The sequence below is a fragment of the Odocoileus virginianus genome, chromosome 22 (assembly GCF_023699985.2).
Source record: "Odocoileus virginianus isolate 20LAN1187 ecotype Illinois chromosome 22, Ovbor_1.2, whole genome shotgun sequence".
Taxonomy (NCBI): Eukaryota; Metazoa; Chordata; class Mammalia; order Artiodactyla; family Cervidae; genus Odocoileus; species Odocoileus virginianus.
In genome coordinates this window covers 16,404,337-16,469,406 of record NC_069695.1, presented here as the reverse complement: position 1 = coordinate 16,469,406, position 65,070 = coordinate 16,404,337, and the positions used below count along the sequence as shown (strand labels likewise).

Sequence of the window (65,070 nt, the reverse complement as noted above, 5' to 3'; positions counted from 1 at the left end):
CCCTGGGCTTCTCCCTGTGGAAATAAAAGCATCTTGTGGTAAGGACACATGTTTATTGCTGTGCTGTTTGTTGGGATAAAAGCCTAGGTCAATTTACATGTTCATCAATAAGAACAAGTGGTACCACAGTAGGGTCATCTATTCTGTGGATTCAGCTATTAAAAGACTGAGTTAGATCTTTGCCAATTGACCTGATTAGATATCCATACTAAACTGTCAGGTGAATAAAGCAACTGGACATGTTTTTATATATTTTATAAGAATTCTTACTTAAAAATCCCCAAACAAACTAGCCATATTTTTCTAAGTCTGGATAAATTTGGGGAGTGCCACACAACCCAGACAGTTACATGGGTCACCTGAAGTCGAGTGACAATTGAGAGATTCAAGAGGAAGCTTCTTATTCATGTGCTTCATGGATTGTGTCACTTGTTACAATAATCACATGTTGCTTTTAGAGAACAGAAGATTGAGAAAACAGTTTTCAAATTGTTTCTCATAAAGATTATTCCTTATAGTTTTAACTGCTTTCCATAGTCACACAAGGGGCTTCCCAGGTGGCACAGCGGTAAAGAATCTGCCTGCCAATGCAGGAGATGCAGGTTTGATCCCTGGGTCAGGAAGACCCCTGGAGGAAGAAATGGCAACCCACTCCAATGTTCTTGCTGGAGAATCCCATGGACAGAAGAGCCTGGCGGACTATAGTCCATGAGATCCCAAAGAGTTGGACATGGCTGAGTGACTGAAATGTATCCTGGGATACATTCTTTTTTTCTAACTCTTCTTCCAGCATTGATTTTATCTGGTGAAGCTTCCTCCTTTCTTCTCTTGGAAACTCAATTTCTCACAGAAGTCTGAAAAATAGGCTACAAGGAGTACCCCCAACACACCCACACTTTCATCATTGCTTCCCTGGGGTGCTTCCTGACCTCCTACTTGTTTGAGGTGGTTCTCACTCTCCATCATATCTGAGTGTTTTAGCAAGAGTCCCTCGTGCGCAGTGACTGTGTTCCACTCCCGTTTTACCCCAGCACCCCCTTTTACACCCTTAGGTGGATGGTTCCCGGTCTTTGCCTCATAAGACCACTCAGCAGATTTGTACACTTCTCACCTTTCTTGGTCTACTCCTGGCTTCCCCGACACCTCCCTCTCCGCAGCCTCTATTACTATCACAGGCAGGAAGCAGCGCAATTAGGTGCTTGCACAACGTGGGGGCGGGGCAGGCTCTCCAGGGCAGCGGCCGCCTACGAGGCTGCAGGTCCGACCTCTGACCCCGGGAGCTGGACTGCGGAGTCCGGCAGGAGCCGCTGCCTCTGCTGACCCTGCACCACTGACTGCCTCTGGAGACCAGAGAGCCAGAGTCTGGGCACTGGAGCACTGCTGCAGAAAGCATCAAGGCTCCCCACTGCCTCCCCAGAAAACAGGGGCGGAGAGTTCGCCTCCATCTCACTTTCAGATATCCCAGGAGCCTAACTGACTGGTCGAACTGATGCCAAGACCAGAATCCTAGCTGCAAAGGAGCTATTTCACGCTTGTCTCTCCTCTTCAGATGGAAGGGCAGAGGCCATGTCTACTGGCTCACTCCTGAATACCCACCACGTGCTGGGCAAGGCAATAATTTAACATTGATAAAGTATTAACTCATGATTCTCACGACAAACCTCGGATAGAGCTTTTGTTATTCTTTCCAACTTACAAATGTAGAACAGGCACAGAGAGGTGAAGTCAGTTGCTAACCACACAGCAGACAATGGTACTTGACCCCAGCCTGTACCCTATACACTTTACTGCCTCAGTATCTGTTGAAGATATGCTCATTTAAATGTTTACTGAAATAAATTATGCAGAGAATTGTCCATAAATTCATAATTATAGAGCATCTCTATAGTAAAGGTTAACATATTTAAAGATGGAGAAGACAATTGTACTTTGTTATCATTTGTACTGGAAATTGGTGGTGGTGTTTTTTTTTAAATTCTTGCCCAACTCCTAAGAGATAACCTGTACAAAGGTGAGTATTACTCATGATTCAAGTGGGTTGAAGTAATATTCGAGGACTTTGTACCTCTTGGACACCTGAAAACTTGGGAGTTAAAGAATATGTTTGAGTATATTTTTGGTTATTACCTTAAGGGATCTTTGGGAAGCTGTGTGTCAATATAGAAACAATAGAAGTCGATTACACTTAAAACAGTTGTTGCCTTAATCACTTTCGAATGTCATTTTATTGTGGCTTTGGGAAGAGCGAAAATGCACAGAAGAGAAAACTGGGCAATTCCTCCCTTCCAGTTTAGGTCTATTAACTGACATGAGATGCTCTCACCTATGTTTTCATTTCCATATATAACAAAAGTAACACTTGCAAACTGTTGTGAGGTTGTTCTGAGTAGCGTGTGATGTTTGTAAAGTTCTTCGAAGTGTAAGAAGAAAGGTATTAAAATACACCAAAGCACAAACAAGACTTCTCTGGTGGTCCAGTGGTTAAGACTGTGTGCTTCCAGTGCAGGCGGTGTGGTTCAATCTCTGGTCAGGGAACTAAGATCCCACACACTATGTGGCAAAAAAAACTAAAAAACAAAAACAAAGCACTTAAACAGTGCACTGTTGAATGAGGGGTAGGTGATTCAGGGGGACTCTGCGTCATTCACAGTGCGGTACTGTAAAATAGTAATAGAAGAATTCTTCCAAAGAAGTTCCATGTATTCTTAGACTACCAGATATGTAGATTCTTATGGGTTTAGACTCTATTCCATTTTTGAAGCTATACTGCAAAGAGAAAATCAGTTGATTGCAGAGGCGATGACTGAAATAGGCAGAGGTTTCCGAATGATACAGATGTGGAAACTGGAATATAGCCATTTCCGGCTTCCTCCTGAACTCCCAGTGAATTTGCCAACCTGCCCCACAGCAGGGAAACTGGCAAAGCCCTCAGCCTGCTGAGTCTGCTACCTGGGGTTCCCAGTCAGCTTGCTGGGAGACAATTGTTCACCTAGTCATGGAGGGGCCAGTCGGCCAGGCTAACTTACCCATGGATTTGAGTTCTGCAGCAAGCTGAAAGGGAGCTTGAATTGTGAGAGCTTAAGGGTCGTCAGTTCACGACTAAACATATATGGGACCACATACCATGGGGAGATTGTCAACCTCAACTATTTTGTTTTTAAATCTTAAAGCCTCTTGAACAGATTTTCTGTATTTTCCTTTAAAGAGAATTGAAATTTCAAAATAATTTTGTGAATAGAAGAAAATCAAAGGATAGGTAGATTTAGAAGATGCTTTTCAAACAACTGGCTCTGTGGTAAAAAATCTGCCTGCCAAGGCAGGTGACATAGTTTCCATCCCTGGGTCCAGAAGACGCCCCTGGAGAAGGAAATGGGAACCCACTCCAGTATTCTTGCCTGGAGAATCCCCTGGGCAGAGCGGCTTGGCGGGCTACAGTCCATGGGGTCGCAGGGAGTCGACAGGACTGAGGACCCACGCATTTCAAACAAATGAAGCTCTCGCATTCTGCTGAAGGTACACTGCTTTCCTTGGGCACAGCCTACAGCCTAGTGCGCATGCTAGGTTAGTTACTCCAGAGAACTGTTCCCAAGTGGGCTCCGATGCCTGGACTGCAGTGAGGACGTGGACTCTGGGTCCACGGCTAGGCCACTGTCCCATTTGTCTGGTTTGTTTTCTAGATCAACTGGGCTCCTCCTCCACCGCGGCAGCATCAATTTGAGCGTTGTTTCGCGGTGCTTCCCAGGGATTTGAATTCGAGCAGCACCATGACGGTTGATTCACAGCACACTCGTTTGGTTCATGTTCCTGTCCCCGACTACCCTGGCGATCCGTTAAAGACTGGTCAGCAACTCTGCTGTTGGCATTTTTTCTCCTTCGGCTCAGTTTACTACAGGCTACCTTAAATGCTGCAGATGGAATTCGCTGCCAACATGTGAACGTGACAACTGTTTTGGTTTGTGCTCATCGTTATCAATCAAAACTGAGGAAGAGACAGCAACAAACGCTGTAGATTCTGACTTTTATTTCCAGTTTGATAACGCGTGCCTCATCAGGTCCCCAAAGACGCGTCTGCTCGTTAGAGGAGGTGTGTTTCCTCAAGGGCTTTTGCATCCCAGAAGAGAATTCGGGAAGCCAGAGAGCCTGGACTGGAGAACCACAGCTGTACCGACGGAGGGATGGATAGAATTAGGGAGGGAGCACACTGACAGATCCTGGCATGTTTTCCTCTGGGAAGCTTCTATACTTCTAACCGGGGAACCTCAGGGCAGTCTCCAAAAGTTGTTTTTCTTTTTTCCAGGGCATATGAGACATCCTTTGGGAACCAAAATGAGTGTTGGCAAACCTCACCCCAGCCTCCAACCGACCCTTCTTCCCGCCCGCGCTCAGCCGCTACTACAACTCCCAGCAAGCGCCACGCAGCGCCGCAGGAGGACCGGTCCGGCTGGAGACCCCGCCCCGCGCGGAGCATGCTGGGAGTTGTAGTCCAAGTATCTGTTCACTCTTGCTATTTGGCATTCCCGCTTGGGAGATGGCGATGGGCTGCCATAGCGGGTTTTCCACTCCAGTCTCATAACTGCAGCTAAACGTGACCGAGGACTGCGCCCCCCCGCTCTGCGGTGCGCGCCGCGTCAGTGCCAGGAAGCTAAGCTCCGCCCCGTCCACGCCCGCTCCCTTGACAGCTGGGCAAGGCTCAGAGCGCGGCGGGCCAGGGGCGCGCAGGCGCAGCAGCAGGTCGCGCCTGGCGGCGTGGAGGGCGGGCCGGGCGCGAGGCCTCGCGGCCGCCGGGGCGCGCACGTAGGCACGCAGAGGCGTCACGTGGGGCGCCGAGGATCGCAGTGCGCGTGGCCGCGGCGGCTGGTGTGGGGTTGAGTCAGTTGTGAGACCCGGAGCTGCGGACCGGCGAGCGGTCCAGCGAGTCGCCGACAGAGCGGCGGGTGTCGGGTTCGGGAGCCGAGCGCTGGCCCCGCGTCTAGCCGGGCCGACCCGCGCCGCCGCCGCCGCCGCCCCCCGCCCGCAGCCAGCGACCCCGCCGCGGGCGCGCCCCCGCTCTGCGCTGTCTCCGATGGCGTCCGCCTCCGGGACCATGGCGAAGCACGAGCAGATCCTGGTCCTCGACCCGCCCACAGACCTCAAATTCAAAGGTGGGCAGGGGTGGCCTGCGGGAGCGACGGGGTGGGGGGGTGGCGGCCGTGCCTGGTGGGCCCCCTCCCCCGCCACCCGCGCCGGGCCCGGTCCGGCCCCGCCCGCGCGGGCGCGCGCGCCCCTCCCGCCGCCATCTTGCGGCCCGCGGGCGCCTCGCTGCGGTGGCGGCCTCGTCCTTGGCCCGCGGGCCGGGGCGGGGTCCGGGCGTGGGCGGCGGTCTGGGGACGCGGGGCAGGCAGGGCTGTTGTCGGCCTGGCGCGGGCGCGGGCCGGGCTTTGCGTCAGCGGGCCGGAGGCGGCTGGACGTCCTTCGCGCCGGGCGACACCTGCGCGGGGACCGGGGGCCGCGGGAGATACTCGGGCGGTTCTTACTGGGGATGCTGCGGGCGCTTGAGCTTGAGGAGCCCGTGACTCGTCCTTCGGGGCCCCACGAACACACGGGCTTGGGTCTGAGGCCGCTCCAGTGCTTTAGAGAATCAAACAGAAAGAAATGGAGTGCGAAAGAAAACCTTGGTTTCCGTAGGACACGTTTTAAATAGTTTTAGGAGCTTTAAGAGGTTGTATTCTGTCGCTATGAGAGAAGTGTTGTATTAAAGCCTGTATTTTGCAAGCTCTTCAGTGTATTTGCGAATTTCTTTGAATGGAAATGTCAGTGAGCCGCGTGTTAGGTGAGGATTCGGTTTTAAGACGACTCCACGAAATATTCAGAGGCTTAAGTGCATTTTACTGTAGCAAGTTTATGGGCGTAACGTGAGTTTACATAGTTTTCGCTGAAAGGGGGAAATAAAACACCTAGGGAAATAATGAATACCAAAATTCAGGTAATACCTAACTCTGTAGCTGTTGTCTGAGAACGGAAGAATTTAATGTAAACCTTTATGGTAGGTAGTTTTTCTGAGATTAAGTGTTTTGCACTTATTTTGGGGGAGGCTGATTTTACAGAGGAAGTTTTCTCCTTGTTAATCTGTGTGTGTTGCCATGAGGGATTTGGACGCCGTTAAAACTAGTTTTAGGTCAAGAAGTATTCACAGAGTTGGACAGTTCCTTCTTGGAGAAGTCGGTGTGTTTCAATGACATGCTTACTGGCTCAGTCGTCTCCGTCTCTTTGCTGACTCCATGGACTGTAGCCCGCCAAGCTCGTCTGTCCGTGGGATTCTCTAGGCAGGAATACTGGCGTGGATTGTCATTTCTTTCTCCAGGGGATCTTCCCCACCGAGGGGTCGAATCTGAGTCTCTTTAAGTCTCCTGAATTGCAGGTGAATTTTTTTACCGACGAAATCTTCCTTGGAGTCTTTACGGTCTCAGTAGTAAGAGGCTAATAATAGCAAAGAGGCAAGTTAAAGCAACAACCGAAACCCCGACCCAAAGACTTGCCAGATGTTTACTTTAGGTATTGAAGAATTACTAGCTATGATAACAGAACAGATTCTTGTTTTATGGGTGAAAGTAATTAACAAAGTCTATTGAAGTTTGGACATTAGTTGACTTTTTAAAAAAAGATTTCATGGAAAAGCTTATAGGGATACATATTCAACTGGTCCATTTACTTAGCAAACACTATTGAAAGCTTTGTACCATCTCTATATTTGATGAAGAGTATTCAACAATTTATTCAACAAACATCAGCTTGTATTTGGGGATTCAGTCCTGAGCAAGGTGGAGAAAAGATCCACAGTTAAGTTTGTAGTTTAAGGAGTAAAACGTGTTTTTTCTTAGTGCTTGAACTCCCAGACGGAAGAGGAACGCAGATGCTGTAACAGAGGCAAAACAAGTATGAGGAAAGAAGGCTCTTCCTTCCTCCCCACTTGTTCAGTAGGAGTTGTTCAGTCGCAAAGTGCTGTTCGACCGTCTGACCCCATGGACTCTACTGTAGCACAGCAGGCTCCACTGTCCAGCGCTGTCTCCCAGGATTTGCTCAGATTCATGTCCATTGTTGGGTGATGCTCTTTAACCATCTCATCTTCTGCCACCCCCTTCTTTTTGCCTTCAGTTTTTCCCAGCATCAGGATCTTTTCCAGTGAGTTGGCTCTTTGCATCAGGTGGCCAAAGTATTAGAGCTTAAGCATCAACATCAATCCTTCCAATGGATATTCAGGGTTGATTTTCTTTAGGATTGACCGGTTTGATCTGCTAGAAGTCCAAGGGACTCTGAAGAGTCTTCTCCAACACCACTATTGGCTTGCTTTCAAATGGGGAAGCGGGAGGGCAGGTCATGGGAATGGTTTGCACCTTTCCTGATGTGAGAAAAGGTTGGCTTGTGCTTAGGTACCCAGGGTGTGCTGTGTGCTTCTGTTTAAGAGTAAGGGATGGGGAGCATTGGGAAAGCAGAGGATAGGATGAATTGGGAGGCTACATTTGGTGTCATTTGATTCCTTCCTTCTTAAAAGTTATTCTTTTAGTCAGAGGTAAATAGGTTGATGGAAACCTCTCTATATTCCAAAGACCAGTTCAGCATTAAGTGAGGAGACTCATTTGGAATCAGCAGTTCTCTTCATGTTAATTTTGATGATGGTGTGAAAAATATCTTTCAACTCTACTTTAAATCATCTGTAGTTTTTAGTTGAAGTAGAAGTCTGTTAAAGGATATTTTTGCAAAATGTCATCTTCTGGTAGATTTATTTGAGTTATTTTAACTTTACGTTTGATTAAGATAGTTTCTCCAAGAATAAGTCATTTAATTATTCTGAGATTGTATGGTGCGTTTTTCTGTGACATGCATAATAAAGTCATCTTGCTATGGATTATTGGCACTTTGTACAATTTTGGAGAAGCAAATAACAGTTTAATACATTTCCTACATACTTAAATATTTTATTCTAGTTTATTGTTTGTTTTATACAATTGTTTGTATGAAAGTACTTTTATAATGTCATGAACCCTGAAGTAGTTTTTTTGTTGCATTAGTAAAGAAAAAGATGTAGATATTTTAAAATTCTGTTTTTTTTTTAGCTTTGGCAGTAATTTGACCTAGAATTCAGATGTGAAATTTGGTATTACATGTGAGACTTTTTTTGGGGGGGGGGCAGTCTTTAAAGTTTTTATTTACTCCTGTAAAAATTCTTCCTTTGTATTATACAAGATTTTATCTTTCCAACCTATTCATTTTGGAGGAAAGTTTGGAGAAGAAAGTTTAGAAAATGCTGAAATAAGTTGTGAATATATTCTTTCTGGTCATGATCAGAGAAAAGAAAATAGACCAAAATCATTGTGTTGAAGGTTGCCCATAGTAATGGCATCAGTAAAGAAAACTAAGTGCTCTGAGCGACCAGGGACCAGTAATGTTCAGACAAAGCATCTTTGGGTAGCAGCACATCAGGAAGAAGAGATCTGAGGGAGGATGGAGAATACGCCGCCTCCTGGTGGGTATGTGGCACAGTTGTAGGTGTTTCAGCTCACTCATGTTTCACAGTGGCTACATCAGACCCCCGGCGTGATTCCCCACACCCTGGACATGGATGTCATATCTTCCTTAACAGTTTTCTGGGAGCTCTTGACTGCCCTCTGGGTGAGAGTGTAACTCTTAGTGTGGCATACATGCCCTCTGGGATGTGCTGTCCCCTCTTGTAACACCTGTTCGTCAGCACACGTCCACACTTCCCTGAGAAGGCAGAGCCCTTCTCGTGTCCAAGCTTGTTGGTTTTGCTGGTTAAGGTAGAGATCGCTCATGACTCAGACCCTGTTCCATCAGGTATTTTTCTCTGTCACGTTTTCAACCACTGGCTTCTTCCTTTAAACATAAGAACACATACACCTAAGTCTTTCCTTTTAAAAACAAACAAACCAGCAAAATATTGTACTTCCTTGACTCCCAGTTCCCCGTGGCTCTTATGTCTCCTGCGCTTTGTTTCCTTTGCTGTCAGGCTTCTTGGAAAAGCAGTTGGAGTTCGGGTCTCTTCTGATCACCACTGTGGTGACCACGATGCTTTCTCTCTCCCTGACCCTCTCTTTGGCACTTGCCAGTGTTGACAGCTCGCTTTTTAATAACTGATTCTTCTGACTCCTGTGACACAGTTGTCCTTCAGCCTTCATCTTTGCTGTCTCATTTGTGACCTCTTTTTTCTTAAATGCTCATGTTTTTGAGATTCTGATTTGGTTTCAATTTTATCTCATTCTGAACTTCCCCTGTTCAGTCTTCCTTGTTTTGAGGGCTTCTCTGTTTCCTCCATGCTCTCTGCACACATTGCTATACACCCAAATCTGTGTTGAGTTCAGAGTTAAAGTCAGCTTTGGGGGATTCCTCAGTGGTACAGTGGTTAAGACTCTGTGCTTTGACTGCAGGGGGCACGGCTTTGATCCCAGGTTGGGAAGTTCCTCGTGTCGCCAGTGAAGGCGGGAGTCTGCTTTGGAGGACATACTGATTGGGTGCATGCATGCTGAGTTGCTTCAGTCCTGTCCAACTCTTTGCAACCTTATGGACTATAGGCCACCACACTCCTCTGTCCATGGAATTCTCCAGGCAAGAATACTGGAGTGGGTTGCCATGTTCCCCTCCAGGAGATCTTCCCAACCTAGAGGTTGAACGTGTGCCTCTTTTCTGTCTCCTGCATTGGCAGGTGGCTTCTGACCACGTACTGATTACTTCTTGACTGTCCTGGATTTGACTGTTGCTCAGGTGGCTCCCTGGTAGCTCACCTGGTAAAGAAACTGCCTGCAATGCAGGCGTCTCTGGTTCAATTCCTGGTTTGGAAAGGTCCCCTGAAGAAGGGATAGGCTACGCACTCCAGTATTCTTGCCTGGAGAATCACCACGGACTGAGGAACCTGGCGGGCCACAGTCCATGGGGTCACAAAGAATCAGACACGATGGAGTGACTAAGCACAGCACAGGTAGTGGCTCAGTGATAAAGAATCCGCCTGCACTGAGGGAGATCTGGGTTTGATCCCTGGGTCGCAGGCCCCCTGGAAAAGAAAATGGCAACCCACTCCAGTATTCTTGCCTGGAGAATCCCCTGGACAGAGCGGCTTGGTGGGCTGCAGTCCATGGGGTCACAATGAGTAGGACTCGACTCACCACACATGCACAGACGTCTCAAACTCTGCATATCCTGAACTGTGCTTTTAAGTGCACGCCTACTCCTTTTCCTGTGTTATTAATTTCTTTTTTGTGGCATCTTGATTACTCATTCCAGAAATGTTGTGCACATCTAATAATTAAAATCTGTATTTTTGCATCCCAGAGATAACTTTTGAATCTCTCCTGTTAAATGCAGCTCAGCTTCTCAGTTCATTTGTTTTAATTCATTCAGCTATATAAGGAAGATTTGAGTTTCTAATATATGTGATGCACGTTGAATAAGTGTTGGAACTACAGTTTTGAGTAAAAGAATCTTTATTTTTATGAGGTGATTGTCGTGGGAGAGGTAGAAGCTAATCAGATCTTCAGAAGACAAATTAGCTTTGAAGAGTCTGTGGTGCTGTGAGAATGTGGAATAGGGGTCTTTGATGTGGTCGGGGAAGGCTGCCACAGGTTGACTAAGATTCCAAGAGTGAGTGGAAGTTACCTGGGTGAAGAGGAAAGGAGCACACTGCTGGAGCGGCAGGTGCAAGGGTCCTGAGGCAGGAGGGTGTGGTGTTTGACGTATTAAATAACCTCTCCTGTGTTTACGAGGCTGCGGGGTCAGTACCCCAGTCACTGGGTCAGCCAGGATGCATGGGTGTTGGCTTAGTGGTTCTGTTTTTATCCTGACTCACTGTTGATTTTCAGTGGGGAGAAGGCCGAGGTGTGGAGGTAGTGGGCTGACACCATGTTTGTGTTGACAGGAGTGTTGTAACCTGGTCATAGTGTGGATTTGTGATAGAGGGAGCTAGAGATGACCCAGGCTGTGGCTGCCGTCCATGCAGGTGCTGACTGCTGGAGGGGCAGTGGTGGGGATGATGAGAAGCTTGAGGGGGTCTCTTGGGTGTTTGCACGGGGGGAGAGTGTCCGGACAGCGCTGCGGTCTCTGGCTGCACAGCTGGAGAGGGGAGCTGGCAGATGCTGGCAGAATTCAGGGGCGTGGGAGAGTACCTGCAGGAAGGTCGTGACCTCCCCTGATAGGGTAGCTGCATTTAGACCCTCCAGCTGGACTTGAGGAGGGAACCCATGGGCATTTGGGGTGTTCCAGGTGCCTGACTTGGGAGGGATCTGAACTTGGCTCATTTCTTTGCTTCGGGTGATTCTCTTTCCCCTACCGGTCAGGTCAGCAGGCTGGTCTCCTTTCTTGTGTCCCACTTCCTCCAGCATCTCGTCCTCACGGATGCTGAAAGAACTGCTCTTTGAAAAGTGCACACCTGATTCCACTGCTTCCCTGGTTGAAGAAGCTGCAGCATTTTCCTGTTATGCACTTACCGGAGCCCAGATCCTCGCCTGCCTCAGTTCTCCTCTGCTGTAGCTTTGCTCGCATGCAGCGGTTTCTCCAGACGCGGTCAGTGCTGCAGGCCTCTGCATGCTCTTTTCCGAGCGTCGTCCCCTCCTGTTGGGAGGGCTGTCTCCCCCCCAGGAGCCCTACCTCAGGTGCCGTCTCTGGCTCTCCAGGTCTCGGGCCACTGCCGTTTTTATGACCCTGTCCTCGTTGCTGCTCACTGGCAATTACAGCGCTCACCACATGGCACAGTACTGATGTTTACATACTTTTCTCTCACGAGCTGTTTGTGAAGCGCTTGAGGATATGCCCATTTATTTTTATATCCATGATATAAACTGGCCTGGGGTGATTGCCTAGTCAGTGTTGATCGCGTTAATAAGACTCAGACCATCTCTCTGTCCTATAATTGTCATGGTTTTAGCCTTGCATCTTTCAGTAGATACTTCATCTGCCTTTGCAGGTAGTGTTTTCGGAGCTTTGTAGTTCCAGAAAAGAGTATTTTGTTAAGAGCTATTATGCTTCACCTTTTTCATTTGTGAAGTGAGAAGCAGGGGTCGGTGATTTCTCGGTGGTGGTCTGGCTGCAAAGGTTTGTGAATGCATAGGATGGTTGAGTGCAAAACGGAAACACAGTTTTTTTATGAAATGGAAGAACATAAGAGTTGGGAGAAGGTTCTTCTGAGTTTGCTATTTTGTGATTGTTAGTATTGGTATTTTTATTGTTGTTTTCTATATTGTAATAGTTACCTGTTCTTTTTCCTTTCAATAAAATGTTCCTTAACCATGGGGAGACGGTCTGTGAGGCGATTCTGTTAGCAAGGACCCCTTTATCATTGCTTTCAGAGGTGCTCACTAACTCTCTTTTTCTTGTTGCTTCTGTTATCTTTATTGACCCTGCAGTGAACTCCTGTCTTTCAGAGGATATAGTAGTTAATATAGCATGGATCTTGCTTTCCTTAATAAAAAATTGGTTTAAAAGAAAATAATATTTGCCACTTTATTAAACTTCACAGCCCACAAAATGTAATATTGTGTGGCCACTAAAGAAAAATTCTTAAGAAAAATTAAATGTAAAGGGAGGGTTATTTTTGCAAATGCTTGTTTACTGGGTTTATTATGCTTAAAATATAACTCAGGTTACTCTAAAATTCTTATGAAAACTTTCAAAACATTCATAAAAAACTTTCTTTCTATATACTTAGTGAACCTCTGTACTCTTTAATAGTGTCATATAATTTTAAGTTTAACGATTATTAGTATTTTACTGTTTTGGGGAGAGTAGGATTAATGCAGTATTTATTAAAAATTCTGGGTATAACATCTCAAGCCTGAATATTTGAGCTTACATTTCTAATAAAAGAGGCTTTTTCTTTACATAATCAGGACGCCATTGTCACTTAATAAAACCAAAAGTAATTCTTTAATAATCTGATATCTGGTCTGTTGAAATCTTCCCAGTCATAGTCCTGATTTTTGGTTGCTGGGTGTCAGGTTGTCTTAATCTTTGGCAATGCCTCCTCCACCTGTTTTTTATCACACCGTTCACTTGTTGAAAAGACTCTGTCGTTGTCCACTGGAGTGTCCCAGACTTGTGATGTTTCTGGTATGTATTTCCTGTAAGTTTGGAGTTGGATTTAAGGGCTTCAGTATTCAGGTTTCAGTATTTTTTTGGTACAGATACTTCATAGATAGAATTGTGTCACATCAGGTGATAATAATGGCTGCTTATCCCCCTTCTAGTGATGTTAAGTTGATTGGTGATGACACCCTTATCCCTACCGTGAGAAGTTGCATAAATATGAGTGCATTTATGGTAATACATGTGAGAAAAAAGATCAGAAAGGAAAGGACGTTAGCAGTCCCTAGGTCTACTTTAGGATGCTTTTGTTTTTACTTTTCTGTGTTTTTCAAGATTTCTGCATGAACATTCAGTGCTTTTCAGAGTAAGAGAAAAAATTATTCTGTTATTAGACTTGATACTTTGGGAGATTATATCAAAAGTTTCAATTGTCCTACAATGAGGTGACTATGTAAGGTCAATAGAAAACAAATCTGTAACCATCCAGTAACAGTTAAAATTAAGGCATATGAAGACAAGAAGTAAACCATGTTTGTTTGAAAGTGAATCTAATTTATAAATTATAACTGTCCTGTGACAGCTGACAAATTGAGCTCCTACTGTCAGCATCAGTTGGTGGCCTGGTGAGAAGCATGGTAGATTGTTGAGGGTGTTTATTTCTCAGAGAATCGGCCCTGCCCACAGATTGTATTTAAGAGCAGTGTGGATGTTCACAGGAGCCCTCCCTCTATGTCCAGACTACTGGACTCATTGGTCTTGTGGTGGGCATCTCCCCCAGGCTGGACTGTGTATGTATGCATGGCTGACAGTCAGTATTTTGATGTCTCCTCTTTAAACTTCAGACTTTTGAGGTCTCAGAGGCTTGGAGACAGTGCCTGGAGTGGGCCCTGTGCAAGCGGAAGAAGCTAGCTGAGAGGAAGGGGAGAGCAAGTGGCAGAGAGCTTGTGGATCCACGTAGCAGTTTCTCTTGGAAGTAGCCTTTTGTGAGGCTTGCTATACTTCATTTCCTGTGCCATAAGATTGAGTGTATCTTTAGAATCAACTCTTAAGTGTGATTGTATTCTTCCTAGTAAAACTCCTTGCTTAAATAAAATTAGACTACAGAACTAATGAGAATATGTTCAACTTGATGACTGTGACACATATTTCACTTTACAAAAATAATCTCCACTAACGTCTTAAATTTTTATAGCTGCCATCTTTGATGCTGTGTTATTAATATGCTATAGTTTGCTTAGTTGCTTTTCTGTGGCATTTGGGATGTTCAGTGTGGTAGAGTTACTGCCAGCATTTGGTACTGTTTTCAAAATTCATGTTTAAATTAATGAGATGTTTAGTTATTTGTATTTCAACTTTTAAAGGATATGACTGAATTCAGTTGCCATTTTAAAAGATAGATATGTTAAAGAATTTTTAATATGAGAGGACTTTAAAGTACTAGTTTGCAGTATAATTTGACAGATTTTTTATGGGCTACGTTTTGACAGCCTTTTATTTTGTCGTTATATATTTCCATATATATATACACATACATTCATATATACACATATATTTTATTTTGGTGCTTGGATAATCTGATATAAATTGGAGCGACTGGTATACCTTTGAAGGTATAGAGTACCTTTGCATCACAGAGTGTGTTTTCTGTTTGTTTACTCCATGAACAAATTTTACTTTTATAGCTTATAGGGGAAGACGAATTCCTTGGTTTTGTTTTCTGAGTACGGTTCCCACTGCCAAACATCTCAATAACCACATCTTCCAAAGATAGCTTTTTCATATCTTCTCAGTACTCCCACCCTGACTTTAAAAATAAAAGCTTTTATGAATAAATTAAGCTAATATGAATTCATGTTTAAAAATCCCTTCTGATGGTAAAATCAGTGCTTAATGTTGAAAGTTGAGAAAGTATAGAACAGTATAAAGCAAATTCTCAATCCTACCACCTAATAACACCTGTTGCTGCTGCTGCTGCTAAGTCACTTCAATTGTGTCCGACTCTGTGCGACCCCATAGTCGGCAGCCCACCAGGCTCCCCCGTCCCTGGGATTCTCCAGGCAAGAACACTGGAGTGGGTTGCCATTTCCTTCTCCAGTGCATGAAAGTGAAAAGTGAAAATGAAGTCGCTCAGTCGCGTCCAACTCTTGGCGACCCCATGGACTGCAGCGTACCAGGCTCCTCTGTCCATGAGATTTTCCAGGCAAGTGAAATGGAGTGGGGTGCCATTGCCTTCTCTGTAAAATTTATAGTATTGTGATAATTTTTTCATAACTATTTTGCTTCTAGCCTAACAAGAGCTTTAGATTTATAAATGGTGCTAAAACATTTATTTCAAGTTCTCCCCAAAGTATCCATTTCTCTTTTATTCTTTCCTATCCTGCCTACCTAGGTTTTAAAAAGTAGTCTAAACTCTTCAAATATGAAGCACTTATTTCTGTTTTAGTGAAGGTGTTTACTTAAGCAGCCTCCACATTTAATGTTTAATTTTGATTGCAAGCATTAAATTTTATGTGTATGTACATCTGATTTTTCTTTATAATGTTGCACAGTGGAAGAACATAAAATTTATATAAAAATAGCAAATCAAATTGTTTCATTTCTTTGTGAAGACAGTGCAGTTGTGTATTCTCTCCCACTCGTTTTCAGTACCGTGTCACAAAGATTGTTTAGGCTCAGAGTGAGCAGTCTGTGTGTCAGAAGGTCAGAAAGAGTACTCCTAAAATGTTTAGTAGCTTTATGCTGAATGTCAGTAAGGCTGTGATCATCTGAGATTGGATTATCTGCCCTCCTTCCCTGGAGTAGTAGGTGTTTTCTAATCAATGCAATAACGTTCCTAAATGTCATGTAGTTTTAGGACTGAGAGGAGTTTAGGAATTGGAGCTGGTTTTGTTTGCTGAGCTAGAGTGGGGGTTAGGCTGTGCTGGAGAAGAGACATGATTTGCTCAAGGTCACTCCCTTGCCCTCCAGCCTCCCGCAGGGGGGTCAAGGATCTATGCTTTGACTTCATGGTGCCCATGCTTCTTCACTGGCAGGTGATGGGTGAGTACTTGACTGTGTGCTCAGAACACTGCTAAGTTAACTGAAAGCACTGCCAGGTAAAGAAAGGACATGGTTCCTGCCTGCTGGTCACTTGTAACCCTGACTTCAAGCCACTCGAAATGACCACAAACTACTACCTTAAGTGGATTTTGGAGATTTTTCATGATGCATTCTGAAGTTCTTTGCTGATTATGTAATATGGATAAACAAGGGCAGTGAAGCAGTTTAAGACATCAAAGACTTTGTTAAATAGTTCAGTTCAGTTCAGTCGCTCAGTCGTGTGTCCGACTCTTTGTGATCCCAGGGACTGCAGCACTCTAGGCTTCCCTGTCCATCACCAACTCCTGGAGCTTACTCAAACTCATGCCCATTGAATGGGTGATGCCATCCAACCATCTCATCCTCTGTCATCCCCTTCTGCTCCCGCCTTCAATCTTTCCCATCAGGGTCTTTTCCAATGAGTCGGTTCTTCCCATCAAAGTATTGGAGTGGCCAGAGTGGCCAAAGTATTGGAGTTTCAGCTTCAGCATCAGTCCTTCCAATGAATATTCAGGACTGATTTCCTTTAGGATTGAAAGGTTGGATTTCATTGCTGTCCAGGGGACTCTCAAGAGTCTTTCCCAACACCACAGTTCAAAAGCATCAATTCTTTGGCGCTCAGCTTTCTTTATAGTCCAACTCTCACATCCATACATGACTGCTGGAAAAACCATAGCTTTGCCTAGACGGACCTTTGTTGGCAAAGTAATGTCTCTGCTTTTTACAGTTGATCTTAGCCAAAAGGCCGAGAAGCGATGTGTCTCTGCTTTTTAATAGGCTGTTCAAGTTGGTCATAGCTTTTCTTCCAAGGAGCAAGCGTCTTTTTAATTTCAGGAATGTGGTCACTATCTGCAGTGATTTTGGAGCCCAAGAAAATAACGTCTTTCACTGTTTCCATTGTTTCCCCATCTGTTTGCCACGAAGTGATGGGACTGGATGCCATGATCTTAGTTTTCTGAATGTTGAGTTTTAAGCCAACTTTTTCAGTCTCCTCTTTCACTTTCATCAAGAGGCTCTTTAGTTCTTTTTCACTTTCTGCCATAAGGGTGGTGTGTTTAAATAAAATAGTGAAGTTTGGCTTTTGTATTAATCTCCGCCTCCATACTTCTGTAATAATGAAACCTTGTAAAAAGATATGTTTAGTATTTTATTTTATTTTGCATACCAATTTTATTTATTTTCGTTTATTTTTATTAGTTGGAGGCTAATTACTTTACAGTATTGTAGTGATTTTTGCCATACATTGACATGAATCACCCGTGGATTTACATGTGTTCCCCATCCCGATCCCCCTCCCTATGTTTAGTATTTTAATAACTATAAACCATCTTGAATTGATTCATTTTGTTTCCTGAAGTGGTCCTCTGTTTGTTTTTACACTAATGCTTGTATGATGACATTTATTCAGTACCTGCTGTGCCGGGGATTGTCCTAGCAGCTGGGGACAAGCTGCACGTGAGACCAGTCTTCACAGAGCTCACATTCTCTCAGGTCTGAGATTTCAGTGTGTTTTGGGGAAAATGGAGTAAAGGTAAATAAAGTTAGGTAGCTTTGTGTTTTAGGGCATTCTTTGGTGTAAAAGAGAAAAACTTTTCTTGGTGTTTGAAACTTACTTCTGGAAATGTTTTTCCTGTGGAACCAAGAGAAATACAGTAACCATTAAAAATCTTTTTCCTGTATTACTGATTTGACTGCAGTTTCATGCCTTAATGCTGCAGAAGTCTGCCTAGAATGGCTTATGAATTAGGAAATAAATATAGCCAGGTAGTTCACGTAGAATATATAGAGAATTTATGAGAATTCAGGCCCTGGAGACAGATCTGCTTTGACTTCCCACTTGCATGATTCTGTGCTTGTCTGACCTTGGACAAGTGTTCTCATGTCTGAGTCACAGTTGACTCATCTGTAAAATGAGAATAATAAGTAATAAGAGTATCAGCTTCATGGCTTGTTATTAGGGTTAGATGACATAGTTCATGCAGAGTTCTTGATACTTGGTGAGTGTCCAGTAAAGGCTAGATTGTGAAAGCTGCTGTGATCACTTCAGGACATTGAGTCTGCTTCAGTGTTTTGGGTGCTGTGGAACGCATGGGACTCTGGGGTTCAGAGACCAGGGTGTGTGATCGTCAGGGCACTACAGGCAGCATCTTCATAGCTGCGTTGGTTTCCTTTGCCCTTCATTGCATGGGGTGACACACAGGGCTTCAGTGTAGGCGGGTGCTGCCCACGTGGTGGTTTTGTGTCATAGCTGAGAAACTTTGAACGTAGGGCCCTGAATCTTCATGGTGCTGCACAGAAGCCTGCCTGACCTTTTTCCAGAGGAAGATCTGAGCTTTCTCTTGCCGGATAGTAGAGAAGCCTACTCTCCAGGAGGAGGTACTGTCTTCCAGGGCTGTTGACTCTGTTGTACATCCCCGGAAAGACTGTCTGTGTGAAAGCCCCCAGGGCCTGCACTGATCAAGCTGCAGAAATGCCAGGACCCATGGAGACTGGTCTGTCAGCAGGCCTCCAAGTCCCTGGTCTAAAGGATGCCACAGCCTTCGCAGGGTAATGTTCATGCACACAGCTGTTTATTCTGGAGTCGCATCCCAGAGACCTTTTCTGTTTCTGTAATACTCCATGCTGTATTCAGGACCACGTATCCTGAAGCATTTGATTCTCTTCTCAGTAAGCAGATACTGTTGAACTCAAGTTGGTGTACATGCTGAGGTGTTCAGGAGTTTTCGGTTAAGCCTTGGAGTGCAGGAAGATAAGATGGATGGACATAGATGGCTAGGTAGGTTGCTAGTTCTTACAATAACAGCAGGTGTCAGTTGTAGAGTCTAGGTGATGCATGTATGACTATTTACAGTTGAGTTATTTTTATTTCTCTGAAATTCTTCAAAGTGCTGGGAGAAAAGGCAACTATTTTCTCTCCTCCCCCCACCCCCAAGTCAGTTTTCTTTGTAACTAAACAAAGCCTAGCATTTAAAGAAAACTTTTAACAGCAATTTACATCAAAATATGGATAGATGATAAACATTTTAAGGATTTGTTTAGTCAGAGTGGTTCTACTTTCAGCGGTTTTTAGCTTAATTGGGTTCCTTTAAGATTGGATGGTTTGGAGAACTATTTAAAAGGAAATCATTGCTCTGAATTTTAGATACCCAGTGTTTCGTGCCTGGAATACATTTTTAGGTAAAGGAGTCAGGCTGGTCTCCCTAAGGACAGCCTTCCAGGTGAGTGGCCCTAAGCTTTTCCTACATTTCTGAAGTGTGAGGGTGCAAATTTTTCCAGGCTTTTTAACTCTGAGCCCACATTGAAGTGTATTACATTTCTGTCAGTTCAGGGCTGAGGCTCAGGTGCTGGTTTAGGGGGAATGGTAACAGGTAGAGTTAGGGCGGAGTACCTGGTGACCCGAAGTGGCCTGGCTGCTGGAGAGGAGAGGAGGGCAGCCTGTGTGATGAAAAGGTAGACTTTTAATAAAATTAGATTTTGTTTTGTTTCTTTTCGGTAGAAGAGTTTAAATGTAATCTGTATTGTGTGGAATTTTGTTTTATGGGGAATATTTTTACGTGTAAACAGTGAAATTTTCTCTCTCAAGTAGGGAATACCAGATGGTATCTGTGGTTGGTGATTAGTTTACTACCAAGTAATCTTAAATGGATTGTTGTAGTAATTGTGTTTCTGAATGTTAAACTAAGCATTTATGTTGGACACACGGCTGGATTTCTCTCAGTTACAGGGATTGTTCTAGACATTTTCAAAACATGAGTGTTTATTTCTTATGTGAGTGAGTGAGTGAGTGGTCACTCAGTCATGTCTGACTCTTTGCGACCCTATGGACTATAGCCTACCATGCTCCTCTGTCCATGGGATTTTCCAGGCAAGAGTACTGGAGTGGGCTGCCATTTCCTTCTCCAGAGGCTCTTCCCGACCCAGGGATCGAACCTGGGCCTCCCACATTATAGGAAGACGCTTTACTGTCTGAACCACCAGGGAATACTATTTCTTATGTAGTTTGCTTCAAATGTTTCACTTTTTCATCAGAAGTGCTTTTCACAGGTTTTTTCAGTTTTTTTTTTTTAAGGTTATACCAAGAGTCATCTTTTCTTAAAAAAATAAAACAAAAAAACCCAAAAAACCCTTTACTGTTTTTCATAAAAGAAAAACCATGTGCAGTTGATAGAATTATCAGAGTTAATAGCCGTGCAGTCACGGCCCAGGCTCAGAAACGGAACTTGGCTTCAGCAGAGCCCTCCTCCTTTCCCTGCACAGCTAGCTAGCTCTTTTTTACGGTGACCATTTTCATGTTTTTCTAAACAGTTTAAACACCTAAGCTTTGCACGGGATATTAGTAAAGCTGGAGAGTATTGATAGAATGCAGTAGTTTTTAACCTTATTTGACACAGTATCCCATTTTAACATTTTATATTTTGTAGTGCCCAGTTTTGCATTCTGAGATGAAATTCATGTATGAATTACCTACTAACGCACATAGTTGAAAATCTTAATATATGCCTTGACTGTGTAACATACAGGAGAAGAAACTGGATTTGTAATAAAATAGGCATTTTGATATGTAAGTGTTGGGCAAGACTGTACTAGAAGACTAGAAGATCTATCCTATATAGACTATACTAGATGTAGTGTATCTGTATATAGATAGATAGATACTATATCTATATAGACTGTACTGGGAGACTAGTGAAGTAGCCAGATGGCCTGTGACCTCCTTCAACAAGTGAGCTTCGGTTTAAGGGAAGTGAGGCAAGAGTTGTCTGGTGGAGGCTGACTGGTTTTCTCTAACATCTTGAAATAAGGCTGAGAGAATCTTTATGCATGTGGGTGCACTCACATGACTGTCACCCACACACGTGTGCTGACTGTCCCAGACCTGTTGCAGGATTGAGTGGCATTGCTGTTGGTAGAATAATTTTCTGTATTGGTGTGAACTCATGTTTTAGTTTTTTGGAGAAAGAGAACAGAGTTTTTGCAATAGATGTATTTCTGGAAAAGAGATTTTTTTTTTTTTTTTTAACCAGTGTGGATGTCTGCAGGGGTGTGTGAAGGTTTGGTGGGTCCTTGACTGTGCAGGTCTGCTTGGTCATCACAGAACACTGCTGTCTTGTTCCTTTCCCCCAACAGCAGCTCCTCCAGTCCTCACGTCAGAACACCTACATTTAATTTTGTGAGATTCTCAGTTTCTGTGACCCACGAAGTGTAACAGATATCTGCCTGAACCCGCTTCCAGCTATAAATCTGGTTTTTATGGTTGTGGTCATTAGTACTTAGTGATTTTGCGTTTTAACCCGGAAGATGGCTTTGGACTCTGAACTGTCTGCTGGAAGCAACCCTTATTGAGAGACTTCGTTAGAGGGGCGAAGTGGTGCAGAAAACCTCAAATTCATTTGTTAGGTGGGTTTATTACAGGTAATTCTACATTTTACTGAGGTTAACTTATTCAGTTAAGAATTTGGTTTTAGTGAAATTTTTTTCTTTTGACATGTTATTTTCATCTTTAGATAGTTTGTATTTTCATGTCCAGAAAGATCACAGTCTATTAATTGAAGATTTATATTCCCTGATGGGCAATCAAAAATGTGAGTAATGTTTCAGAATTCATATGTTGATGAAAATTGACACATGGTCATTTAAAAAATCAGTTTTAAAAAAACAGTTATTTTACCTTATTTTGAATAGTTGGTACTTTCCTCTAAAATTGGGGACATTTTAGAAATTGAATTTAAAATGACAAGGTTACATAATTATGTTATGAAAATATAGGATTGTTCTAAATTAAGATTTGTAAAATGTTAGCTATTTTACTAAGAAACTTCTGAAAACAAACTTTTAAAAATTATACTTTGCGCTAATGTTAAAATCCTAGTTGAAATAATAACATAAAAATTGACATTCTCAGTTACCTGTAGTAACTTGTGGATTTTGAGAATGTTAGGAAATGGGATCTGTCTCTCTAAGATTCATAATTTTACCAGTGGATTCACGTGGGAGAATGCACAGCTGGGGGCTTTCCCCTTAACTCCCTGGGTGGGTGTGTGGGGATGGGGTGGTCAGGTGCTTGTCAAAACGTGCAAGCAGTAGTAGTGCTGGGAAGAGCAGCAAGGATGTGAGATAATATGCAAATACAATGAATGACTCGACCGTGATATTAAAACGAGCTGTCCAAGAGATTGTAGTTCTTGTGTATATTGTATATACATTAAAAAAAAAAAAGCCTACTTGTTGATTTAAATGCCTATTTCATGGTAAAAATTTTTTTATAACTGGTTCTCTGCCTTTTTTGTGTTTTCTTCTAATGTTCTCTTGTTTCTAGCTCCTTCTTCTCATCCCAGTTCCAAATCTTTGTTAGAAAATATAACTCAAACTTTTAAGCACAGAGTAGAATTAATTTATCTCCTTGGACTTGAAGTAAGTGCTTTTTCCTGGCCTTTCATTTGAAGTCTCTCTTTTCCTCTCCTCTTATCAGTTTGGTCTACTTTCTACCCCGCCCTCCTCACACTGTCCTTCATTTGTCTGTGTGTGTTGTTCCCCTTCAAGCCTTTGTCTTAGATAATTTCCCACTACTCAGCAAAATGGGAAACTATTTGGCAGAGTTGGGGAATTTTCTGTCTTTTCTCAGTCTGGGATCCTTACTAGAAACATTTTAAAGCATACTAGAAACATTTTAAAGTTTTAAAAGACATGTTTACTCTCGTTTATTTAATTTCAGCCTTGAAATTTGATTTCAGACTTCTAAAGTTTTTTTTTTTTCATTTAGAAACCACTTAAAATTGCTTTAGGGTTAGTGAGAAGTGTGTGGTTATTGCTTCTCATTGGGACATATTTTTTAAGTTTTATCTTCTGTCTCCAAATTAACCGGTATTCAGTTTATTGTCTAAATCTGCATAAAATGTCTTTAGGCTTTTCTTGAACCAAGAACTGTACTGTTTCTCCACACCCCAGTTTACCCCCCCCCCTTTTTTTTAAAAACAAACAATGGTTTTAGATTTACTTAATCAGGCAGGAGTATATCACCGTTGTGGTTTCTTTGTTTTGCAATTTTATGTTTGGGTGTTGAACCAAAGCTTAAAAATACCTTTGTATGTAGAGCATTTGACACAGTTACCTTAGTAAACGTGACAAACATGAGAGAAAGGAGCGAGTGAGGGGATCAAAGCTGATGGAGGTGGGGTGGGACCACCTGTCTCGGGGCCTGCTGTCTTCAGGTGGAGAGACTTTGTCCTTGGCTCGGTCAGGTGAGTCTGAAGACGGGCTCTGGTTTGCAAAGCACTGGAGAACCGATCTTTTCAGTAATGCGGTAAGCATGTACTGGGAGAATACAGTTTGGGGCTTATTTCGTAAGTTGTGAAACTTTCAGAACACATTTTACGTGATGGAAACAAGAAAAGTTCTAGTAGGGATTTTATGGGTTGATTAGGAACAAAGGAGGGAACACAGCCCCTTTGTGAGTCCCCACCTGTATGTGTACTTCAGTACACACTCTACATAAAGTCGAGGTTATGTTTCTCCAGTTTTGAATTCTGTGTTTGTGTGGGTGTGAATCCAATTATATTTTTTCCCGTTTTTGTTTTTTAAAATCTTACAGGACCCTTCACAGATGTAGTCACTACAAACCTTAAGTTGCGAAATCCGTCAGATCGAAAGGTGTGTTTCAAAGTGAAGACGACAGCGCCTCGTCGGTACTGTGTGCGGCCCAACAGTGGGATCATTGACCCCGGGTTGACTGTGACTGTTTCAGGTAGCAAATGTTCATGTTGTCATCTCACTGTGTGCAGTCTGCTGCAGAAACTGTCTCCCCTTCTCTTGGGGTGGAGTGTGGGGTGTGTTTGGGGATGGAGTGGGAGGGTATGTGTGATGCACTGAAAGCAGTTACTGTGAGTCTAAAATGTTACATTGTTTATTTCTGCAGCTTACTACCACATCCTCTGCCCTTATTATTTGGTCTTTGAAATTTTGTATCATTTTTGGCTTTGCTCATTCTCTCCCATATATCACTAGTGTGACATGTTACATGCAGCTATGGAGGGATTATTCTGTCTTTTGGTTAAGAATGTACAGTGCATATCTTTGGCCAGTAAGTTGTAATAGTCGATGAGGCTTCTGCCTTTCTTGTTAATGCCGGTGTCAGTTCTGTTCCCCTTCTGTGGTTCCTTGAAGTCCGTTGTGCGTGCTTGGCCCCTTCCTCACGCGGATGGCTTACCTGCCCTGGGGCAGAGCCAGTGCCCCCAGACTGTTCGTTCTCCCCTCCTGACACTCTCACGGTGCAGGCAGGAAGGTAGTTGAGGTGGTGCCTCACAGGCCCCACGCCAAGACCAGTTACTCCCGTTTTCTGGCCGTGGCTCTCACCTTTGTGAAGGCCTGTCACAGCAGCACGGGCTTCTCCAGATTAGCCTCTGCGGATATAGCCCAGACGTGTGTGTGTTCAAGCATACAGAGTATGCCTGGGTGATCCTGACAGGTATTACCAAGATATTAAGCAGTTCTGTATCAGTGTTCCAGTTTTCAGGCCCACAAAGCCGGCTGGGGGCTGGCTCCTTGAGAGGTTTCGCGGTGGAACCTGATGCAGTGGCAGTTGAGGCCAGGCTGCCATCAGGCCTTGTGGGGCACCGAATTCTCCCTTGGTAACTAGCCCCACGCGCAGAGCCTGGAGGCCCTGGAAAAGGAGTTTTATGATGTGGCAGCTGGGCAGGCTTGCTGTCGTGTTTGTTCAAGCCGTCAGTTCATGGGAAAGGTGGCGGGCAGTGAGAAGAGTGAGCAGTGGGCACGTGTGCCTTGAAAGTTGCTCTCTAAGGCCACAGGCCTGCAGCTCAATTGGAAGAAGATAAAATAATTTCTATCCACATGGTTAAAAATGGATTTTGGCGTGAGCAGCTGTACCCCTAGGAATCCAAGGAGCTGTTCATAGTGACTTTCTTGGAGGGAGCTGATTCACTGAGCTTTCCCAGTGTCAGTGCTTGTTAAGAAGGTGTGTGCGCTTCTCCAAGCACACCGGTTCCTGTGTCCACATGCATCCTAGACGCCTTTCCTCCCCTTGGAACTCGGCGCTCCAGCGTGGTGCAGCGCCGCAGTGGGTGAGGGGGCCTCCAGTCACACTCCCTCCAGCCCCCCTCCTTGATTGGCTCTGCATACTCACTCTAGCACGCACTTCTATGGATTAAGATTGTCTTTCTCTTGTGATGAGGTCTGTCACATCTTTGAAGTTTTCTTTTTATGCAGTTTCTAGTGCATATCCTGGGGTGGTGGCTCAGTGAAAGGTGTTCCTGGAGCTAGATTGTGCATTATCAGGATTCTGGGCGTTTATCCTGTGCGTTTTCTTTTTTCCCCATAATTTTGCTTATTTATTTATGGCTGTTGGTTCTTTGTCGCTGCATGGGCGTTCCCTCCTTGCGGTGCACAGTCTTCTCATTGCAGGGGCTTCTCTTGGGCAGAGCACAGGCTTCAGGTGCTCGGGCTTCAGTAGTGGTGGCTCGTGGGCTCAGTAGTGGTGCAAGGGCTTATTAGTTGCCCTGAGGCAGGTGGGATCTTCCTGGATCAAGGACTGAACCCATGTCTCCTACATTGGCAGGCAGGTTCTTTGCCACTGAGCCACCAGCGACTCCCCCTATCCTGTGCATTTTTTACATTTGCTTAATTGCATCTGAGTTTTTGAAAATGTTGACATCTATCTTAGAAATAATCTAAATATTAGCAGGGAAGTTAACTCCACAGTACTGTGTACATATTTTGTGAAATTGCTGATTCATTCTTTATAGTCTCTTATTAGATTTATATTACATAATTTAAACCACACCGAGCCTCTAAAAAACCTCTTGTGTGCCACTGAAAACCATAAATGCTTGGGAAAAAATTTTAAATATAATTAGTAGGACAGTAGAAAAAGTTCAGAAATCATGAGGCTGTATGGTTTCCTTGTACACCTTGTTGTCTTAGACTCATTTAAACACACTGATAAAATCTTGAATAGGTGTTTATTTAAAATCTATTTTAGAAAAAGCTAATTATATCGAAGCACTAATAAATGGTAGTGAGTTTTAAGTTACCTAGAATTTCTCCTATAAATATTTTAGTTGTCTGATTTTAAGAGCTGTTATCACTAAATACTAATGTGAAAACTAAATTTTTAAGTGGTTTTAAATACAAATTTACTAGATTTTGAATTTATAGGCATTGTAATAGTTAATGTTAGCAAAGTTTTGAAAATTTTCCAAACTTAAGTTTAGAGAGGGCAATCATAGATACTTATTTTTTAAAATAGCCATTTGTTTATTTTGTGGGTTGTTAAAGATGTAGCAAATTAAAAACGTAGACAAGGTAAAAATAATTGAAAATCATAAAGTTCTGAATCAACTTTAATAATCCAGTGTTTCTTGCAACCTTCCTGGTTTTCTTTAATTTGCAAATTAGTGAGTACTAGGAATGATCAAAAGTCAGTGATGTGTCCGTTCTTCTTCAGTAATGCTGCAGCCTTTTGACTATGACCCCAATGAGAAGAGTAAACACAAGTTTATGGTACAGACCATCTTTGCTCCACCAAACATTTCAGACATGGAAGCTGTGGTGAGTAGAGAAATTGAACAGAAATCTTTTGGGGGAATGTTGTTTAAACTTGGGTTTTGTTTAGTTCTTCATTGAGAAACCTACTTTTTAAAATTAAAAAAAAATCTGTGTATGTCTTCACTATGGATAATCCTAACTCATGTCAAGAATAAAGGAATTTTGAAGTCGTATTTCTTAGAGACGGTTTAGAAGTGCACTGCTTAACGGTGAAGCCCTGTAATCTCTAGGGATGTTAGTATGGTTTTAATGGTGGTGACAGTAGCTCTTGTAAGGTTCTGTAGAAAGTTATGTGGCACCTGGAAACCCCCCAACCCCTGCCTCCAGACAGCTACACTAACCCTTTGGTTATCCCTTGAGAGGAGACCTACTTCTTGCAATTGTATTTCCTCTGTCTCATTGTTTGGTTTCCTGTGTTTTTAGTGGAAAGAAGCAAAACCTGACGAATTAATGGATTCTAAATTGAGATGTGTATTTGAAATGCCCAATGAAAATGATAAATTGGTAAGTAGGAAAATTCAAGAAAATTGGAAGCTGCTCAGCTCTTAGTCACTGAGATTTAACTTGCTGCTGCTGGTTTTGGCCTTGGTGGGTGTGTGATGTATGATATAGCTGTTCTAGATTCAGTGCTTAGGCTTTTTTAAAAAACATGTGGACATGCTCTTTTCATGTTACAACATTTTGTTTGTTCAAGAAGAAAAGTACTTTTAGATACTTTTGATTAAAAGTGTGATTGAAAAAGAAATAATTTAAAAAGCTGCATGATGGAGAAGAATCATCTTTTCCTACCAAAATCTTACCACTTAAACCGCTACAAGTTCTTTGTTAGAATAAGACGTGTATATATAAATATGATTAAGTTATAGACATAAGCTGCTTTTTGGCAGCTATATACCTGCAGTTTGGGGGTGAGATTTAATTTACATGGACAAACATTTATTTCAGATTTGGCTATTCCACATATTTTTTTCACTATTGGTCAAAATGCATCTGAGTTAGTAAATGATTTTTATGTTGTGTTTTGATTAGTGTGAGGCAAATAAAACTTGAAGGACTGATGTTTATATGTGCAGAGTTTAAAAAGTAGCCTTAGAGAATGGGTTGTGGTCACTTCTCTGTTCCTTTTCTGAAATGCAAATTTGAATTTTTTCTGGGGTTTTTAGGAGGGACTTGAAGGGTCGGTAGATTTGTGTGCATGTGATTTAACATATAAAGTAATATGAACACATAGCATTGTGTTTGGCACATACTAGGTTACAGTCTGACATGACTATTGTCTTTGCTCTGGAGGCCATTTGCCCTGTTGAAAAGTAAACTTGCAAGTTAAATACATGGACTCAATTATTGTGTTTCTCTTTGAGGATAAACTGAAATGAAAAAATGCCTGAGTGGTAATTAGGTGTTGAACAAATAATTTATTGTGTTTTTAATGCCTTTTAAAGGGGATTTTGGAATATTTGCCAAAGACAGAGAATGTGAACACATATTCTTACTGGAGAGTGAGGTTCTGATGGTGCAACAGCACTGATGAAGTTGACACTTCCCACGTAGAGTGCACTTTCTTTTTTGCCGAGGCTGCCAGAAGACTAATAGCTTGGGTAGTTCTTACCGGAACCAAGAAAGCACAGTAGCACATTGTCTGGGTTGACTTGTTTTATTTCTAGTTTAATTGAGCTGTAGTTGACATGCTGTATAAGTTTAAGGTGTCAGCATAAAGACTAGTCTTCCATACATTGTGAAATGATTACTGCAGTAAGTTTAGTTAACATCCGTCGTCTCATATAGCTACCAAAAAAACACTGTTTTCCCTGTGATCAGAACTGTTAGGATCTGCTCTCGAGAGCAGATAGCACATAGCAGTGTTACCTGTAGTCACCATACTGTTATGTTACATCCCAAGTTCTTGCTTATCTGGAAGTGTGTACCTTCTGACCACCTTCATCCAGTTGCTCCTCCCCATACCCAGCTCTTACAGCCACAGACCTGGTCTCTGTTTCTGAGAGTTTGGGGCTTTGTTGTTGTTGATGTTTTAAGATTCCATGTGTAAGTGAGCTCACCATACAGAATTTGTCTTGCTCTCACTTCGCTTAGTGTAATGCCCCTGAGGTTCATCCATGTTGTCACAAATGGCAGGCTTTCCTTTTTAATGGCTGGATAATATTCCATTGTGTACATGCATTCCAGTCTGTGCATATACACCACAACTGCTTTATCCATTCTCTTGATGGACACTTGGGTTGTTCCCATGTCTTGTCTGTTGTAGATAATGCTACTGTGTGAACATGGAGGTGCAATTTCTCTTCCACATAGCGCTTTCCTTTCCTTCAGATGTATTCCAGGAAGTAGAATTCATTCAAATAGGGTTGACTTATTTTAAAAACACGTTTGGGTATTTTCTCACTTTTATGAGTTTTATGCGATTTTTACAGTTGTTTAATAAGCACAGAGCTGTCTTTCAACTGGACTTCTCTTGTGCTCTGGATAGGAGACCATTTGAGATTATAGTCTGAAAAGGGCCGGCACCCGAGTAGTATTGGAAACCAAACCAGAAATTGAGGGAAATGATATGACTATGATAGATGGGCCCAGCCATCTTCCACCTTACACAGGGAGGTAGCAGGTTCACCAGACAGAGACCAGCCCAGATTATCCAGCCGAGTGGCTTTGAATTTGCTAAAGGCTTGAACAGATACTGCGTGGTGAGCCCAGGGCTCCCGCACCATGGAGCTAAAGCCAAAGTAGTTTGGTCCTAGAAGTTTTTCAGAGCAGGTTGTTAGAAACCTGGAGTGTGTTCAGCAATTTCAAAGTTCTCCAGGGAATATCTGATCCTGAGCTTGATATACTAGCTGTAGAAGGATTTGCACTTATTGAACTACTTGGACTTGCAGTATAGTTTTTACTGACCAATTAAATTATAGGGAATACTTGCTAAAGGTAATGATTTTTTAAAGCAATTGATTATGAAAAACTTTAAATACCTAGAAAAATGAACAGTAAGTTAACCCTTGTGAATCAGCTTTATAAACAATGACCAGTTTGATTTTATCTCATCTCCATCACATCCCATCTCACATATTGTTTGAAGTCACATCTCAGACATAATTCATTTCAATCGTTATTGTTTCAGTATATATTGTTCAAAGCTAAGGATGTTAAGAAAAGTAGAAGAGTGAAGACAACACTGTCATTAGTCTTTAAAAGTTTAATATATCATTAACATCACGTTGCCAGGCAGAGTCACAAGTGTCATCTAGACATTTGTAGTTTGTTTGATTTGAAATCAAACATACTGCTCTTGGATGATATATTTCTTAAGACTCTTAAACTGTAGATTCCCTTGTTTTCCTCTTGAAAATTGTTTATTAAATCAGGTTTGTCCTGTAGAGTCTCCTATAGCCTGGGTTTTGTTGGTTGCATCCTTCAGGTGTCATTTAACTGCTGTTTTTGGTATTTCCCATAATTGAATCTAGAGACTGGATTAAATTGAGGCTCATTTTTTGCTGGTGAGGGAGAGAGAGGACTGCTGTATAGATGATTATCTGTTCTTTCAGGGAGGCACATAGTGTCTTTTTTGTTTTGAAGCTAGCAGCTGTTGGTGTGTAGACAGTGGTTCCCAGCCAGGGGACATTGGTCCATGTCTGAAGGCATTTTTGGTTGTCACAGCCCTTGGGGTGGGGGGGTTGCTACAGACACCAGTGGGTAGAGGCCAGGGACACTGCTCAACTTCTCCAGCGCATAGGACTGTTCCTGCAGCAAAGATTCTCTAGCCCTAAATGTCAGTCAAGTCGAAAGTGAGAAAACATGGTTTAGGTCCATTAATTCACTTAAGGTTGCGTAATGGTGATTCTGTCATTCCTGCTTCATTGTGTTAGAGGTATTTGGCGCTCATTTGATATTTGCTGATACATTTGGTGGTGGAGTTCTCAGTCTTTCTCTTAGGTTAGAAGCATCCATTCTCTGTGTCCTTCTGACAGTATGTTCCACTAGCTTTGCCACCTCCTTCCTTTTCTCCTCTTTGCTGTGTGTTCTGTGGACTGATGGACTTAAACCCGTTTGTGTTTCAGCCTCTTAGAGGTAATGTTGGTACCAGGTGTTCTGTGAAATACTCTTTTGGAAACTGTTCCTGCTTAAACTCATTCTTGCGGTGCTGCTAACCTGCGGGTTCTACAAGGAACCCCTGTGACACAGGGATCACTGAAGTGGACGCAGCCTGCCCCAGACCTGCTCTCTGAATTGTTGATTACTGACTTCCTGTCGAGGTGTCAGCTTGCCGTTGTGTCAGAATCTTTATAGAAAATGTGAAGCATCAAAGTAACCAAACCTGGAGTATTTATACACAAAATAATTTATAATACACTACGAAGTTTTTGTGTATTTGTTACAATGGTTAAGGATGAAACCTTATATATATATGTATGGATACACACACGTGTGTAGAAATACATTTGAAACACCTCTTTTCTAATGCTTTATTCATGTAGTGATAAGACCCTGTTGGTAAGACCCTAATGGTATCTTGGCATTTCCAGTTCAGTGTTAACTACAGACGATGTTAATGAAACTGCTTTAAGATCATAGTGTCTTTGACATACTGCTTTCTTTCTAGCATCCATAGGTACAGTTATGAAATTACTTAATACCCTGTTTCTGTATATGTGTCTTCACTTTAGTAAGAACTTTGTTTATTAGGGAATTAGGGCATGGTTGAGTTGTGTTTTGCATAGATAAAGTTTGTCAGTTTACTACAGATAAATTGGTTAGGTGCCATATGAAGTTGAATGCAGACTACACAAATTGATTAAAGAGGACACTCCCTTATTCAAGGAAAACACACTTCTAAACAGTTAGTAGCATATATTTTTAGAAGTAAAGTATGAAGCATTTTTTAGTATATAATTACAGTTATTGTGTAGTAAATTTGTATGGTGACATGGTTTGATCTCTTATTTGTTTAGTTTGTTTGTTTATATGTTTTTAAAAGTGTGTTAATTTCAGCAAAATTCAATTTAGTCTTGACCAAGTTGCTGGTGATAGCCTGTGGTTTAATACACAGCTCCGTCCAGATGGCAGTCACATTGTGTTCAGTGCTTAGTGTGTGGAGCTGAAGAGAAGCCCATGCCAGTTAGCGGCCCCTTCCACATTCACTCTGAAGAGTTGCCCATCTGAATTTAGGACCTTTAGTAATCAATTTAGAAAGCTTTAGTTAATATCCAAAGCTGATAGATGGTGCAGTAGCTATCATAGTTGTTATGCTTTGTTCTCAGAGCTGGTGTAGGCAGCAGGTCTCAGCGTTGTGATGTTGACTCAGTATTTCTTAATGTTTGGTACTCCATCCCATTCTCACCCCTGCCCACAGCTCCTCACCCACCTCCCTGAGCCACCCCAGAGAAGTATATGGTCAATTAAACACATTAGGTAAGGCACTCTGTTTGAGGATCCGTGTCTTTTTAGGTATGCTGTTAGTTCTTGGCATTTACTGTTCCTAAAGACAGTTGGAAAAGAGTGTGTTATTATCTTGTTGATTTCCTTAGGGTTTTTAGAACCTTGATGCCAAATATATAACTAAGAAAATGAAGTTTTTGGTTATGTTGTAGGAAAGGTGCTAGTATAGTGGTTGAGTCCATTTTTTAAAAAATATTTAAGGAAGTCATTTTTGCAATGAAACAGTCATAATGTATTTGAACCATCATTAAAATAAGGGCTTCTTTTTGGGAAATAGGTCTCTGATTTGGATCATACATAGAATGGCCTAGGAGTCCAACTCTTTTGTCTTAGAATAAAAAGGGATACTGTTACACTTCTTGGACAGTTGTGCTTTTAGGTGCTAAGACTTGTGGTCCCCCAGTCCTCAGGACCCTGAGCACGTCTTTGGTGCATTTTAGTGAGTTCATGGCAAGCGCAGTTCTCTGAGTTGTTAACTCTTGTTATGATTATCTCTGTGTTATGAAATCTGATGTCCAGTTAGTGTTCGTGGTTTTTTTAGGATGAGTGTGGTTTCAGATTAACTGTTAGTAATCGTATTTGATCACTTATTCAATTCTGTTGAAATAAAATTTTTTGATTTTTTTTTTTTTAGGCCGCCAACTATACTTGACATTTTCCAAATTTTAAAAAAGTAGTACATTTCATTTATAAGCCCTCCATTTAACGTCTGTTAATGACGTTTGCTTTATGACATAATGTTATTTTCAAGGAAAAAATACTTACCGTAATGAAGAATGAAGGGCAGTCAAGAAAGGGAACCTCAGGGGTCCTCTGTATAAAGATTTTTTATGATTAAGTGTACATTATTTTCTGTTGCGATAAAGAACAGATTGGTGACAGTGCATTATCAAGTAAGATGGAGTTGTCTTTATCATAGTTATGTATAGTGACCTGGATATCCATAAGTATTATTTGAGTCTGCTACAAGCTTTTTGTATGGTATTACCTTTATGTGTGTGTTAAAGGAATTTGAGGAGATAGAGAACTGTGGAGATACAATGGTGTATTAGAAAGTTCTGTGTGTCTTTGTGTCTTGATTCTGGGAGGTAGATAGGGATGTGTGCGCGCATGTTTGTGTTTGGGGGAGGGGTGTCTGTGCTGAATACAGACGTGTATAAATTATTGCAATTTTTGAACCCTTGAAAAAATTCATTTAATTTAAATATTGTTCAAGTTGAATGTTTTCAAAGGTAAGAAAATGGAAGTGCTTGTTCATCAGGTATTGACAAGTATTCATTAGTAACAAAAATTAGGAGCCACGCAGGTAGAAGGTCCTCATTCTAGGACAACGTGAGGCTGGCCTAAGGTTAATAAGGTTTATACGTTTAGTTTAGTGAACATAATGCAAGTTGATTATAGCTAATTCATAGAAATACTTCAAAAGGGTACTTTCTGCTTTAAAGTAACTATTATTTATTACTATTGCTTATGTGTGACGCGTCTTTACAGAATAAGTTGAATGTTGAGAGCCTCATGATCTCTGTGTTAGTCGTCCCCAGTCCCTCGCAGGAGCGGTCAGAGCGCAGTGTGAATCTGAGACTGTGTTTCCCCCGCACCTCAGGGCCTCGCTCCTCCAGGGCCCGCCATGGCCGTCGCTCCGCTGAGCAGCACCAACAGCACAGGCACAGCACCTGCCAGTTATAGTGCGAAGAATGAGCCCAGGGCCTTCAGTGTGTTCAAACAGGAGAAGAAGGTTTGTTTCAGGGAGCTGACAGATAGACGAGTCTGCCAGTGTCACTGATCACGGTGACGTAGTCACTGAGCACGTGCGAGGTATTTATTTGAGTGTTTTATGCGCAGTAACTAGAACTGAAAATTTCAGCTATGTTTAAAATGACGGCAGAACCACAGTCACTTAAAAACCACGCATACAAATTCTTCTGTTCTAAACAGCAAACACAATACTCAATAACATCCCGGTCTTGAGCAGAGCAGTGTAAATGGGAGCATTATTATGAAATGGATGTGCTTTTTCACTGTCGCTGAGATTTGGGGAGCATCCTCTGGGAAAGATCTGACAGGGGCAGCAGGTGTCAGTCAAGGGGGAGCTGGTGGATGTCACTCTCCAGGCAGGTGTTTATGTTTATATATAAGAAAGATCAGTGAGATTTTTGCCTTAAGTCTTCTGTCCCATGCAGCTGATGGTCACTGTCTTTAACTGTCGGTGCCCCCGGGGGTAGGAGAATGGTGGCAGGAGCCCTACAGATCTGAGGTCGCGTTTGAGTTTATTAGTGTCTCTGTGTGTGTGCGTGTGTACACCTAACATCCACTTGAGGACGATGCTGGCACACTTGTCAATGACCTTGATCTCCTGGCGGTGTCCCGGGTGCTGTAGGCTGCCGCTCTCTCATTTCCTGCTTCTGGGAAGCTCCAGCTTTCAGAGACCATGGACACTAAGGCTTCAAAAACCTACTCCTTTCTCTAAAGGCCTAATACTTCTAACTGTTTTGTGATTTTAGTTTAGACTGGAGATGTTTTGATACTTTGGTAACTTTATATTCGGACACCACCTCCTCTTAGCTGAGGTCTTATTTGGGCCTCCTGCGGTTTCCTGCCGCAGCTCTGGGCTTTGCCCTTCACCCCTTGCACATGCCCTGGACCCCTCACTCCCCCAGGAGCCGCGAGTGTTGCCCAGGTGTGCATTCTTTCCTTCCTCTGTCCGTCCCAAGGCTTCAGTGCAGAAACCAAATTTCCCTTTTATCCCACCTTTCCTTTTCTGTCCAGCCCCTAAGCCCTCACTGTTTGTAATTATCCCTAAAGGGAATAATTCAGAGTATTGGAACTGAAATTCTAAAGGAGGCTTTCTAAAAAGTACAGCAGTAAACTCATCTAGGTGGAGGGGCTTGCTGCTGATAGGCTGAGTCATGTGAAGCAGGGTAGTGTGCTCTTAGTGGTATCATGGCCTTGACTGCTGAGTCTCTTCCGAGTTGCAGTGTTAGATGTGTGCAGCGTCACTGCTCCTTGACTGCTCAGCATCACAGCTTGTTGAATGTCTCCAATTGGTGTCCATGGCTCTCAGAAGAACCTGTCTCCTCTTTGGGGAGTGTCTGAAGCAACTCTCAAGGAGGGACCACGCAGTGGAGCCTGTAGTTAGGTCCCAGCAGCCTTGGTGTCTCCAGCTTGTCCTGCACCAGTGATGCCCCCACTCAACCCTTTAGCCACCCCGAGTTAGGTTCTATATGCTTCCACTATAAATTAGTAAGTTGGATTTCCTTGCCCCTGCTGTGTGTGCTGGCTGGTTTGCAGGGACCTGAATGCTTGTGAGCACAGGGTGTGTGTGCACTTACTCAGTGTGACTGTCTCATGACCTGCTGGGCTCACTTCTGACGAGTATTTAGGCTTCACTATTATCTTGTGCATTCTAGTCTTAACATGTATGCTCCACAGATTGGTTATGACATTCCTTTTCCTTTTCCTTATAATGGCAATATAACTACATTAAGGAAAGTTTTCAATAAAAAGATATAATTCTGTCACTGTGAGATGCTGTCAGTTGATGTGGTATTTAAAATCCCAGAGTGGGAGCCTCCCATCAGATGTTAATAAGAGTGAAATGTTTAAGTAACTTTGGTAAGGCACAGAATAGTATTTAGTGACATCATGTCATTTAGAATGACACTTAAAAGATGTACATATAAATGAATAAAGAATTAAAAGTTATATGTATGCTGAGTTTATAAAATGTGCATATGAAAGAATATTTGGAAGGTAATATAGGAATAGTAAAGTTGAATTGATGAGAGAACGGGAGGTAATTTTCTCTTTCATATTCTCAATTTTCTAGAATTTCAAAAATTTGTTCAAAAATAAAAAGCCATTTGGGAAGAATTTGATGAGTCCTCGTTCTAGTTTTGTCTTTGCTTGGTTGACCTTTTGTATCTCCTCTTAATTTCTTAGTCAGCTTGCTGGCACGAGGGTGATACTCTTTCCCCAAACCAGAAGAGTGCCGAGTTGTGGTATTGTGGACTGTTTGTCTTCACAGAGGAAGGAAGGCCGCGTGCCATCCTGGTTCCCAGATGCTGGGCTGCTTCTAGGTGGCAAGTGAGAAGTCACTTGGGAAGCCATTTTGAAGTGAACTCTAGTGACTATGAAGGAAAGGAGGAGAGACGGGTGGAGGGTACCAGCATCTGAAACGGGATTTTTAGCAGACCTGATGGGCTTGGCTGGGAAGGGAGAGAGGGGAGAATGAAGCTCGCACGGAAGCGGAGAGGATCCTGAAGCAAACTTCTTGGCACCTGGACTGGTGGGGATGCTTCAGAGAGAGATGGGGATCTGAGTGTCGACTGGGACCTCAGTATAATCAGGGGTGTTCATTTTTACATGGATCTAGACATAGCAATCAGAGCACAACCCCTTCATAGGAAGTACGTCTTGTCCCCATTTGTACTGTGTGAATTCTGGAACTGGGATGCTGTGGCAGGTGTTGACTGTAATTAAATCCTCTGATGAGTACTGTGGAACCTGCCATAAAGTTAATTTTGAAAATGTTTCTGGTAGAATTTTATATCTGAATAAAGCAGTTTATACCTTGTTATCTGAAAAGTTACATTTTTAGCAAGTAAAATTTTAATTGAAGACAACACTTGTTGTGCTGCTCCTGTTGGGGTGCTTGAGGTGGAGAGGAGGTTCGGGTGGACAGGTGTCCTGTTGAGGCTCAGGGCACCTAGGGGCCCAGTGGGTCACATGGGTCAGTGCTGGCCAGACTTCAGATGTGGGGCTTGTAATTTAAAGTGCCAGAGCGCCACCTTGGCTCCTACTGAATCTCATGACTTACAGCAGGGAGCGTTACTGCATAAATGTGGGGCCACTTGTGTTTGAGCACAATCAGGTGGACTCCCTGCCTGCTTTTCCCCCACGACACGTGTCTGTGCTTGTTATCTCCCCTTCAGGCTCCAGATCCTCCAGTGACTTTTTCTGTGAACAGAACTTGGGTTTTCTCCCACGCATTTCTCTTAGGTGGTCTGATTTCATTTGAGTGGTTGCGACCACATCCGCCTGCCCTCCGGCAACTCACTCAGGCTGCAGAATCAGCACTGATTGTGAACTTTGTGTGTGGATCCGGGCAGGCATCCCTTGGTGTCCTTGTTGAGTGACCACTGGCTGGGGTGCTGGGTTTAGGGGTGAACGCACAGAGTGACTCTTGCTCTCCCAGACTTTGAGGTGTTGTAGGGAAGGATCTTGGAGGACGATGAGCTGCTTGCTGGCTGCTCTGGGGTGGGAGGTGGACGCAGAGCAGGGAACCACGTGTTCAGACCTTGGTGACCGCTCATGCTCACTATTGTCCTGTAAAGCTGGTCATAGGGGACCAGATGTTGTCCATTTTAAAAACTTTAATAATGAAATTGAAACTGGCAGAACTTTCTGTGTAAATAATTTCTTGGACAAGAATGTGGAGATTAAAGTTTTGTTTAAAACCTGTAAGGAGAGTTGTCAGTTGACAAACTCCGCGCCTGCTATCTTTGTGATGCAGAATGACTTGGAACCCAGCAAAGCCGTTCCCCTGAACGCTGCGAAGCAGGATGGGCCCGTGCCAAAGCCGCACAGTGTTTCCCTCAATGACACCGAGACGAGGAAGCTCATGGAGGAGTGCAAGCGGCTGCAGGGGGAGATGATGAAGCTGTCGGAGGAGAACCGGCACCTGAGGGTGAGTGTCCGTGTGGTCCCTGCTGTCGGTGATGGCCTTGACGCCCTTCTGGCAGCTGGCCTGGATGCTGGCGTTTGGCGTGTCCTTGCCGCTTCCTCTGTCGCTGGTGCAGCCTCCGAGTTCCGGGCCTGGTCTTGTCGGTTGCGGCAGCAGTGCCGTCCCCGCGAGGGGCCCCCGTTGCCCAGGGCGGGGCACTTAGGTGTGCTTAGTTGGAATTAAGATGTGCTGTGTGTCACATAAGTGAGTGAAAGTTGGTCAGTCATGTCCGACTCTTTGCAACCCGTGAATTAGTCCATGGAATTCTCCAGGCCAGAATACTGGAGTGGGTAGCCTTTCCCTTCTCCAAGGATCTTCCCAACCCAGGGATCAAACCCGGGTCTCCTGCATTGCAGGCGGATTCTTACCAGCTGAGCCACAAGGGAAGCCCCAAATCCCTGTTTTGTATTGTTATGTTGAAATAATATTGGATTCTATTGGATTCAGTGAAAGATACATTATTAAAGCTAGCTAATTATATCAATTTTGGTACCTTTTTAATGGGCTTAGAAAATTTTAAATTTCGTGCATGGCTCTCATTGAAGGCTCCTGTGAGGTGGCTTGACCTGTGCTGAGATGATTTTTCTGGCTGTTTCTCCCTTTCCCAAGTGCCTCTCTGAGGCCCCTGCCCTGAGCACCTACTTGGAGGGTGGAAAGATGGTCTCTGTTTCACAACCACACTCAACCCCGTGCCGTTTTAAGGGGGCTGTTGTTTGCACTTTCCCCTTACTTGCTGTGACCTCAGTTCTGTGTTTGGTGGACGGTTTGCTCCTCGGCCTGCTGAACCCAGGTGTTCAGAGAGCTGAGGCCTGAATGTCAGGAACTGCCAGGCTGACCAGGCTGGGAGACAGGTGATGGAATTGACTGATGTTCTCTAGGAGATGTTGTTTGAAGAAGCATCCTGCTGTTTAAAAGATAAAAGAGCCTTGAAGACCACTGGCGCACAAGTTGACCTCTGGCCCTTTAACAGCTCACATCAAGGCTGGCATTGTGGCAGCCTTCCGGGCAGGATCTCCCCACTGCCTTTCACCTCTCCCCACCTCCGCTTCCTCATCCAGCCTGTTCATCGGAGTCTGCTGTGAGCTCTTACCTCACGTCTGGGCCACACCTCAGACCCAGGGAGGCAGAGTCATCAGGAGTGCCTTTTAAAGTTCTCTCTGGGACCGAGAGTCACTGTGGTGTCCACATAGGACTCACCAGAACAAGACCCAAATCCACAATGCCTCCGAGCAGTCAGTTATGTGGGTAGACAGCATGACGAGAAGTGTGTGGGGTGTTACTAGTGAACGCACGAGGGGAGGCAGTGCGAGAAGTGAGACCAGCTTGTGCTGAGGAGGTGAATGAAGGGTTGCCCCTTCTCTGGTCAGGGTGATAGGCCAGGTGAAGCCAGCTGCCTCGGTGCACAGGTGTGGGTGTTTTCCAGGGTCATTCTGCAGCTGGTGAAGTGTCATAACAGCCTCCTACTTTGAGTGACTGCTGTCATGTTACTGAGAACCTTGTCCCCTAAAGTCCCAGACTGACTGTCAGAAATTGCTGTATGAGACAGCATCAGTCAGGATGGAGTGGCCGCTCTGGTCTGGAAGTGGAGACCACCTTGGAGAAAAGTGGTCTCCAGGCCAGGCACAGAGCCTTGGGGGTGGGGTCCTGCGAGCAGCACTCCCCCTCTGTTGTGTCCCTCCCTCCTTTCTCACAAAACAGGGTCCCGTGTCTCCTCCTTGGTCCAGGCCAGGTGCCAACCCTTTATTCACACCCTCCCTCTCCCCCAGTCCTGCGAGGTCTCGGCTCTTCCTGTGTGGCGCTGTCTTGCCACGTGTCTGTAAGCTGAACTCTGACTAGCACTCACCTGTTTCTGGTCGTCTGTGGCTGAAGGGCCCATTGTGAGGACAGTGTGGGCCCCCTGGGTCACCTGTGTATGGCTCTGTTGTCTGTCTCTGGATTTGTAGCTTGTGGTCTGATGCACATTTGTTTTTGAAACCTCTTTTCGTGCCTGTGTTTTTTCCTAGGATGAAGGCTTACGGCTCAGGAAGGTAGCACATTCGGATAAACCTGGATCCACTTCAGCTGCGTCCTTCAGAGAGAACGTCACCAGTCCTCTTCCTTCACTTCTTGTTGTCATTGCAGCCATTTTCATTGGATTCTTTCTAGGGAAATTCATCTTGTAGAGTGAAGCATGCAGAGTGCTATTTCTTTTTTTCCTCTTGACCAGAAAAGATTCGTTTACCTGCCATCTCACTGGTAGTGTGGCCCACGGTGACCATGTGGCCCACGGTGACCATGCTTTGTGTGTACAGCGTCATGTAGGCCTCGCCCGTAACGGTCTCACGGTTAGAAAGAAACACGTAAGAACAGAGTGCTGGGCTCCGGACAGCGCCATCGTCACCAGACCGTCCCTAGCAGGTGTCATTGCACATTCAGTCCTTTATGAAATTCATAAATAAAGAATTGTTCTTTCTTTGTGGTTTTAATAAGAGTTCAAGAATTGTTCAGAGTCTTGTAAATGTTATTTTAATAATCCCTTTAAATTTTATCTGTTGCTGTTACCTCTTGAAATATGATTTATTTAGATTGCTAATCCCACTCATTCAGGAAATGCCAAGAGGTATTCTGTGGGGAAATGGTGCCTCGTACAGTGTAAATTTTCTCCTTCACCTTTGCTAATATCATGGCAGAATTTTTCTTATCCCTTGTGAGGCAGTTGTTGACTGAGTTTTTCATCCTTCCAATCCTGTCCCATGGTATTTAACACAAAAATAATAAAACTGTTAACAGATTCTTGCTCGATAGCTTGTTGTGTCTGTCGTGTCCTGAGGCGGGTGCCAGGGAGCGCGCTGTGTGGCGATCTGGGTTATGAAACACATGATTTACCTCACGGAAACCCTTGGAGGTGTCATGGTGTTTGTTGTTCAAAGGCCTCATTCCTTTAAGGAAAAGAATTGATAAGATTTCAGGACACTTTTGGTATTTTGGAAGGTCATAATCCGTTTGTCTTCAAGATAATACAAAATAAGCAAATATCATGAGAATTTTTAAAAGTGCTGTAATGTTAGTCAGTTTATGTGTCTGCCCTGTGGCGCGATTCTGTTTATCCTGTTCTTAGGTTCTTGAGTGTCTGTCTTCTCAAGAAAGACTAATTTTCCTTGGTTCTAATCACTGCTTTTTGACCAGCCTAGTGATTTTGTAGCATCTCAATAATACTTAAAAGTACTCCTGCGGCTCCCCCCCCGCCCTGGTCCAATTTGACATGTGAGGTAACATCTATTATGGAATGTTGGTATTACCAAGTAAGCCTGGGCAATTCCTTTGTAAAAAATGACCTTCTTTGCAAGTCTCTGTGTCAACCACGTGAAGTGGGTTTTCAGTGTAAGTGCGTGGCAGTGTCTGGTATACTTCCCTGCACTTAAGTCTTATGTCTCATTTAGTTCTTCTGTGTTGGCATAGAAAATCTTGAAACTAGAAAAAATAGATTGACTTTTTCTACTAAGTATAATCTAATCCAAGCAAATTTTGAGTTTTGAAAATAGGTGTTGGTTTTGTAAAAGAAGCACTGATATCTGAAAGGGAAGTTGGACTTGGGGACCTGGCGTGTAGTGAAGGATGTTGGCCCCACGTCTGTGTGTGCATTTTATGAAGGAGAGAAACAGCCTGAAGTATTTGGTTGCATTTTCATTTCAGATGTGTTTTGGGCTTGTCAGGTCCATGTGCTGTATGGTGTCTTCTAGAAAACCCCTTTGCCTGTGTGCATGAGTTACGAGAACACACACATGTCTCTGGAGCCGCCTGCCTGCCCAGGGCCCAGGGTGGATGCTCTTTCTGCTTAGAACCTGGGAACGCACGCTGGCAGCAGCCTTGCCATCCTGCCCTGTCAGTGCAGAAGCAGGCACTCCCTGGCCTAAATCTCTCCCTGTGATCAGTGTTACTAGTGATGAGCATCAGGCCGGCAGTTTCAGACCTGTCAGTTTTCAAGCTAAATTTAGCAGAATCCCATTTGATGGGAATCCTGTGTAGTTAGTGTTCATTTTGTTTAGCTCCTTTGTTTTCTGGTTGAGGGCTCTGAGGCCTTTTTGGGGACTGAGAACTTCCCTTATGTCTCACGGGAGGTGGAGGCAGGGCCAGACCAGGAAGCCTGCTCTCTGGACTCCAGCTTCCTGTCTGTTTCTGATAACTTTGACATGACAGGAATAGTGGACATTAATATGCTGTTTAATAACTATGAAATTTCCTGTCCTGAGATGAAACCACAGGCCGCCGTGGAATAGTCTCACCTACACGTCTGGCTTTAATGTTTAGGCTAGGACTACCCGCTCCCAACTGGTAAGAGGTAAATGCATTTTCTGGTAGGCGTTTCACAGACTGCGTGATGCAGTGGTTGGTCTTAGCTGGGAACCGTTTACAACATAAAAGTCCACGTGGGCTCTTCCTCTGCTTTACATTCCAGGAAGCACTCTGACCGTATGGGAGGCGCCTCATTTCTGTATGAAGTCTGATTTGGTTGCTTTATGACAGTTACTTGAGAAGAGTCCCGACTGTATTAATTGACTGGTAATATATAGGCTAAACTATCTTTAACCCTTACATGTTTAGAAATCTTTGCTCTGCCTGCCTGCTTACTTTTAATGTAAGCGTGAGGGGAGCGCACTGTTGACATCACTGAAGCCACAGCCACGTAACTAAGGCCTTAACGTTCTTACGTGATGCTAAGTGCACCGCCTTCCTGCGTTCTTTCTGTAACTAATGTACGTGATTTTGCCCATTCTTGTATTTACAAGAGACAGATTTAAGAGTTATATTCTGAGTGTGTCATGTGTCACCTTAAAAAATGACATTTGGAAAAATGTATCAAAGTTGGTAATTCTCGTCAGGGAAGAGTAATATTCTTAACTTCTCCTTCTGTTATCTTAGCTCAGAAGTTCCCCTAAAACGGATGTTGTCTGCCATGGGATTTAGTTCTGGATTGTAATCATTCAAAATATATCACTTTGAAAACAAGTTTTACCCATAAGGTAAAAAAATACATTTCCTTACAGGGTTTATCCCTGAATTGTGATCTTCTGCCACTTTAAAAACATTCAAGCACTAGTTTTCCCAGAGCTTTGCACATTGCTTTCGGTAACTCTGGTATGTGCATAGATTTTAAAACATTGACCTTTATGAGAATTAGGGGACGATCAAGCTTTTACCATGTGGGAAAACAACAAAACAAGGTAAATAAGTGATCTTCATATGCTAGCTTTCAAAGGGAGATAAACTATTGTGTGAATAAATAAACTGTTCAAAAGTGTGGTGAAGTGTCATTTTCCTTTCTAAAAAACAGCAACAGGGGATTTGATCTCCATGGAGGACGGCCATGCGCGTGCTCAGGTTGCGTCAGGGCGTGATGGCCTGTCACTCACTGGGAGTCGAGTCCGCTGGCAGGTGGTCTTCTTAGTGACCTTGACCTGGAGGTCAAGGGCTTTGGGTAGGAGACGGGACAGCTGCACTCCAGTCCCGCCCTGAGAGCCGAGCTTCTGGAGAGCTCCGGGCAGCCGTGGCCTCTTGGGAACTCCCAGCCTGTGGGGTGGGCGCAGAGAAGTGAGAATCACCCTCAAAGGGAGAGAGTTTGGTCTTCCTGCGTTTCTGATTGTAGAAATCACGCGGTGTGCATTTTAGGCAATTTGGAAAATAAATTATATTAAAAAACTAATGCTAAGTTCTGCCATCCAGCATCAGTTTCTGTGACTGTTTCCCTATAATTGTACTGATCAAGCATAACCATAAATTATACAACTTTGCATCTTTTTTTAACTTAAGCTTTCTCAGATTTATTGAAAACCAAGTATAAGTGACTGCAAAAGTGCTTTTTGTGATCCTAAAGTATCTTTATGATCACATTCTTGACTGTAAGGTTTTGAGCATTATGGTGTAAAGCTTGACTAGCCAGGTAATTCCCTTTCTAATTATTCATACGTTCCCTAATACCACATTGCTCTTGTTTTAAAACTGGTTTTCTTGTTTTCCAGTTGTTCTGGTGTGTATTAATAACACCCACCTTGGAAAAGGTGTAGGAAACTACTAAGATAGCTATTTATTATGTTAGATTTCAGTGGTGGGTGACCAGACCCATGCATTAGTGGGTGTGATGCACTTCAGAAGGTGTCCTGACACTTGACTGGTACCTGCGGAGATACCCCTTAATTGGTGGGGAGTGGAGACTTGGCATGATCTTTTGTTTTTAAGCTCCAGTCATTTTAATCTGCAGCCAGAAAACTGCTTTAAATGCTAAAGCAAGGTACAAAATCGGTTTTAAGACTGAAGTCTTAACAATATAGGTAACCTGCATTTTCAGAATTCTTAGTATGTTAACCTTTACTAAGTTGCAGGCATCATTTGTAGGGATTGCTACTGCACGAGCTGTCTGTGAAGTTAGGTTGGTTAGAACACCAGTGAAGTTTTTTATCTTGCAAAAGGATCTAAATTGTCTCTCCAAAAATGAGTGATTTAACAAATGTTTTGAGGTTCAGCTTTAATAACTGCTTTGCTAGCAGACACCCAGAGTGATTATCCACCTGAGAAATGTGTTTCACTCATGTTTCTCAAAGCACAGAATGGTTTTCAAGATCTTTATCACGGTGTACCAGGTGTTACTCTTTGGTCAACTGGTAGTCCTCATCCCCGTACCGTGATACAGGTACTGTTCTTAGTACCTTTGTCGGGGAGGGCCAGACAGGCTTAAGGAAGTGAAGGATGCTCAGGGTTAAGTGCTCTAGGTAACAGGTCAGGCGTTGGATCCTGATGATGTGCTCCTAGACCCTGGGCTCTCACCCACTGAGGTCCATCTCGTGGAGGGGGTGCCTTGTGTCCTGTCCTAGTCAGCACCGTCTCTGGTGTGGTCCTTCTGTGATGCCTGTGGTCGACTGCACAAATGATGCAGCCCTCCCTCTGTGCCCGAGCATGGATGGGTTCCAAGATTCCCCCAGGAAACCATGACCCAGGGGTGTCCAACAGTCAGTTGTATGAAATGACTGAGTCCCATCAGCTCTGTTGTATCCATTCATGCAAAGCCCACACACGCCGGAGGGCAGACTGGAACTTTGGAACCTTGTGGTCTGAATTTTCTAAGGCCTTTTTTCTTGCCTTTATTTCCCGTAGAATTGAAAAGAAATAACTGGCCACTAGCAATCTTGGCTCTTAAAGACAGGATGAGCATAGCCAAACACATTTATCAGTGTCACATAAGCAGGAGACTGTGGAACTCAGAAACTGGCTTATGTGTGACCTTCACAGCTGGAGGAACAGTGTGTGACTTCAGTCTTTAATCTACATGGTCCTTAAATATTTAATTAAACCAAGTGTATGGATTTTGATCATTCATAGTCTAAGATTGTGATACTGTTGATAATCCTGGAGAAGGAAACGGTGACCCACTCCAGTATTCTTGCCTAGAGAATCCCATGGACAGAGGAGTCTGGCAGGCTACAGTCCATGGGGTTGCAAAGAGTCGGACATGACTGAGCGACTTCACTTTCACTTTATAATCCTACAGAGAACAAAAGAGATCAAGTGATGTACACACCTAAGGAACTTGAAAAATGTAGATTTTGGAGGGGAAAGAAATAACTGACAACTGAGTTACAAAAAGAGTTATGAAGAATTGCAGGTACTTGTCCATTTGACTTTTCTAGCAGTAAAAATTCCTCAGTGAATTTCTTGTTTGAAGAAGTAGAGGTTTGTCGGGAGTTACATTAAGAATTTAATGTAGTTTTGGGGGCAAACTTGCTTATTCATCGTGTGCTGTTTTAATCCTAAGTGTGTATCCTTAAATGTGCAGTATGTAGATAAATATACAAGGGTGTGTAGCAAGCTACTTTGATTTAAATTTAGGGAAATACTTGATTTGAAAAATTCCAACTAACTTTTGAGAAGCAAAGGGAAGCTTTGTTGCAAAGTAGTTCTTCAAATGCCCTTCTGTACTTTGCCATCAACTAAGTTTTGTGAAATAACTGAAATAAAAATCAGAATTTCTTGTAAAAGGTTAATGATCATGTTTAATTTATCAAATTGAGTTCTCATCTTCTCAAGGGAAAAATGCTCTTAGACCGTGAGCACCCCCGCCCACCCCCATGGAATTGGTTGGTTAACTGGGGAATTTCCTTACACGTTTTAAGAAACTAGTTTCTTACCAAGATCCTACATTCTACAATGAGGAAATGGCTTAAGAATCTCAATTTTTAATTGGGTAAAGTGTTCCTTTGTCAGACAAGTGGGTGGAATTTTAGGGAGGTAAGTACATCGGAATATGTGCTTAGGTTCTTGACAGTGAACTTTATAAAGTGCTCAAAATTTTTGTGTTTGTCCTTGTAGTGTTTGCACCGAGAGGCCATACGAGGGCACATGCTGTTCCAAGTTTTTAACAACTTAATATCGCTGTATCTGGTTGAGGCAGTAAACATACAGATGTTTCCAAGAAGTGGGTTTCAAGCTATGTAAATAACATTTCTTGCCATACAATACTTAGATCCCTTACCTCTAAAAAAGTAGCTTGCAGAGAGAGGCCTGGTTGGATTGCACCACCGACTCAGTGGACATGAATTTGAGCAAACTCTGGGAGATAGCCAAGAAGCCTGGCACGCTGCAGTCCATGGGGTCACAGAGTCAGGCACGCCTGAGTGAGCAACAACAGAGGCCAGTAGGAGACAAGGCTTCCATTTGTCTGTGTCCCCCACCCCAGGGTTGCAGGGCTGAGATGGGCGTGCTTGCAAGATGGGGTCACCTTTCCCCTGGGGCTTTGTTTTTTTCACTATGAACTTTTCCTCTGCTTTGACATTTCATTTTTCTGTATTTGCCTTTGATTTCTTGGCTTCTTTTAAAAAGTAAATCATCTACAGCAGAAACAAGCACAACATTAGTGGTAAAGCAACTGTACTCCAAGAGAAAGGAAAAGAGAAAACTCATCAAAGAGAAGGACTGATGTCCCCTCTGTACTCTTTGCTGGGGGCACACCTCAGGCAGACCGCTGAGCCGCGGTGTCTGGGGGGTCCTCGTTCTTGCATCAAGATGTTACCCCTCTAGTACGTTACCATCAGCACATAGCATGTTTCCCTGTTATAAGCTCTGACATAAATGCCATCCTTTACTCAGCGTGCTGTCGAGTTCTCCCTCTGCTAGAAGTTCTTGGGAGGCGTGCACACGTCTGGAAATCTCCCTTGGCGTGTCTCGTTCAAGTTCCAGGACCTAACACACCACGTTGTCTGCCCTGCCAGCTCGCACTCGTCACAGGGATGTTTTCTGTTGCTGCCAAGGCTGGCATTGAAATTGTGATGGCAAGACCCCAAAGGTCCTGGCCCTTCTGCTAAAGCTGCATCTCTCATGGTTGGGTTTCATTGTAGGAGGGAGATAGGAAGGTGGGCAAACGCTGCCCTACAAGCTGCCTGTGTGATGTGTGTACACAGACTCACAGAACTTGAGCTGTAAGGACAGTGAGTCTACACAGAGGGAGGCGAGAATGCAGGTCCGTGTGTGGGACTCTTGTGTGGTCACGCTGCCTTGCTGTCTGCTTTAGGCATGTGCTGTGGCCTGTGTGTTCGTACGTGTGTTGGACGGAGGAGGTTTTTCTTGAATGTTTTGAAAATGGAGAAATGTAAATGCTGGGGCTTCCGACTTTGGGGAAACTTGGATTCACTTCCTGTTTGAAGGCTCTGCCTTCCTTCCGGGTTGGCAGGACGAGTCCTGGACCTCAGCTTGTGGGACTGGTGGCGACTCCTTCCCTGAGCCAAGCACTGGTGGGCGCGGGCTGGGGTACGATGACACCAGGTTGGGATTGAGTTCTGGAAGGTGGGATCCAGGGGAATCTTATTCTCAGGCGACAATAGATGCCTGAAGACACCTGACCTTCGTCAACAGGTGGTTGGGCCCAGAAGGTCCAAAGCGTCATCAGCTTGAAACACCCTTAAAGTCTGAGGAGCAGTGGAAGCCACTTCTAGGAGGAACCGTTGTAGGTCAGGGCTTATGTAACTCCTCTCTGGAGCACCTTTTAACAGAGGAGAACTGGGAGGACTGGCCTTTCCAGGCTACTGTGTTGAGCCAAGTCCTGGTCCCAGGCCTGGGCCTCCCCGTGCCCCACCGTCTTGGAGAAGAAGGTGGATGAAGCTGCAAAATTGGCTTTTGTTGTTTAGTCACTAAGTCGTGTCCAACTCTTTGTGACCCCATGGGGTGTAGCCTGCCAGGCTCCTTTGTCCATGGGATTCCAGGCAAGAAGACTGCAGTGGGTTGCCATTTCCTCCTCCAGGAGATCTTCCTGACCCAGGGATCGAACCTAGGTCTCCTGCATTGGCAGGTGGGTTCTTTGTCACTGAGTCGTCAGGGATGCCCCCAAATTGGCTTAATGATGTTCAGTTCAATACAAATGAGAGCACACTTTGGTTTCAGTCTCTCAGTACTGGATGTATTAAATAAGTAATTTTCTGCTTTTGAAAATCTTGGCATCAAGACAATATTCCACACTTATTACACACTGCATTAGTGGCTGGAAGCTTGTGGCCACGATATGGTTTCAGAGTTTAAGCATTTTGCAACCCAGGCTCTTTACAGCTGGCCTTTCAACCAGTTAACTCAGATGACTAGCTATATATGTGGTGTTTAGTGTTACAGTTTCGACTATGAAGCATGAATTGCTTGGGAAGGAAGCATGTCAAAGGGTTTACTAGCCTGGGCCCTGGGCTGACATGGCATGGGTTATGTTCTGAGTTTGGTCACATCCCTGGTTATGACCTGGGGTGTTTTTTCTCTGTGCCCCAATTCTTCCGCTCATAAGAGGGCGTCCTACCCACGCCTGCTTCACGGAGCGTGAAGGGGGTGGGAAAGCAGAGCCTGGTGCCAAGCGGACGCTCAGCAGATGGAAGTAGGTGTTGTCCACCTACAAGGGAGGCAGAAAGTGGGCCGTTGTCTGATTATTTGGGTCAAGAGTGCAATATCCAGAGAGGGGACTGCTTGACATTTTGAAGCTGTGAACCAGATCTGCTGAATGCAGTGCCTGGTCGAATGCAAACACCTTTAACTGACCCTGGCTTTGAAGAAGAGAGGAGCTTGGGTTCGGGTTTCAGCTCCGCCCTTGCACACGGTGCGACCTCCGCAAGGCCAGCTTGGCAGCCACACGCCTGCTGGTCACACTTCCCATGCAATCCAAGAGGGTGTGGTGAGGACTGAAGGGCACTTTAAAGAGCCCAGCATAGTTTGGGGTACATAATAAGCATATTAAAATTGGTGTTTGTACTCTGTCCTTTGATCATGTATCAGAAAGATACAATAAGTATTTAAAAGTTTCTAAAAGCTGCTTAGTGGAAGTGAGGACCTTAAGTTAGAAAATGTAAAAATACCTTCACATTTAGAGAAGGGGGTTGTTTTTACGGTGTTACACATGATGCATTTTGTTTTTTTATTTCCATTTTTTTTTCTGAATATGAAGGTGATGCTGACTTTAGAAGCTTAGAAATTATAGAGATGCATATGGTAGAAAAGAATTCTGATACTTCTCCCCAGAGGTGGCTTATCAGCAGCTTCTTGAGTGCTGAGCTAAGTGTCAAGTACTTATATACTTATATATATACTTGATATATATATATATATACACTTGATATACTTACATCAAGTATAGAGTTAGTATAATATTTGATGTAAATATACATTAATTACTGAAGTCCAATACTTTGGCCACCTGATGCGAAGAACCAACTCATCGGAAAAGACCCTGATGCCTGGAAAGATCGAAGGCAGGAGGAGAAGGGGAGGACAGAGGATGAGATGGTTGTGTGGCATCACCGACTCAGTGGACATGGGTTTGAGGAAACTCTAGGAGATAGTGAAGGACAGGGAAGCGTGATGTCCATTGAGTCCATGGGGTTGCAGAGTCAGACACAATTGAGCGAATGAACAACACCACATACAAGTCTAGTTCCGTGTAGGTTGTGCTGGGCTGCAGTGGGGTCATCCTGGGAGAGTTTGGGGTCCTGCTGAGGGCACCCCCAAAGCCCTTTCCCTGAGAGGCAGCAACGCATCCTCTTCCTGTCCACAGCTCATTAGCTATTGTGCTAAACCACCTGGTCTTAGGAAGTGCTCCTTAAAATCTCAGTCTCAATATTGTAACCACTGTGACATGTTTGAAATGAGAATCACTAGAATTCATTGGTTTCGAGTAACACCTGTGCTCCTAGCTTCTTTCAGGTTTTCTAAAACTAGGTCACTAACTAGTAGGTTTCCTAATTTCCAGAGCTTGCCATTTGGCTTTGGCCGAGAGGCATGGCTGGGTTTTAAAGCAAGCAGGGATATTGGAAGTGTGGTGTAACCTCCACGGGGTACATGGGGGGATACTCGCTGAGTTCCAGGTGTCAGTGGGGTTGGCCTTTGTTCCAGGGGATGGATGGGGCTAACAGCTTTCTAAGAAGATTTGGACGTTTTGTTTAAATTTGACACGTTCAACCCCCTGTTCCTCAGACCCTTCCATTTTTTTTAAGATAAATGATAACCACCTTTTCATTTTTAAAAATAGTAAATCAAAGGCTGTGTGTGTGTGTGTGTGTGGGTGGGTGAGTGTGTGTGTTCAGTCGCTTAAATTGTGTCCATGTCTGACTCTTTGAGATCCCATGGGCTGCAGCACACCAGGCTTCCCTGTCCTTTATCATCTTCCAGAGTTTGCTCAGATTGATGTCCATTGAGTCAGTGATACCATCCAACCATCTCATCCTCTGTCGCCCTCTTCTTTTGCCTTCAATCTTTACCAGCCTGTTGGTCTTTCCCAAAGGCTGGCAAGCTCACAAATGAATTGTTGTAAAACTTAATTCTGCCACCAGGTGGCAGGGCAGTCTCAAGTCTTGAGGGGGACGGGCCAGCCCAACGAGCTGGTTTATCATCTCAAACACATCAGACTTTTATGTTTATTATGCACAGTGTCATTACCAACTGAGGAAAGCATTTGTCTTGATTCTAAGGATTGATGTGAAACTTCTCCCCTCTCCTTCAGAAGATAACAGGTAGCTGATGTAAAGTTTGTTTTTCCATTATAAAATTGGGATAATTATAGCAATAATGTGGGTAAACGCTAGTAATGTCTTTAATGAAAAGATGCTATAAAATAATACCTTTAATTTCATTACTGACTTTCATTTTAAGCTTTAATTTTTTACAATATCTGATAATTGCGTAAGGTGTTATATGTTTTTTCTATCTGATTCTTGAGGAGCAGCTTTTTAAGTTAACAATTGAAGTGGTTGAATTCTGGGTTCCATGTGCACACCCTGCCCACCTGGCTAATGTGTAAGAGGCCTGTGTACTGACTTTCAGGTTGAACCTTGGCGAGGGAAGAGGAAAGCTTCAACACGGGCTTGAAAACAACAGAAATTTAAAAAGTAAATCTCCTAAGCAGAGACATCACATTGCTGACAAAGGTCTGCATAGTCAAAGCTATGGTTTTTCCAGTAGTCATATAGAATGTGACAGCTGGACCATAAAGGAGGCTGAGTGATTGAGAATTGATGCTTTTGAACTGTGGTGCTAGAGAGACTCTCGAGAGTCCCTTGGACTGCAAGAAGATCAAACCAGTCAATCCTAAAGGAAATCAACCCTGAATATTCATTGGAAGGACTGATGCTAAAGCTGAAGCTCTAATGCTTTGTCACCTGATGGAAAGAACCGACTGACTCTGATTCTAGGAAAGATTGAGGGTAGGAGGAGAAGGGGGTGACAGAGGATGAGATGTTTGGATGGCATCACTGACTCAATAGGCATGAGTTTGAATAACCTCTGAGATGGTGAGGGACAGGGAAGCCTGTGGTGCAGTCCATGGGTTCGCAAGGAGTCAGACACAACTGAAGAGACTTAGCTTGCACACACATCTTCACAGCAGAGTGTTTCCTAACAGTCTCAGTCTATGACAGTGATGCTCCTGGCTAGAGATGCCGGTGGTGCTCACCTGGGTCATCCCACCTGCAGCAGCCCTACAGACATCTCCCTGACCAGGGTCCAAGGATGTGGCTGGATCAGGCCTTGTGGGTCTTATGACTGCAGAATGCACCTCAGCAACAAGCATCAGGAAACTGGAAAAAAGAAGATTTATGATTCACCAGTCCTGGAGGACCTGCGGCACACCTGGACCACACACTGAGGTCAAGGTCGAGGGAGGGAAGGAGTGACGACCTGGGGCTTGACCTTTATTAGGGTCCCAGGTGGGGTGCTCTGTGTTTTGTAGGTTCACTCTTTATTGGCAAATTGAAAGCATAAGGGTAGGAACTGGGGTGCAGGCTGAGAGGAGTGGGTCACTCGAAGGGTCAGTTATCTGGGTCACCCAGGGCCTTCTGAAAAGGGACCTTCCTGGGTGGCCGGCCCCTCACCGAGTTGTGTAGCTGGATGTCTTTGAAAAGGGTGCCTCCACAGTCACAAGCTGATGGTCAGGAACCTACTGTCCTGGGCGTGGAGCTGGCCTTGGAGCCTGGACCCAGTCCTCATCTGTGCAAACCCTACACCTGGGCAGGTGGGCAGAGGGCATGATGCCTCTGGGTGAGCAGCTCTGGTCCCATGGCCAGTCTGGAATTGAATGGCAGTGTCTCCCCTGCGATGAAGGGGGCATCGTCCCCTCTGCCTAGCACAGTACACCAAGACGAAGGAAATGATTGGCCTGCTCCACAAGCAGCTCCTTCTGAAGCTGCCAGCCTTGAAGGGAAAAGAGAGGGCGGGGGCCACTGGGACTGTCTGCTTCTCGTTAGGCTGTGCAGAGTGAGGCATGGGTGGAGTTCATTACCGCCATATATGGTTTATCCTAAGGATGAATAAATACACTTCCTCGACCTACCTCAATGGAAAGGAATGATGCCTCAGGACACTTATCAATTAAAAAAAATCTGATTTTAACTTTTGGGGAACAGTTTTAGATTTATTCCTTTGTATACCATTTCTAATGATGTTCTTTGACTTCTAAGAAGACATTTTTGATTGACCATAAAGAATAAAACAATCTTTGTGGTGTCCAAACCATGTTCCACAAATTCAGCCTGGAAGCATCTGTAAAAAGGAAACAAACCAACCAAAAGATGCCATACAGACTTTCAGAGACTAGAATGTAACCTTTAAGAAAATGCTGACTGCAAAGCAGGCATTCCATTGAGTTTTGACGTAGTTTGGATGGTGTATTTCCTGTGAAATTGACTCAGCTGTGAAGGCCCACCTGCCTTTTCTCCACATCACTCCCTTCCTTCTGCACCCATAGACCCTGCCATTGTTTGGGGTGACATTTGCCAGGTAAAAACATTGACACTGCTTGTTGGGGGGATGATCATGTGATATGAGCAGTCAGAAGTAAGTGGGAGACAGCTGGAAGCTACTGGGACATTTCATTTTCTTATTTTTGCTTATGTCATTTTTTCCTTGATACTGTTTTCCAGATTGAAACGTGAATTTGGTTGGCTTTGCCTCTAGTGGCCATCTTGAGACCATGAGGTAAAGACTGAGGATCATAGACCTTTTCTCCTGCCAGCCTTCTCACCCCTCACAATTGACCAAAGGTGTCCATTCTACTTCCAAAATCAGGCAGAGGAACTGGGAAACCTGACTGCCATTGGCAGGGTCTGCAGCTTCCCAAAAGATTCTGCTGTGTTTGAATGGTGTTCCTCAGCTCTGGTGTGTCCTAGCCTGCCCTTGCTACAGCCTGTCTTTTAAATAATTTATCTGAAAATGCCATCATTTCATCTATATCCTGGGAGGATATTATTGCTGGGTGTACCATCTAGGTTTGCAGTTATTTTCTTTCAGTCCTTTAAAAATATGCTTCCAATGTCATTGGCTCCCACTGGTCCTGTAAGAAGTCAGCCATCAGTCTATTTATCACTCCTTTAAAGGAATTTGCCTTTTGGTTCAGGTTGTTTGGGACTCTCTGTGCTTCCTGGACCTGCATGTCTCTTTTCTTCAGCAGGTTAGGAATGTTTTCAGCTGTTATTTCTCCCACTAGGTTTTCTTTTCCTTTCTCTTTCTCTTCTCCCTCTGGGAACTTTATACGGCAATGTTTGTAAGCCTGATGTTGTCTCTTAAACTATCTTCTTTTTTTTTTTTTTTGCTTTTTGCTGGTTCTGGTGGGAGTAATTTCTACCAGACTGTCTTCCAGATCCCCAGTCTCTTATTCTGTATCATCTAATCTGCTCCTGGTTTCCTCTAGTATATTTTTAAAATTTCAGTCATTGTTTTCTTCAGCTCTGATTCAGTTCTTTTTAATAGTTTATCTCTTTGTTGAAGTTCTCAATGTGTTCCTCCATTCTTCTGAGTTCAGTGAGTAGTTTTATTACTGTTACTTTCTAATATTTATTTTTATTTATTTGACTGCACTGGATCTTAATCACAGCTGGTGGGATTTAATTACCTGACCAGGGACGGAAACCTGGCCCCCACATCAGGAGCGTGGAGTCCTAGCCTCTGAACCACCAGGGAAGTCCCTGCTTGTGACTCCTTACCTGGAAGATTGCTTATCTCTGCTTTGTTTAGTTTTTTTCCTGAAGTTTTGTCTTGTTCTTTTGTTTGGGACATATTCCCTTGTCTCCTCACTGTGCCTAACAGTCCAAAACATATGGATATTGGTGTTTTGCAAAAGCTCCACGTGATTTTAATGAGTACCGAGATTGAGATTTTCCCAGCATAAAATATGATAAAGGTAATACTAAAAGGGAAAACAACAGCCTAATCTCACACATGGATATAGCTGCAAAAATAAAATATTAATATATGAAAATCAACTGTCATAAAAATTTCACTAAATAGACTTTATTGCAGCAACACATGAATGAGTCCCTCACAGAAAAGTTATGAGCATAATTTGCTACTTTGCATTTCCTATGGAGAAAACCCATAAGAATCTATCAATACATGTTGAAAATCTAACAACCAAATAAAAACTTTTTAGTACGAATGGAAAGAAATTACTGAGATGTAATAAAACCTGTTTGGTAGATATTGTAATTCCTACCAATACCTGGTTTCTGTCTCCTTCCAGCCATCCAGATGATTACACTTTTCGGTCCCCTTGAAGCTCTATGGGTGGAGTCATGGTGCGGGTGGGGGAGCTGAGAACCCAGCATGCTCCTCCTTACTCGGTGATCCAGGAGGCTTTATGCTGTGTTGGCAGATCCATGGGATCAAGACGTTGTGTTTTTCCATGGGGAAAAGCATGCCTGGGGTTTATCCAGCCCCAGTGTGTGAATCCACTGAGCTTTTTGGAGTTGCTTGTTACCACAGAGAAGATAACCTCTTTTGACCAGAGGTTTTGGGAAAAGTTTGCCTGCAAAGGGCCCAGATAGTAAATATTTCAGATATTACAGGACATGTGGTCTCTCACAACTACTCAACACATCCACTGCAGCAAAGAGCCACCATAGATAATATGTAGTTGAGGAAGCATGCCCTGTTCCAGTAAAACTTAATTTATAAAAGTGGGCAGTGGTTGAAACATACAACATACAGCATTTCTGGGTCTGACTTACTTTATTAACATAAGACGCTCCTGGTCCATCTGTGTTGCTGCAAATGGCAAAGTTTCACTCTTTCCTATGGGTGAGTAGTAGTCCATTGTGCATGTGTATTTGTATTCACACATCCAGTTATCAGTTGACGGACACTGAGTTTGTTTCCACATATTGGCTATTGTCAGTAATGCTGCTGTGAACATTGGAGTGCAGGCGCCTTTTCTAGTTAGTGTTTTCTTTTTCTTTGAATACAAACCCAGGAGTGGAATTGCAGGGTCATATGGTAGTTCTGTTTTTAATTTTTTAAGGAACCTCCATACCATTTTCCACAGTGGCTGCATCAATTTACATCCCCACCACCACTGTATTAGGGTTCCCTTTTCTCCACACCCTCGCCAACATTTATTATTGTCTCTTTGGTGGTAGTCCTCTGACAGGTATGAGGTGATATCTCGTTGTGGTTTTGATTTTCATTTCACAAGCCTGTTGACCATTTTTATATGTCTTCTTTGGGGAAATGTCTATTCCTCTGCTCATTTGAAAATTGAATTGTTTGCTCTTTTCATTGACTCAATGGACAAAAGTTTGAGCAAACTCTGGGAGTTGGTGAAGGACAGGGAACCTGGCATGCTGCAGTCTATGGGGTTACAAAGAGTCAGACATGACAACAATATGAAAATATATATTAACATATAAAGATATATATGTACATACCTATGTATTTGGCCATGCCTCATGGCTTGTGGGATCTTGGTTCCCTAGCCCGGGTTGAACCTGGACTGCAGCAGTGAAGGCACTGAATCCTAGCCATGAGGCCACCAGGGAGCTCCCTGTTTGTTTGCTTTCCAGTTGTTTGCATTTTTAAATATTTTTCAAATATTAACCCCTTATCATATATATGATGTGCAAACATTTCCTTATTCCATAGGTTGCCTTGTCATTTTGTTGATGGTTTTCTTTGCTGTGCAGAAGCTTTTTATTTTGACCCCACATGATCATTTTTGTATGTTTTAGGTGAGCACAGGGGCTCTTGCAGTCAGCTGGTTAACAGGGGAGCCAGGCAGTTGGGCATGCAGGCTGCTCTCTGTGTGCATCCCGTTAGGTGAGGGTGCAGTGCATGAACGTAGGAGCTCAGACGTCATGAGCAACAGGAACAAAATAAGGAAGCTTGTTCTGGCTCCGCTGCGGCTGCTGGAGGAGTGCAGGCAGGGAGGCTGTGGCGGACACCTGCCTCCTGGCCTGGAGGGCCAGATTGCTGCTGGCATTGCCTAATCACGATGGTCAATGAACCTGCCTTCTATAAAGTCTGCAGATGCTCTCCTGAGAAGTGTGCAGAATGCATACCCAGATGATTTTGTGAAAAAACTAATTAGGTTGTTTGGTACAAAAGCTGTACATGTTGAGAGTTGGTGAAGCTTCTGAGGTACCAGAGAATCAGGCTTCCTGGTATCATTATCGAACACCATCAGTTGTTTTCATTTTCTCCTGAGGGGCACTGGTGCTGAATTGAAATCCATCAATCAATTCAATTCATCGGGATGGGCAGAGCTTGGACTGTGGGCTCCACACCAGAATTAGAGCCTGAACGACAGGAACTATGTATGACACAGTCATGACCTCTGAGGAGTTGAGAGCCCATGCTTTAAGGAAGAAGTCCAAGTTTCTTAACTTACGTGGGCTTTCACGTCCTGGCCCCGCCTCCTTCTGCCCCCTCTTCTCTGGGGCAGATTTTTACTTTTTCAGGAAATAAAACGTGGGGCGGTCTGAATCTCCCTGTGTCCTCAGAATTGGGCCCACGGCATGTTGAGTGACCATGTCCTCGTGCTGTCTGGGGGTTTTGGGGACGTCACGGTGCTCTTGGAGAGCTGGTGGCAAGTTCCTTATGGCCGGCAAGGCCTCCAGGGTCGTCCCAGTTTTCTTGTCATCCTCACGTCTCAACTGAGAAAGCAGGAGGGCAGGAGGGGGTGGAGGCTTCAATTTTTGAAAGCACCAAACCCAACAGAATTTATGTGGACATTGTAATTATTACTAGGCTGAATTAATGAACTCTGTCCTCTCCTTTTTTGGCTGGAAGAACATAAAAATCCCAATGAAAGGAAACAGATGTCTTTGCTCTGAGCATTTCCAAAGGAAACTGCAGTTAAAAACTGAGACGCCACAGAAAGGCCTGCCGAATAGCGGAGATGCTCCGGTAGTGTTTTTGCTCCCCAGCTGCGTGTGAGTGGAGTGGGTGCCTCTGGCCAGCACAGCCCCCACATCAGAGGAACCACATCAACAGCGTCGTGGCAACGTTTGGGGAAAAGCTTGAGTTGTGCTTCTTGCTGCACTCGGTTTTCCTTTCAACCAAAAGCTGAGTCAAAGAAGTCAGTCCCCAGGAGAACTCGTGGGCTGATAATGAAACGTGATTTATGACCCAGGAGGAGCAAAGACCGCCCACGGGGAGGGTGATCCCCTGAGCTCAATTTCTAGGCCCTGGGGTAGCCAGCGAGCACTCGGGGTCACCCCTCAGTGGACGAGACCCCACATCCCCAGCAGGAAGGGCCTCCGCCCGGGGTCACTGCTGTTAGGGAATTCAAGGCTGGCCCTCCTCTGGACTCTGTGTCCAGGGTGTGACCTTGGCTGGTGGCTTGGGTGCACTGGGGAAGCCTCCTTTCTCCATGAAGGCTGGAAGGGCGAATTTCTTCTGTCTCCAAGCAGGGAGGTCAGTGCACACTGTCCCTCTTAGAGTCTGCTTTCCTACAAAACATCAGAGTGCAGAGTTCTGTCCATGTTTTCAAAGAGGCCCAGGACTCATCTTGTGCCTCTCCATCTTTGCCTTCTTCATCCTCCCTTCTCTTCCTTTCCTTCAGCCAGTGCTGTTCAGAGACTGAGACTCAGAGAAAACAAGAAGGAAGCTTGGCACATCCCACTACTGTGGTGGGGACCCCAGAGGTGGCACTGGTGCTTGTTGTTGGCAGAGTCTAGTGGGGGCACCCAGCCCTGGGTGCCAGGTAGCCGGCATGGTGGTCTAGGTGTGAGAGCACTGGTTTGCTTGGCTCCCTGGCAGCCCCTCTGGGACCAGGAGGCCTCAACTTCGCGGGGCCCCTCTGCTGGCCCCAGCCCCCGGCTGTATTCCACAGGCCGAAGAGAGAGAAGGGCCCCATGGCTCTCGACATCAGAACATTTGCTTTAATAGATGCTTTCGTCCCTTGAGGCCGCTGGACCCCGCAGGGCTGGAGTGAATCACCGACTAAAATGGATAGGGCATCGAGTGTCCAGAGGAGGTGTGGGCTGGGCATCAGGTCAGCTTGACCATTCTTGCTCTCCTGTTGGATCTTGTTTGTTGGATGTTCTCAGGCAACTTTCGAAGGATGTGGGTGGGTGTGCCCTAGTTTTGATTTGTGGTTTAGCTGTCTACTTCTGAATTAAAATGCCCGGCAAACAAAAGGCCTGGCTCTTGGGTCCAGGAAGTGAATTGTAGAAGCTTGGGGAGGGGTGATGGGAGCCAGTGGGCACAGGCTGAGACGGGCTGAGACGGGCTGGGACGGGCTGGGACGGGCTGGGACGGGCTGGGACGGGCTGCGAGCTGGTTAATCCTCAGTCGTGGAGGGTTGTGCCTGCCGGGAATCTGAGCTGCCACTGCGTTAATAAAAGTGCAGTATTCGAGGCACGAGGGCGCGTCCCACTTAGGCTTTGCTGGACCACCCGGCAGTGCGACTGGTCCTGCAAGGGGCACATCTGATGGGGTACTTTGCCAAGAGGAGAGCTGGGGCCTCATGGGCCCCCAACCATGCTGCATGAGAAATGGGGGAGGGGACACACGCCTCGGCTAAGAGAGCTGACGGGAGCCCTTGGACTGTGTAGGCGCTGCTCCGTGAGGCTGGGCCAGGACACGCTGTCGGGGAGGAGGGCTCAGCATGAAAGGACCCTCCAGTTGAGCCCCTGGGGGGGCGAGGACCCCGTGATGGGGAGATTGCATACCTACCTGTGGTGCGAGGGTCGCAACAAAGGCTGAAATAAGTGACTTTAAAGTCTTCTCCAGCTGGGAGATTTTTATGATTTTCAAATGGACAAATCAGTGTTTTTTCATGAGTTTGAGTGAAATTCGCTAAGGGTGTCAGGAGGAGTCGGGCTCCTGGGTGATCCGTAAGAGCCTCTGGGAACAACTGGAGCGGGAATTGGCTCTGTCTGTGCCCAGAGCTCACACCCCGTGTGACCCTGGATTCTCCCTGTGGCCTGATGCCCTGGAGGCCTGCCCGCCTCGGCGACCCTGTCTATGCCCCTGTCCACGTCGAGCGTGTCCCTGGGAGCGGATGGTTAATTGTCCATGACGTTTGCCGATCATCAAGAAGTTGGTAGGGAGCACAGAGTACAGGATTCGTTTCTCTCCTCTGGTGCTGCTGTGCAAACCCATTCATGTTCTGGGAGAGGCTGAGCTAGCCCTCTCTCTGGGCCGACAGCGAGGAGACAGGTCCAGGCTGCCTCCAAGGAACCCAACACATGGGAGCAAACTGACAGGCCAGTCATTCCGAGTTTCCGACCTGGGGCCAGAATGCAGGCTATTCAAACCCTGAAGGCCAGTCCTCCTGCTTTGGCTTCTTGCAAGAGAAACAGAGGGTCAGTGCCAGTCACCCTGGTGGGGCCCAGGGCAACTGGTTAGAAATGCCTCTGAAGGCCGTGTGTTAAGGTCATGTTTCTGAAGGCCCCCAGAGAAGAAGGGGTGACAGGGAAACTACAGATCACCACCCCCCACCCCGCCTTCCCCCACCTGCTTAAAACAGGTCTCCAGGCTGATTGGAGGGAAAGAGTGTCGGACACCCAGGGGCCTCCTCACACCGCCCCGCCGCTGCTCCGAGGATCATGGTGCCCACACCCCTGAAGCTGGATGCCAGCTGCCTCACTGGGTCCCACTGGGCTCTCGGTGGGCACTGGGAGGCCCAAAGGACACTGTCCTGGTCTGACGGTGAAGATAACACATCAGCCTGCTTGGTACTTGCCTTTCTTACTTGCCCCTTGGGATGGGCAGGGCCTCCTAGAAAGGCTCTGTGACTCCGGCTGATGTGGACAAGCTGCCAACTAAGGGACCACAGGTGTCTGAAGACCCTCGGCGGGAGTGACTCTCCAGGCTGACATTTGAGACCAGGGTTCCCAGCTGGGTCACAGTCCTGGGGCATGGGGGCATGACACAAGTGAGCTGAGGGCAGTGTGTGTGCTGTGTGTGCATGAGTGTGCGCATGTGTGTGGTGGGGCAGACAAGGAGGGGCTGAGGGAGAAAGTACTGATGAACTTGGGGAGAAGTTGAGCTGGACTTATTCTGACCGCATGTAGCCCTAGAGTGGTCATGTTATAAATCATTTTCTTATGAGGAATTCACTTCCTGAGCTTCGCACAACTTCCCAAGCCTGGCCTGTGCATGAGAACAGAACCTAGAAATCCGAGAAAAGGATGGTTTGTGCAAATGTGGTTTGAGACCACAGCGGGTGATCCCACCAGCTTGGGGGAGTGAAGGCTTGACGGGCTTTGGCTCTTGCTCCCAGAGCCTCCAAGGCAGAACTTCCAAGAACACTGGTGACCTCAGGCCCTTGAACACTGAATTGAAGAGGGAATTAAAGGGAATTGGGGCCTGAGGATGTTCTGGTCCTGTCTGCAAGCACATCCATGGTTCTGACACCTGTGGGCGCACACTCTGTGCTCAGAAATCGTGACTGATTTAACTCTTGAAAAACGAAATCCTCAAACAAACGAATTGCCCTGGTCCTGAGTCAACAAGAAAGGTTCTTTCTTGAGTGGTGTCTTCTCCCTTCTGCCTCTTAGCTGCTCTATGGCTGCTCTGTGTCATCCGGAGCTTTTCTTGGGCAGGTGCTGTGATGTCTTGGCCCCCGGAGGGCGCAGCTCAGAGCCCCCCACACGTCCAGCCCAGGTTAGAGTGAAGTTGACCTTGGTGGATACCTAAGCGACCATCTATTAAGGTGTAGCAAGCAAATGGAGGGAGAGGCTCTGAAACTCTTCACTGAGTGAGGTTCTGAGATGTGTCATTACATCTAAGGCACTGCAGTGATCATGCTGTGGAGATTAAAATGAGTTTCACCAGCACCATACGAGTGGGTCCGCTAATCCCGAAGGTCTGAGGGCCTGGGGTCCCCTTTGTGCTAGTCTGCAGCTCAGACCACACCCGCCTGCCTCCTGGGCCCTGCTCTCGGGTGGCCGGGCGCACCTGGCCAGGCGCACTAGGATGGCAGGTGTGGAGCAGGCCCTTCCCGGGCGGATGGTGACTGCCCCGCGGGGGGCTGGCAAACCCCTACTGCCACATGACCCCGTGTGCAGTGCTCTCCCTGAGGTTTCCCCGGGCAGAGGCTGCGCAAAGACTGTCTCCAGGGCCAGGCTGCAGCTTCCAGGGCCTGGTGCTTCATAGTTACCATTGCGCTTCCTCCCAAACTCTGCAAGGGGGCCTTGGTTTCCATGGACAACCCTTTAGAAGTTGTGGCACGTGGACGCAGTTTATGGCTCCTGGGAGCACAGGCTCAGTAGTTGCAGCTTGAAGGCTTAGTTACTTTGCAGTATGTGGGGTCTTCCCGAACCAGGGATCAAACCTGCATCTCCTGCATTGACAGGTGGATTCTTAACCAGCTAGCCACCAGGGCAGTCCATGCATAGTATCTTGCACACACTGGACACCAGGTCAAGGAAGGCTATGCTTCTGCACTAAAAACTGAGGGGTGAGGTTGGCTTGTGTATTTCATTTCTGTTCACTTCAGGATTTAAAATTCCTCTTGACAGTGTACAACAGAGACCAGTGGGACAAGCACTTGCCTCTCGACTGGGTATTTAGAAGTCATCGACTGTCTGAGCAGACAGAGCCCACCCTGAGCTCTCACTGTGATGGTGGTTTAGTCACTAAGTCGTGTCCGACTCTTTGTGACCCCATGGACTGTAGCCTGCCAGGCTCCTCTGTCCATGGGATTCTCCAGGCAAGAATACTGGAGTGGGTTGCCATTTCCTTGATGGATGGATCGTGCCATTTCCAAGATCCAGGGGATCTTCCTGACCCAGGAATCGAATCCTGCACTGCAAGCAGATTTTTTACTGACTGGAGTTACGAGGGAAGCCCCGCTCTCAAGGCAAGCCCTTTCTTTTAAGAGAACAAACAGTACTGTGGGCTCATGTATTATGGCTGGAAAGAGCCACAATAGGAAACCAAGGAAACGGCAGGCTGGATGATTTGCGTCAAAACCGCTGGGCATTTTACAAAGCATCTCAGTGGAGCTAATTATAACCCCAGCATCATTCTGCCTGTTCCTGGTCTTCAGAAGGCAAAGCAGGCACTGACATCATGCACTCCCTTGTTTGTTTAGCTGGTTTATGAGGCACGGAGGATTTATCCCACCTAATCTGTGAGCCACAAACCCAGCATGTGATGCCTGCTTGCAGTGGGCAGTGCTGGTCCTACTGGCTAGGTGCTCGGGGCCCATGGAAAACACATCTGCAGTGCACCATGCACGTTGTTCTCTCTGGGCGTTGGGATACCTTGGCATGATGGATTCTAAACTCCATGAGACCAATGCAGTGGGAATTTCCCAGCCTCTAGGACTTGCGTTCCTGGCCTTTTCTCTCTGTGACTTTGAGTCCACGTGGTGAAGATGCCAAACCCCCTCCAGAGCTTTATGGCCAGCAAAACGCTCTCACACCTGGTGGTCTATTTGTCTTCAGGACAATCTGTGGAGTGGCCAGGACAGTGAGATCAAATGCAGGGTGATTAAGTGTCCTTTGGTAGCAAGTAACACAAACCAGTTTTGGCTAACTTCAGCCAAAAAAAAAAAAAAAAAAGAATTTATTGAGAGGATATAGAGGGTTTTTATTTATAAACTTTCTTACTCCACAAATTATTTTGCATCCATTTATAAACACGGGACAATGCAGAAGAAAAAGCAGTTGAGGGAGTTAGAGTGAATGGAAAATAGAGGATGGAGTTTGGGCTACTGAAGCCAGGGAATGGTCCACATCTGTCCCCGTGATGGGAGAGCCCGAGGCAGCAGCCCTCGGCGGGCACGGACAACGGGAGGGTGGGATTGTGTTCCGGGTTCTGCTGGCGAGGCTCTTGTCCAGCTCTCTGTAGTTTTTCAGAAAGGAGAATTATCCCTGACTCTATGATTCCTGCCTCGAGCCACATCCTTTTCTCTGTCTGCTCCCCCATCCTGGCTGAGAGCAGCCTGGCCGTGGCTTCAGCATCTTTCTTGGGGTCTGGCCTCCAGTTTCAGACTCCTTGCTGGATATTCCCACCTCCAGGCCCTGCACACGCTCTTCCTTATTACGTCCATAACAGAAGAGGATAGTGTTTCTCTGTATTTTTCTAGCTGGCACATGAGCACATGACATTTCCCATCTGGAATGCCTCAGGCCCTTTCTCTTTCTGTCTGGGGAATGACTATTGACCTTTTAAGTCCTCTTCAAAGGTCACCATCTCTGAGGCTCCTGCCAAGTCCTCAGGATGGAGTGGTCGCTGCCTCCTCGGTGTCCTGGCATCTGGCCCCTGGTGGTCATTGAGCCCATGGGCTACTGCCACCCTCTGTATGTCTTTTTCTAGGGCTCGCTTTGACCAACATGTACTCTGGGATCAGCACAGCTTTGTCTGTGGGACTTCCTCCATAAATGCTCCCTGAGGAAGAAGGCTGGGGTAGCTGAGGTGGACACTTTCCTGATTGCCAGGAAGACAGTCCAGGTTACTGCATGCGAAGATGCGAGCGCTCGGCCCAGTGATGAAGAGAGACCCTGGAACTTCTCACCTGGTAGGTCAGGGCCTCTGTAGGAGAAAGACGCAAAGAGCTCCTGCAGAGGTACAGTAACAGAAGCATGGTATGGTTTTTGGTTTCTGATCTCTGGGAAGAGCTACAGGAAACAGAGATTATGCTATGAGACAGCAGTCAGAAGCACTCCCCTGGCTGTGAAGTCAGAAGCTTTTGCCTGGCTGTGATAAAAAGTTTGCCTGCAGCTGATTTAATGAGACTGTCTTCACCTCTAAAACATCCCCAAAATACTTGAAAGTGGCTGTGTTCTGGGAGATTCCTCCAGGCAAGATCTCCTTGAGCCTGGGAGACACTAGGGCTTAGTTAAGTCTGGCATCGATAGATAAGTCTGTCAAGGAAAAACTGAGAACTTGATGTGAATGATTAGATGTTTCTTTGAAGCTTGCCCCTCTTATGATAATGAGCTATAGTTAGTTACATGCTTGCATCTCCAGAGGATGTGGCCAAGGATGAAACAGGTCCCTGAAATCAAAGTATCTAAAGGCTGAGTCATCTTGAAAATATCAACCATGACTTAAAATATTTAAGATGTCTCACAATGTCTATGATGTATTTTAGACTTTTGGATGGGCAAAGACCCTAAGATGAGCAAATAAAGCCATTAAGACTTTTGCAGTGTGGAATGAAAAGATGGGAAAGGGTGATATTACACAGTTGATGCAAAATCATAAGATGCTTCAATCAGCCTAATGCTCAACCTAGAGACCAGAAGGGAAGTTCAGGGCTGATCAAATGTTTCAATGTACTGAGTGAAGTAACCTTTTATAGAACATGAATTACTATAAATACACAGAAGAAGACTAACTCAGCCAGGAACTGAGGTGTGGGACGCTGGGGTAGGCAGTCCTGTCCCTCTGCGTCGCTACTCCTCCTTTGCAGCCAGTGAGCCTTTCCAGTCACTCCTCTGTCGCAGAACCTTAGTGCAGAGAGGCAGATGGGTTTGCTGACCAGCTCAATTTCCTGT

At 44.8% G+C, this 65,070-nt stretch overlaps 1 protein-coding gene across 2 annotated transcripts; it reads left to right on the top strand.

Moving 5' to 3' along the window:
* Positions 1–4,813: 4,813 nt before the first annotated feature.
* VAPA (VAMP associated protein A) lies at positions 4,814–40,632 on the top strand. Of its 2 annotated transcripts, XM_070452645.1 has the most exons (7): positions 4,814–5,141; positions 23,729–23,881; positions 26,597–26,700; positions 27,121–27,201; positions 33,743–33,874; positions 37,652–37,825; positions 39,865–40,632. In XM_070452645.1, exons 1-7 carry the CDS (start codon positions 5,063–5,065, stop codon positions 40,021–40,023), a joined length of 882 nt encoding a protein of 293 aa, XP_070308746.1. In that variant the 5' UTR covers positions 4,814–5,062; the 3' UTR covers positions 40,024–40,632. The 2 variants fall into 2 exon arrangements, with proteins under 2 accessions (XP_070308746.1, XP_070308745.1); XM_070452644.1 differs by lacking the exon at positions 33,743–33,874.
* The last annotated feature ends 24,438 nt before the right edge of the window (positions 40,633–65,070 follow it).

What these genes read in the sequence shown, in the direction of transcription:
- VAPA (XM_070452645.1), top strand. Translation starts at nt 5,063, where the DNA reads ATGGCGTCCGCCTCCGGGACCATGGCGAAGCACGAGCAGATCCTGGTC. An exon ending in TGTTCAAACAGGAGAAGAAG is followed by an intron (nt 33,875 to 37,651) that starts GTTTGTTTCAGG and finishes TTTGTGATGCAG; the next exon opens with AATGACTTGGAACCCAGCAA. An exon ending in AGGAGAACCGGCACCTGAGG is followed by an intron (nt 37,826 to 39,864) that starts GTGAGTGTCCGT and finishes GTTTTTTCCTAG; the next exon opens with GATGAAGGCTTACGGCTCAG.